General features: G+C 34.6%; 1 protein-coding gene across 4 annotated transcripts; it reads left to right on the top strand.

The window, feature by feature from the left end:
• Positions 1–33033: 33033 nt before the first annotated feature.
• Positions 33034–67337, top strand: fam204a (family with sequence similarity 204 member A). Of its 4 annotated transcripts, none has more exons than XM_073919500.1 (8): positions 33034–33451; positions 33600–33687; positions 34960–34993; positions 37496–37598; positions 42752–42841; positions 64409–64518; positions 65743–65838; positions 66612–67337. In XM_073919500.1, the coding sequence occupies exons 1-7, from the start codon at positions 33224–33226 to the stop codon at positions 65792–65794; spliced, it is 705 nt and encodes a 234-aa protein (XP_073775601.1). In that variant the 5' UTR covers positions 33034–33223; the 3' UTR covers positions 65795–65838; positions 66612–67337.
• The last annotated feature ends 4752 nt before the right edge of the window (positions 67338–72089 follow it).

Below are 72089 nucleotides of genomic sequence, written 5' to 3'. Positions count from 1 at the left end.
ATTAGTTATTTACAGTAATAATGAACGCTTGTTATTAAAGTCTTTTCAGCGAGTTCAGAGGCAATTTTACGCTTGCTTTGTGTTTACTGTTGACAAAACATAATGCAAATGTCCAGAAGCAATTTTATTATTTCTAAATTTGCATGCATTTGTTTGGTTATTATTGCATTATGTTGGCTTTATATTGGAACAAGAGCTTTACAAAAGAAACCAAACATTTCCTGAGGTCATTTTCATGTTTATATACCAACATATTTACTAAGTGTTGCAGCTTTTTAAAATGTAATAAAATATTTTGTGATGCAGTCCTCGTTGCAAATTGAGCAACCTTATTATATATTCATAAAACTTACCACAATCAAAATGGAGCAACATTTCAGTCCTGCTAAATTTTTGACAATGTAAACATATTAATGAACAGATAATTATGCATGGGTGAAAGATGTTACATCATGAAATATATATGCATTTCATACATACTGTAGGAAGTAGTAATGCGCAATATTGGAAAAAAACTGACATTGCGATATGTTATTTTTCTTTAATATATATAGCAATATTACATGTAATTTCACCAGATGAAATGAATAGGTCTATTTTGAAGGAATTTAGAATTTGAGATTTATTGGGACGATTTTAAAAGATAGAGCATCATAATAAATCAACAGTAAAGCAACAATTTTCTACAAATAAACTGCACAGTGCATTATGATTTTCTGGAAGTTTAGCAATATTTAGATAAACAAATGTAATAATCAAATTTAAAATAAGATTATAGCTTTCATTGCATATTTACTAAAACACAATTGATCTTTCTTAAAGTTAAAAGCGTAATTTCCTATTCCAGAATACAGGTCGTAAAACAACACATACAGTGCTCATTCTATGTAAGTACACCCTTCACAAATCTCATTTAAATGAATATTTTCTATAGGATGCTTTACAATATTATATTTGTGCATATTATACATTAGTTTAGTCAATACACTATCACAAATAAAGGTACGGGAGCTGTCACTGGGACAGTACATTTTTAAAATATACATATTTGTACCTAAATAGTCGACAGTGGTACCTTAAAGGTACTTTTTGCATACATTTGGGTACTAATATGCACCTTTTAGGTACCACTGTCGACTAATATGTATCTTTTGAAAAGGTACCGCCCCGGTGACAGCTCCTGTACCTTTATTTCAGATACTGAAGCCAAATTTGGAGCCAATCAATCAAATTAACTTATAATATCGGTTCAAAAATTAGCAGCCCAAATTGATGTGGCTTGTTAATGTTAAATAATACAAATAAATAAATAAAAATATTAAATAACATTTTCAAAAATAGCAAAAATCAAGAGAATCTAAAAATATTTAAAATTTTGTTAAAATTTTGTAGGTTGTAATTTTTTTTGCAATATTTTGCATGTATTTTAAATGTATTATCTTTCCATTTCTAAAGATGTACTGTGATTAAAATATATATTATATATAATAAATATGCAATACATTAGCCATATTTACTAAGAAATGGATACAAATATTTAGTTTCAAAATGGGGTGTACTCAATTATGCTAAGCACTGTAAATAATAAATGCTTTGATACCTTTATGGTTAAACATTGCAACAACAAATCATGAGTTACTTTCAAATGTAGGTAGGGGTCAATTAGAATACCAGTTTAACATTGCACATCCTGCAATGTGACTATTGCGGGTGCGCATATTGCAATATATTGTTCAGCCCTAATAGAAAACATAATTAATGCAAGCTATTTAAGCAAATAACTTGTCAAGATATTGATCAAATGATATTCATTCACCATAACAATTAATTAACAAAATTATGCTTTTTAAAAATATATATAAAAGAATAAAGTAACCTGTCAAAACTTATAGCTGACAAACATGTAAAACTGAATGCTTTCAATAATATCATCAATTAATAAGTCTTATATCAAGTAAACAGTTGATAAAATATTGTTACACTGAATGACATGTCTTAAAAATACAAAAATAGACAGGATACATTCTAATGTACAAAAAGTAATGAAAATAAACACAAATAAAATGAAATAATTTCACAGACTTTCTTTTTACATTGCATCCAGACTAAGAAAAACTACAGAGAACTGTTAACACCTACCAGAAACACAGCATTCTATCACTTACAAAGGCGCGCTTATAGAAGTTACGCAGTTCATACCTTTACACACAGAGAAAAAAAATCCACATTATTCCCAATGACTGAGCAGATTAGCTGAAAATAATAGACTCATGTGTGGTTCTAGATCTCTTTCCATGTTCTCAGGCCTCGCTTGCACTACAACTGCTCAACATCCCTAACAAACACAGCCTTTGTATGGAGACTAACATGACACCCAATGTGGAGGAGGTAAGCTTCCTAAAGTTAAACGCATCACTTAGCTCATTTTAAAAGGCTTTGAACAGACAGACATTAACCTGAAATATATGCGGGCCTCTTCCTCCAGCTTAATCCAGTATTTAATTAGAGTGGGTCAAGAGCCGGGGTCGCGTGCCTGGCTGATCGCTGCTTAAAACTTGTCCGCGGCACAAAGAAAGCACTGATAGAAATGACTGCAGATCTCCGGCTAACCCTATCGCTGCTTATTCTTACAGAAAGCCAACAGCGAGAGCAGGACACACAGAGAGATACGCTGCTCTAATGTTGTCAACAATGGTAGATGAGTGGACAGATTAAGGAAATTACACAGTCGAGGCACTGAGGATTTAAGAGTTAGTTAACAAATAGAAACGGTTTGAAGGAATGCTACATTTGATAATTGTTAATGTAATCAATGTTAGAACTTTCAGAAATATTTGCATTGAGTTGAAGGGTTAGGATTCAGGTGTGATGCAAGCATATGAAGATGAGACTGTTAATATTCTGTAGTTGATTGTAAATTGTGTGTGAATAATCATGTGTCAATGTTCATTTGCACAGTGTTACTTTTCAAAACAATAATCCAGGGATATTTCCAGCTTGTGCTTCTGCCTTACAGCCACTAGAGGACAGAAGTTGACTGCAAAATTACATATTTTCTGGCCATTCCTCGAATAATCTGCTCAAAACCAGGGGACAGCACTAGATTTACAGTAATATATGTTAGATTTAATTACAATCCTGTGAAATGGTTTAGTTTAACCAAATGTTAAATGTACATTTTTAAATAAATCACTGATTATCCAATTTGTGGATACATTACTATACAGTATATGTTATATGTGTCATTTCTGTCTTAATATACTTCCATAATTCAAGATTAAAGTGACACGTATGACTGTTACTTTGTGATAGTTTCTCTTTGTAGGAACTGTAAGTACTTTCGTTTGACAGAATGACAACATTACAATCTCTGTTTTTGTTCTGTAAAACAATTGACAACATAATGAAAAATTATTTGGTTATCATATTTGACCTTGTTGTATTAAAAAAAACACACTTTTGCTAGCCACATTTTATCCCTTTATTTCCTCTAATTTATTATCAAAGTATATACAGTAATCAGAGAGTGGAATTCAATGCCTTTTAAGACCTTTTTAAAGATTCCATACATTTTAAGACCTTATAACCACTTTTCAACTGAAAACACTGGTGAGATTTTAACTTAAATTGTATTTACTAAATATTAATGTATGAAATTAATCCAAAACTAAAACATTATTCATATACTAAATAAAAATCTATTAAATGTAGCTAATACAGCAGGTTGGCGCCTATAGAACTGCAGAAATAATGGTGTTGCCTTTGTTGCTGCAGTAAACAAAGCAGTACAATGTCAAAACTAGTAGAATTTAGTTGATTTCATAAACTACACAGCATCCTGATATTCGTAGATTTAATTTAGACAAACTTTAGCATACATTGCATCATCAAAAATGATATAAAGTTTAATCCCTTGTTAAATAGCATTTAAGACTTTTTAAAGATTTTTTTTTAAGGGCCTTAAATTTCTCTACATTGATTTATTAACTTTTAATACTTTTTAAGACCCTGCAGACACCCTGATTATAGACTGTATAAATAAAAGCCCAGAATCTCCCTGATATAATTTTAAAAAGCAACATCATTGCTTATTTCACTTATAAAACCATTGCATTTTTTTTTTTTTTTAAGTATGTGAACACCAGTTTTGACTCATCTCCAAAGTCCAACAAGGGTTTGAAAGACTCATCATTCCTGCACTGACAGGCAAATTTACCTGGACCGAATTATTCACTTCTGCTTGACACCATTCCCAAACTGGTGATCCCGAGCGGGAGCGGATCTCCAAAAGTTTGGTCTCGGAGCGTGTCTGAGAGGGAGAGAGACAGGGACAGGTCTGTTCCACTCGCAGCTCTTAACAAGCATAGTAATACATCAGTCAAAAGCAATAATTTTACAATTAATGAAATTCCAATTTGCCTTCAGAGCATTCCGCGTTGACATTTTCCACATTGCAACAGCGCTTTGATAAAGTTTTTAAAATGCAAAAATGCATGGCGGAGGCTAAAGACCAGCCTGGGTGTCAATGTGCCTGCCAGAGGACTATGGTACTTAATTTTTATCGCCGCTCGCCCAGGGCAAAGAAAGCCTGAATGTTAACACTGGCACCATTTTCATTATCACCATATGATTATGGATTTTACTGTGTTTAGCTGATAATACAACCAGGAGCTCACCTTAAAAGAATTTGCTGGGAGCCTCCATTTCCACCCAAATGAAATTTTCATTTGACAAACAAGTACAATTAGGCTGCTCCTCTTGTTCAGTGTCAGTCTGTTTTCTGATTGAACTTAGACCAATTTGCCGACGCTAAATGAGTTTGAATAATTTACATTCTGAATGTCTCGGGGACATTAGCTTTTGGAGTGCTAAGTGGCAGCATGCTTTTTGAAGTTGCTGATGATTAGATGTCATCCTCCGTCTACCTGCACATTTTGCAGCCTACTTCAAAGTTAAGCAGTGAAAAACCTATATACCTTGAAGTACAATAGCAAGTTAAAAGTGATTTTTTTTTTTTTTCTCCTTCGTCTTCTTTTTTGGGCCAATTCCGTTAGGCGGAGAGAAAATTACTTTAATATGTGTGTAATGCACTTCGTTAGCTTTAATGCACTTTGCCTCTCTCTGAGGGGACCTTTTCTTATTACAAACATTTCATATTTGGAGGATTTGTTTCCGTCAAATTCGTACACCTAATAAACCTCAATCGCTTAATTGAACTAAAACACGGACTAATTGGGATTTAAGAAATTAAACAGCAAGCAGGTGCGCCATTTTCATAAAAGGGATTGTTTTACAGATATAATCAATTTCACAAACCCGCTGGTTCTCCTCAAGTGCTAATTTCACACATACTGAAAGCTGGATAAACAAGCCAAGTCACATTTATACATACGTTGCGCAAAATAGCTCAGTGTTTATATACACACATTTATTGGTACAGCTTCCTAATTATGCACATTAACTTATCATTAGCTCTGGAATCCTTAATATTAGCCTCGGCGTATAGAAAACAAAACAGCTACGAGCCAAGATAGCATTCACGCGTTCCCTCGGTTCCCCCCAGAACGGGCAGAGGTCTCTTCGACTCAATGACATCCAGTTGTTGTGCAAGTCTGCCAAGTCAGTTTATGGTTTCCCGTCCACCAGATCTAGTTTCCCTGTACAAATGTGCCTATTGTGCAGGCCTCTTGGCAGAGCAGACATACTTACTTTAATATTTGCGGGGCAGGATAACCTGCTGATACCGAGGAGGTCAGCTTGCCTCTCTGTTTGCCTCCCTCTCTAGATTATAACTAGTTTCCATGACTGCGAGCAAACTGAGCCTGGCTTTATCGCCGAATCGGTGCGCGCTAACTGTCATTCCTGAACAATGAGCGTACAGAGTTTGGGTCGAATCCTGCATGTTTAAAGAAGTTGCGCAAGACCACAATTTCTATCACCAGCAGTGGGTTTGAAAATCAGTCGTAATTAGACAAAGTGTGCGGCGTTGTTGTTTGTGTCATTATACCCCCTCTTCTGTTTGACATCTGTTTAGGATGCAATCCTGTAGGCAAATTCTCCAGACGACCCGAGCTGAGCCGTGAGCCATGAAAGACTGTTTTTTAGGCCCACACAATAATGTAAATATATTAGAGGAGAAATTGTGCTGCAGATTACCTTCTATCAATGGGAACTAAGCCGCGGCTCAGAACGGGGAGATGAGGAACTGTTGAAAAGCAGGTCACTATGGGTAGAGGAATAATGCAACATTATTTGTTTTCTCCCTCTCTCTCGCTCTCCCCCTCTCTCTCTCTCTCTCTCTCTCTCTACTGGATTTGGAATTGACCTCAAATTTGAGTAACAGCTTTTTCGAAGTAATCCATTCATACTTGAGAATCTGAACACCAACGCAGAGCAAGTGAGTGAGTGCAAAGCGGGAAAAAAAGAAGGGATCGCAAATAAAGGAGGGGGTTGGATAGATGAAAGGAGCAAGGATTTTTACAATGTGATTAGGAAGTAATGGGCTTGAAATAATGCTCCCGCAGCTTATGGGAACAGTGCAGAAGAAATGGGGAATTTCCATTAAGGCAAGAGTCTTTATTGAAGGTCAATGGCTCGACTTTGTTTTCCGATATCAAAATCATTACGGAACGGGCCGTTCTTGCCTGCCGCTGAAATGGATGAGGGCCTGATTTGGTGCCCACCACCTCTGTCAACAATGAGTCCTCTGTCCTGGTCTGTGATAACTTACTCCGCATGCACACACACTGACTCCAGGAGTCCTCCGAAGGCCCAGGTGGAACCGCTTCACCCCGTAATGGCTCTGTGGAATGCGGAGTAGTGACCCCTATTGGTTTCCCTTCCCTGTGAGAGGCACGCGTATGTTAAAGCCTCCTTGCCTTGCCGCTGATGCAGGGAGAGCAATCAGTAGGGCATTACTCCCAGCTTGCCTTAATGAGTGCTGAGTACAGAGGGTTTAGGTTTACACAAGGTTATTAAAGAAACTTAACAAGGGCGCACTGAAACAAATCAAGCCCCATGTGCTAATACAGTCCTCTTCTGTCCCAAGCTGGAGACCCTTGTTATCATTGAGATGATGATTCTGATTTGGAAATAGCTTTACTGGTGGTAGAGAAATGCATAGAATGTAGGTAGACAGAAACTCTCAACAGAAGCTCATTTTGAAAACGTGGCCCTGTATACATTTCTGGAGATCGCAAATTAGCCAGAAGTACGTATGGCTGCATTTTGTTTTTAAAATGAACGCTATGGAGTGGTATAAAGCTGTTCCTTTTCAGACTTACCAGCTGACTGCTTACCTCCATGTGGACGGCTTTTTCGATCTTACCAGTTTGTCTAGTAGCTCGCCATGTACGTCGGCAAACTTGAGTCGCAGAGAGGAGTTGACCTCTACGAGGGGTTTGAGTGTGGCGAAGAACGTTTCTAAAAAGCAGGTGAGACAAATATAGAAGCCAAAAAATAAAATAAACAAGTAATTAACAGGGTGAGAATGTGGTAAAACCTGAAAACGTGGGAAAAATCAGATGAGGGCTTTTCTTTGTCTGGATTGCTTTTAAAACTGTCGGTTGGGTTTAGGGAAGTGTGTATTTGGGTCAATCAGTGCTTTTGAAAACACTATTGGTTGGGTTTAGGAAAGGAGGAAGGTGGGTCAGTCGATCGGTCAATCAGTCAGTCATTTAAGTCAGTCGACATCGGTCTCTGGTGGATTTACGTAAGAACACCAGGAACGAATGTCACTCGCGAAAGAAATTTGAGATCTGAAAAAAAGCATTCATGAAAACAAAAACTGCAAAAAAACGTAGCTCTGGGATGTATTTGACGCTCTTCAGAAATGTATATAGAAGTACATTTTCAGAAGGAGCCTGGTTTGGAAACTCTTTTAGAGTTGAAGAATTTATAAAAGTTTGTCTAGTTTGCAAAACTACAGGCTCTGCTGTGAGAATTAGCGAGTGTGGAACGATGGCTGCCTCCAGATCCTGCCTCCTTTCATATTCTCTTGACATAAAACTTTTGAGTAAGTAATTACTTGGCAATATCTGGTGTGCTGTATATGAAATAATGCTACTGTCAAGTGACATACCAGTGTCAGTTGTGTCGCTTCACTGCCATTCATAAATCTTCTCCAATGGCGTCATTACATAGTAAAGTGTCCGTCAAATGCACACAAAGAAATCTCGCTACAAGCAGTAGGTCATCATGTGCACTGTTCGCATAAGAAACACTTAATTTGTAACAGTGTCGACTATTTGGGAAGTATGTGATTTCAGACACAGCCATTTCCTTATTTCACAACTGGTAGTCCGTGATTGTTAAACATCCCAGCAAGCATTTTTTTTTTTGTTTTTGAAAGATGTCTAATAAATTTAAAGATGTCTAATAAGCGTCTAAACATAGTCTTTTTGTCTAAAACGAGTCTAAATTTGGACTGTCAGTGAAAATCAAATAGACGTCTAAGAATAGATCCAAACTTAATTAGTCATCAAATAAAAATAAATTAATGACTACATATACTGTATAAAGTCTGTCTAATCTGTCTATTAGATTTTCACTGACAGCCCAAGTTTAGCCTTGTTTTAGCCAAGACAACACAAAATTGTTTGCTGGGATGTTACTGAAAACTAAAATTAAAACTAAAACTAAACTTAATTTCTAAATCCTTCCTGTCCTAAACTTCACATAAAAGTTGTAATATAAGGACTTCTTATATTGATTTGCCTCTCATGCTCAAAAGCGTAAATTTAACCCTGTATGAAATACAAATTTACGCACAAGCAAGGTTTGTGTCTTTTGGGCTATGAATTACTGACTGCCAGGAGCATGAAACCAATAAAATTCTATTTTGTTTTGTATGTAATTTTAGTATTGTGTTGAATCACCACCTGATGTCCATTGTAAAATCTGGTTCCTGAAGGTAAACCATTTGAAAAACCAACGATTCATTGTTTATTCATTTTTGTTTGAAGATATCCAGCACTCCTTTCCAGAATCCTTGAACATCATCAGAAAAAAAAAAAATCATTATTGCAGTTTTCTTACAGGCTTACAGGTGTTGCTTTCATATACTCAGGAACTGCGAGGAATAAAGTTCAATTCATTTATAAAGCTGAGCGGTGTGCGTTTCATGTTCAAACCCCTTAAGTAGCTTGAGAGACCAATACAAAGAGCTGTAGGCCTCTCATTCAACGGTCCGGGTTCTTGGCTGTAATTGAAGAAAAGAACAAATCCTGAAAGAGAAAAAAAATGGTGCCATGAGAAAAATAAGGTGCTCGCGTGGAGTGACAGAAAACAAACAACAGCTCTAAGCAGGCTATTATTTATTCAGTCACCAGAGAAATCAAAGCCAGTAACTGCTGTTACAATTGTTTGCATTGCTTTTCTCTGCTTCTGTCAAAGCATTGTGCCTTGATGATGCTTTGCATATGTTCTATGTGATCTTCACCATTATGCAACGCAAAAAGACTCGTGGGGTAACGTGATACGAGTAATGAATGATGAGAAGCTGTTTACATGCAGATCGTGAATCAGCATCTTGGGAGTTTCAGAATCACAATGGTATTTCCTTTAATCTGGATATATGCCACATATGCTAATTAGGCTAGCATGTAAATTATCGTGAGAATTGTAGTATTTATGACACCGAATCAATTAAAAATGTGGTGTTAATTTACTCACCCTAATTTACTCAGGCTCTTATTCTTCAGAATAGTCAAAACTGTGGTTTCATACTTGGTAATTGTGTAAAACGCAAGTCAATGACTTCCAAAAAACATACAGCAAAACAAAATGAATAGCTTTGGCTCCGATAACACTGAGGTCTTACAAAGCAAAATGTTCAGTCTAAGAAACTGAACATTATTTGCCTTAAGTTCACAGTATTAGCAAATTGTCCATTTATTCATTTTCTTTTTGGCTTAGTTCCTTTATTAATCAGGGGTCGCAACAGTGGAATGAACCGCCAACTTATCCAGCACACGTTTTACGCAGTGGATGCCCTTCCAGCTGCAACCCATCACTGGGAAACATCCATACACTCTCATTCACACACATACACTACAGACAATTTAGCTTACCATTCACCTATACCGTATGTCTCTAGCGTATGACTCCACACAGAAATGCCAACTGGCCCAGCCGAGGCTCGAACCAGCAACCTTCTTGGTTTGAGGTGACAGCGCTACCCACTGTGCCACCAGGCCACCCCTTAACAAATTGACTAATACTACCAATTAATAATATTAGTAAAAGCAATAAAAGTGCTGCTGTCCCAAAACTTTAGGTCACATATATCATACATGTGTTGAATCTACAGTTAAAGGATAACCATGCGAGTATTGAGAGTAATAATTTAATAAACCAAAAGTTCATAATACTGTTAACTGTTGACTGTTTTGTTGTGCCTAAAATAGATCATACAAACAAGCCACAGCATAATTAACTGTTAAATACTTCTAAACAACACAGCAGAAAAATCTGGTAAAAAATGGTGGGAGGCTAGACTAGTGTATCCTAATACATTTACAAAGCCTAACACATCCAGCTAGATTCTTCCCTGAGCATCTTATGGACACTTTAAGCTTTCCACATACTGTACACACTCAATATGGTTCACAACACGTCGACTCTATATTAAATGCAGAAATCTGAGGTCCACACTCTTATCTGGATTTGTGTTAAGTTCTTCATGGAAACAGCAGTTATATCTAAGTATTACAATTATCATGGTTGAAAATAGGTTGGTCGAGTTTTAAGTGTACTTACAACTACAATGCACTCACACAATATGACACTGGATCTCCTTAAAGACCACTTAAGAAGTACAAAACTCTTCCTGATTCAGTGATGTTTGCCGTCAGAAGCACAAAGCCCTGCAGTTTTCAAAGTTTAAAAACTAATTAAAGCCGCTCAAATTCTACATGCATTGTGTTCCCCCTTGACAGAGATCTCTGGAAGATCAAGAGTGCCTAAATCTCTCCCAAACCACTCGACAAACAAAAGCTGAGTAATAAATCCTAAATCTGATTTTGGTATCTGCAGTACGCAGCCCATGTATCCCCAACACAGACAGAGACTCATTGTGCTGGGTGTGTGCATGTTTCTGCTCTTTCTCTTTCTGCAGAGTACTGGGATCTGTATGAATCTACGAAAGCATGAATCCATTTCGACTTCGGGACCGTCACATGAAGTTCAAAACTTGATTTTTATTATTGAGTCTTATGATTTCTGTGATGCAGAGAATGTGGAAAGAATTGTAGAACAGTTATTATTGAATTATTATTGAATTATTACTGAATTAGCTGTGAAATGCAAAATGAATGTGATATTTTGGAATAATAAATCAAACATAGTGCTCTACACCAAATAAAAATGTGATGCCTCTAAATATAAAACCCCTAAAAAGACTAGTTAAACAAGTCGGCTTGTTCTGCGTGAATGAATAGATGAATGCATGCTTGTTTAAATAAAGGCAAACATGAACCCATGCACTTCATCTCCAGAGCTGCCACGATAAGTATTCTGACATGCGACCTTAGTAATTGTATGAGGTGACTTCTTGCTCTATCTGATAATTACACAATTCCAACTTGTAAAAAAACATAGAAATTGTGTTTGTGCTTGTAAACTTTGTATTTTATTTTTATTTTTTTGCAGATTTTAGGTATTAAATGTATTTCCAAGGAAATACATAAATCTGAGTTTAAGCTAAAATATTGACTAGTTTTAAGAAATGAAGTGAGTTTTTTCCCAAAAACAAGCAAAATAATCTGCCAATAAGGTAAGGAAAATAATGTAGTTTTTACTTTTGGCATACAATTATTTAGCTTACTTCACTGGCAGATTATTTTGCTTGGTTTAGGGAAAAATATATAACAATATGTATACCTAGTCTAAAAAATGCTTCTTGATTTATGAATGTTTCAATATTAGGAATAGAAATAAGACAAACAATCAAAAGTATTTTTGCAGTATTTATACACAGGCCACTTTGTTGGGTACTGTCATCATTATTAGGTAACTATCGAACTGCTTGTTAATGCAAATTTCTTATCAGCCAATCACATGGGAAGAAAGGTGATTTAAGTGACATTGAACATGGAATGGATGTTGGTGCAAGACGGACTGGTATGAGTATTTTAGAAACTGCTGATCTACTAGTATTTTTACGCACAACCATCTCTAGGGTTTACAGAGAATGGTCAAAAAAAGAGAAAATATCCAGTGATTGACAGTTCAGTGGGCGCAAATGCCTTGTTGATGCCAAAGGTCAGAGGAGAATGGCATTCAACATTTGAAATTTGGCGTCAACAACATGAAAATATGGATCCATCCTGCCTTGTATCAATGGGTCAGGATGGTGGTGGTGGGATATTTTCTTGGCACACTTTGTACATAATTAACATTGTGTTATTGCCACAGCCTACCTGTTGTTGACCATATCCATCCCTTTATGACCATAGTGTACCCATCTTCTGGTGGCTACTTCCAGTAGGGTAACACATATGTCATAAAGTGTGAATTATCTCAGACTTGTTTCTTGAACATGACAATGAGTTCACTCAAATGGCCTTCAAAGTCACCAGACCTCAATCCAATAGAGCACCTTTGGGTGGAACGGTAGATTCGCATCATGGATGTGCAGCCGACAAATCTGCAGCATCTGCATGATGCTATCATGTCAATATGGACGAAAATCTCAGGAATATTTCCAGTACCTTGTTGAATCTATGCAAAGAAGGATCAAGGCAATTCTGAAGGCAAAAGGGGGTCCAACCTAATACTAGTAAGGTGTACTTAATAAAGTGGCCAGTGAGTGTATATATGCTTCTAGTGCGTTTGATACAATGTATAAACAAAGAAATTTGGTCCAGAAGTCTCAAGTTTTGTAGGTTCCTAATGCTACACCAATTATTCATTTTAGCTTTTTCACACTTGGACAATGCTCAATTTACATCTCAAAGATGTTCTATGAGGCGACGTAGTGGCATAATAGGTAGTGCTGTTGCCTCACAGCAAGAAGGTTGCTGGTTCGAGCCTCGGCTGGGTGAGTTGGCGTTTCTGTATGGAGTTTGCATGTTCCCTCTGCATTTGCGTGGGTTTCCTCCGGTTGCTCCGGTTTCCCCCTCAGTCCAAAGAAATGCGGCACAGGTGAATTGGGTAGGCTAAATTGTCCGTAGTGAATGAGTGTGTGTGGATGTTTCCCAGAGATGGGTTGCGGCTGGAAGGGCATCCGCTGCGTAAAAACATGCTAGATAAGTTTGTGGTTCATTCCGCTGTGGCGACCCCGGATATATAAAGGGATTAAGCCGAAAAGAAAATGAATAAATGAATGAAGATGTTCTATAAAACATGTGTACATAAAGTACACAATGTGCGCCAGTCTCTGGATTTTCAAAGATATTGCACATACTATATAAGTCATTCCAAGCAACAATTGTACAAAAGATGTCCTACACATTTTATATATAGCCCCCCAAAAAGCACATTGATAAGATAAGGCTTCTAGTCCTCTTAAAATTAGACTGAAAGCCAATATCCATGTTTATGTACCAAACTGTGACTGTAAACTTAGCCATAAAGGTCTTCTTTTCATTGAATCCACACCATAAAATAGCCTCTCCTGTATTGTGCAAAAGGAAAGAGAGCGAGAGAGCAAGAGGAGGGGGAGGAAGGGGAAGCGTTGGAGGCAGAAGGACTCAAACAAACGGTGGAGAGTGGCAAGTTTGCTTTGCCCATACCAACAAGGCCCTATCTCATTAACACACCGCTGAAATAAAAGGGGGCTTTTCTGGCTCACAGCTATAAAAAAAATTATCATAGTGATGATGTTCCTCAGCCGTCAACAGAGCTGCGATAACGTTGTTTGATGATGACTTTCCCATGAATGTTAAGCAGCTGCCGCAGTGGAGGAAAGCAGCTTATCAGAGCCTAATGCCCATCTCTAATTCCTGCCCTTCTTGAACTAGCCATTTTCTAACAGCGTTAACTGTCAAATTTACATCCCGTCTTAATGCCACTAAAGAGTACGAAGGATGAAGAGTAAATGACAGCAGTGTAATGAGCAAGGCATCCCTCTTTCCTTCCTTCCCTCTCTTTCTCCCAGTCTGTCTCTCTCTATCTTTAGGCAGGAGATTTTCTAGAATTTGCAGGTCCTTTTTTTCTCTCCACCTGAGCTAAGAGCTCAAAATGATGCCCTTATGCTGCAATAAAAGACATAATTGTGTTATGGGGGAAATGAATTCGAAATTACGGGTTAAATTAATAAGTAAGGGAGGGTAATGTATTAGAAATTAAAAATCACTGTAAGTGATTTCAGATTTTGATACCTAATTAACTTAACGTTTTAGTTCAGTACTTTTAAAATGTTACTGTATAATTATAGTAGAGAAGAATTACAGCTTTATGCTATATGATAATTTCAGAGGACTGCCAGATCTCTAAAGTGTATTTGCATATACACTCTTATTTAAAGCCTCACATTTTAACAGCTATTAGTTTTTTACAAGGTTAGATGCTCTGTCCCACTATTACTGAACTTTAAACAAATATATGAGTCAAAGCTGAAAAGCCTGTTAATCTACCAGAAATGTCAATGAGTACAACAATTGTTTATATACCAAGAAGACTTTACAGACATACTGTATTTTAAACAGTAAGAAGCTCATTTAGATTTGACTTATTTTAGTTTAAGCACTCTAGAGCAGGGATGGCCAACCCTGTTCCTGGGGAGCCACCTTCCTGTAGATTTCAGTTGCTACCCATATCAAACACACCTGAACCAATTAATTAGGACCAGAACACCACTTAATAATTACAGGCAGGTGTGTTTGTTATGGGTTGCAACTGAAATCTGCAGGAAGGTGGCTCTCCAGGAACAGGGCTGGCCACCCCTGATTTAGAGAAATCATTTGATGACTTTACAAGACTTTAAGGATTACAGTGCAGCCCCAAAAACTTGTTATTTTAATTCATTGAATATTTAATCGAAATATTTACTTTAAAATACTAGGTTTTTACCAGGAAAAGGAAAGTGAAGATCCTTTAATATGTAATAAATACATTGTCTACAATGTAAAACCCAACAGTCAACTTTATCAAATGAAATGAAAGTAGTTAACAAAAAGTTTTGAACTCAAAACAGAACTCATATAGATTCATTTTTTTTAACTCAAATGGTTTGTTGCAATCGGTTTCCTCAAACAGTTTGGGTTGCCTTAATTTATTGAGTTTAACAGTACTCGATTGGTTTGAGTTCTCTTCATTTATTGGGTTTCACTGCGCTCAGATTGCTTCATTTACTCAAATAGATTAAGTTCCCAGGACTCATTTGGATTTGTTTTTGAACTTAAATGGTTCGTTGCAATCGTTTTCCTCAAATAGTTTGAGTTGCCTTAACTTATTGGGTTTTACAGTGTACATTTTAATTAATACAGGCTGGAATATGTTGGCTACGCAATTGACTTTTTACATAAATATCTGTTATGCTGATGGTTGATTACATTAGAAGACAAAATAAGAAGATAATATTACAATTGATAATATTTATTTGAAATCTTTCCTAACTAAACGAACTTTCAAATCAAGTTTTCTCTTCCATTTTCTGCCAATTTGTATGAGTTTGTTGCAACGCAAGGTGTTTGGCTGAGGTCACAGTAGACATTTTTTGCATTAATCATGGGAGACCACACAGTGCTCATTAAAACATCATCACATTAGTTTTCAACTAATTTTTAACATTAAAATCCTTTAAACGCACACAGATGATAAGGTCAGATCGCACACATGCTGAATATAGTTTCACTTCGGCAATTCCACTGACAAGAGTATTGTATGGATGGGACAAAATTTCTATAGCTGATTGTGATGCTCATGATACTTTATTGATATTCTGGTGCCAAGTATCAATATTTATCTAAATGTACAAAAGATCTAAATTAATTAGTCAGGCTTTCACTGACTGTAGCATTTTACCGCTTTGTCTGCAGTACAGCCAGCTGCCACCATGTAGCGTTTAATGGCAGATAAACATTTCCTTAGAGATGCACCTAAAGAAGGAGATGAGCCGACAGGCAAAGCTCTAGATTTACCGGTCAATCTATGTTTCTTCTCTCACCTAAGGTCATAAAATTTGGGTTATGATCGAAAGGACAAGGTCTCGGATACAAGCGGCCAAAATGAGTTTCCTTCGCAGGGTGGCAGGGCACACCCTTATAGATTGGTTGAGGAGCTCTGTCACCCGGGAGGAGCAATGTAAACAGGTGTAAATCACAACAGAAAAAAAACGACCATTTTATAGTAATATCTCTTGAAAAACATCTTACAAACACTCATAGTCCATAAAATGGACTAATGTGTATATACCTTTATAAACACTCTTTGTCTATCTGAGAAGCCGATAACATACATTTTTATAGCATTCTATTTCATAGCACCAGCGGTGAAGTGTAACTGGAGAAGCAAAGATGCAGAGGGGGTGGATCTGTAGTGGATCAAATAAATGAATGAAAGTTTTTCCATAACTGACAGGGTATTAACAAGCTGCTGCAAGAAAACAGTTCCAGGTATGATTTTCTTCAGAATTCGTAGTGCGAGCACTTACAGAATATTGCTGATGAATGTATATATGATACAATCAAACAATAGAGATCAATAGGAATCAGACTCCTTGTCCTAAACACCTAGAATGCGTTGGCCTGTTACGACACATTCACTTTTTCTATGATCATCAAGGCTGCATGGTGTCAGTAAACACACTTATGTTTGTGTTTTTACTGCAAATGACATTTGTTTGTGACTCATCATTTCAGAAAGGCTTGAATAGACTGAGCTGGATTTTAGTTTCATCCGTGTTTTTCTCTAAAACTGACTGTTTTGTACACAGCACCTTATATTAATATACAATGCAATACTTTATCCATTCGCATTTGTACACAGCACCTTATAACCTGTATATTGACCTATATGACCTATATATATATATGACCTAACGCATGGAGAGAAGCAGACATGCACATAGGAATGGTGGACGGAGTGAATTAGCTCATTTGCATTTAAAGACACAGGCTGCAAAAACAGCTACACTGTCCTGAGACATCAAAAAGGGCACATTCTGCATTGTATAATAAATAATCTGATAGGTATTTTGAGTGAAAACTTTACAGGCACATTCTGGACACCCCAAAGGTTTATCTTACATTGTGTAAAAGGGGTAAAATAGGAGCTCTTTAAACCACAGACAGGTGAGCCATTGGAATGATGAAAATCTCAGGTGTACCTCCTTTCAAGGTATTTGTGTGTATCAGACATCTCAGCTTTACGGAATCTTCCGCTAGTTTCTCCCTCACAGACACTTTGCTAGCACGTGCTGCGGTAAGTGCTGCAAGACTTCATACAGGAATATTTGCTCAAACTATTTAATTCGGCCAAAATTTATTTTAGATAAAGATATCATTAGGTTCTGAACATATCGTTTGAAGGGCTTTGCATTTATTTACCATTGCGGAACTTGGGAAAGTCTTATAGATGATATTATTTAAAACTTTGGCTGAACATATTAGGGAAATAAAAAATATATATATATTTTTACTTTGATAACCAAATAACTAATGTTCTGCACTGTATTCCTATACTGTATTCCTCCTCAACAGTGTGTTTAAGAAATGATCATAAATGATACTTGAAAACATACATGGTATACATAAACGTACTTTAAAACTCTGTACATCTGTTTATAAGAGCAGCCATCATACATAACACTGCAAATAAGGTTATAACATCAAACTTAAAAAAAGTAAACGTCATCATTCTGAAAAGGAGACACTGGTGCTGCTTAACGTGGGTAAATACTTTACTAATTGCATAATTTACAGTGTATTGCTAAATTATTTCATCCGTTGGTGTTTTAGAGGTGTGTTCACGTTTCTCCTGTGAAGCCAACACTAAGCTAATGCAAATGAAACTCGTCGAAAGTTTTCCGAGGTCTGCATATAATTTAAGATGGCATTTAAGCTTCTTACCCTCGATCTTATCTCTTAAATTAATTCATCAGGTAATATTTCCCATTATTCAAAGGCATTATTTTATGTCAAAGAAAGTAATGGCATGATTACAGAGCCATGCACACAAATTAGCAGTGGAACGTGAAGCTTTTCTCTTAGAAAATGATAGTTAGAACAGCCGGAAATTAATGCAGAGAAAAAAGAAGGGGGAATAAATTCTTTAAAAGATATTGAAAGTGAAATTCGACACAGTATATCTGGTCCAGAAGGCCAATTCAATTTGTGATTCTTTTTCATCTTTAATGATATATATACTCTTCTGTTCAGATTCGTTTCTCTACTGATGAAGAAAAGGGCTACGATTAACTATTCAAGTTTGGAGGCAAAATTGCGCCGGTGAAAAAAAAGAGGCAGAGAATGAGAGTTACCTGCTATCTCCCGCTTCATAATCAGGCATGTAAGTGAAGTTATGAATATGAGGTGTGTTTCATCTGGGCAGCCCCTCACGGGTGGGATGGACGATTCACTCTGATTAAATCTGCGCTCATCTGATTGGAGCGTGTAAGAGATTCTAACTGGGGTACATTTCACACTAATCTATAAGCCAGTGAAGCTGTCCAAAAGGCAAGGAAGTGTGATTAAAATAAAGAAACAGACAACAGATAAATGTGTTGGAAGTCCTGGACTAAAAAAAGGAATAAATGATTCAATTTAAATGTACGATTTTATCTGGGAATGGTCTGGTTGTGCAACTTTGTGCTTAAACTAATTACAGATGAATGGTGGCAAACTCAGCCTGCCTGAAAACCATGTCTTTGACACAGCATGGATTTGAAATCCATCACATTCATAAAATACACCGCACTGATTACACTACTGTACGTTCTGTAGCGTTTTTTGTTTTAGCAATAGAGTAAGTTTGGGTTTCAGTTTCAATGTAATGGCAAAAATCTAAATTAAAAACAGTTACAAATATTATATAAATATCATATATATTATTATATAAATAAATAAATTACAAATAATTTGTATATGCACATAACATATTTCACAGTTATAGAGCTGCACGATTCTGGCTAAAATGAGAATCACGATTTTTTTGCTTAAAGTAAAGATCACGATTATCTCCCGATTCTGTAGATGTAAAATAAAGGTATGGTAAAAACAAAAATATATGGCACAACATCGATAATAACATGTGTAGGTCTACTGGTTTCTATAAGTAGTTCTATTCTATATTAATCTATTCTTATAATTCTGATGCTGAATTATTATGTTTGAGATATATGCTTGCAATCTGTCATATTAGACAATTTAATTCACTAGTAAAATCAGACATTTGCCATTATCAGATTATATTCAACAATATATAGGCTAGAGTTATACTGACATTGTAAACAATTATTTTCATGCAAAACTGTGTGTTCGCTATGAAAGAAAAAAATATCAAATGCTTGTTGCATAACTCTAAAATGCGATATGATCATTTAATTGAAGTGGACACTTTCGATTTCATTTTGACTGCTAAGTGCTTGTTCATACTTTGCGCGCGGCTCCCAAACGATCACTCTTTGCCACAAACTGAATATTTTTTGCAACTGTATTAGGCTACCTGTTACTCGCAACATACGCAGGTTCTGTTCACTAAAGTAGGCGGGCGCGCGCGCTCTACTTAGTGATAGACGCGCGCGCGCCCGCCCTCTCTGTGATAACAGCTCACGGTCAGCAGCTCACGTCACGTGTGATTTCCCGATCATCCAAACATCATTATATTAAGACAAAAATTACATTTTTAGGTGAATTATACCTTATAAATACAGTATGTGACTCATTCAACATCATTTGGAGGTGTCAATGTCACTGAGCAACGTGTGTGAAACAATGAAAAGACTCATGCAGCCGCCTTTTCTTCTCTCCTGAACTTGAAAATATGATTGGCAGAATCAAAGAAATGCTGGATTAAGGTCGTCTAGGGGGTCAAATCGAGATCACAATCTTTTAACGATTAGTTGTGCAGCTCTAGCCTGGTGATAAGTGGTGTCTTGTTTTCTCCAAATGTAACGCCTGACATTCACTCCAAAGAGTTTAATTTTAGTTTCATCAGACTAGAAACTAGTTTCTACAGACTAGTTTCTTATAGTCTGAGAGTCCTTTAAATGCCTTTTGGCAAATTTCAGGCGGGGAGTAGCTTCCATCTGACCACTCTACCATAGATTGCTGCACAGATGGTTGTCCTTCTGTAAGGTTCTCTGCTCTTCACAGAAGAATGCTGGAGCTCAGACAGAGTGACCATCAGGTTATTGATCACCTCCCTGACTAAGGACGTACTCACACTGTACAGTTGCCTTAAACTGAGCCAAAGCACGCTTGTCCCCCCCTACCGTCTCCCCCCAATGGCCCGCACTCACATTACATTTGGGCCTGGGCAAACTCATCGATGAGGCACTGGTCAGAAGCGCTCTCGCTCAGCACAGTGGAGATTTCTTTAGTTATGTCGTTTGATATGCAGTGACACGCAGTCAAATATTTCGCCAAACAGATCAGCTGGTTTTGACGCTCATAAACAATCATAAAGTCCTCATGCTGCAGGAATTAGGAGGTTTGCTGAAGGTGCGCAGCTTTCGTGCCAAGTGAGGGGTTTACGTCTTTAATAACCTACGACAGTTTGCATTCATTTTACAGTAAGAATGATTAATAAATCCATATGAAACAGTCCCTCATAAGTCACGTCTCACTTTCAGTTTCGGGCTTAGGCGCATTTTGCACTCACACACAAGCGTACCGCGGCAAAGCCCAAGTGAACCGCATTTAGGCACACCTCTTCCAACCTGACCAGGGCCGGCCAAGTGAACCATACCTGAGCCCGATTCAGCGCACTCACACTTCTCAAACGATCTGGGAAATGGGCCTAGGCATGGTTCGGATAGCATAGTGTGAGTAGGCCCTAAGGCCTTTCTCACCCGATCACTCAGCTTAGATGGCCAACCAGCTCTAGGAAGAGTCCTAGTGGCTCCAAACATCTTCCACTTACAGATAATGTAGGCCACTGTGCTCATTGGAACTTTCAGAGTAAGAGATTTTTTTCTATAACCTTCCCCAGCCTTGTGCCTCAAGGTCTACAGACAATTCTTTTGTCTTGATGCTTGGTTTGTGCTTTGACATGCACTGTCAACTCTGAGACCTTATATAGACTCATATAAATTAAAGGGTCATGAAACACCAAAACACGTTTTTTGAGCTGTTGACAGTCCTATATGTGTCCCACACTGCTAAAAACACTATTAGGACACCTATATTTCATTAAAAAGTGTAAATTGGTTGTTTTTGCGTTATTTCAAGCAAATTCGTACATCCAGTTTGAAACGAATCTTTGAATCTGCGTCACGGTCATGACATAATAGCGTTGTATTCCAGCGTGCAGACTGGACATCTGTGCCAGAGTGAGGCTTATTACGTCTCCGAGTGTGCTGCATTAATGCATGAGTAAGGCATGGTTCAAACCAATCAGTGCGCTCTATTGTGCAGCTTCATTAATATTCATTACTGTCACAGTGTTTAGACGACAGAGACACCACGTTGTATTGGCAAAACAAGCATGAAGTGTTGCTTTTATAGTTTGCTGCAGTTAAGTTGTTAATATCAAAATAGGCAGTTCCTTATATCATGTTTTCATTTTATTGTTAAGATAGTGAAACAATGTAGCCAGGGTGATGTGAATGACGTTATAAAGTACTCTGACCCCTTTGAAGATTTACCCAACATGCCCTCTGGAGTTTGTTTTCCATATAAATTTTGCGAAGTCTTTACTTAAAAGGAAAGGATGAAAGATTTTTGTGCACTTAATATTGAGGGAAAAGCCCCACGCCTCCATTTTCAGATATCTCCGTTTTCAATATGCTTTGTTTTCAGCACTTGAAAACTCCAGAGTAGTATGGACGGAAGGCGTAGCCATAGCAAAACTTATGATTTTAAAAACTAAAACGAGTGTGAGCGGGGCCTGAGTCTCAGCTTGCACGTGCCAAGCTACATACAGATACTATTGGAGATTTCAAATATTTCTTAATTCATTCATTCTGCTTCGGCTTAGTTCCTTAGCCATTCCAGCTGCAACCCAGTACTGGGAAACATCCATACACACTCATTCACACACATACAGTATATTATGGCCAGTTTAGTTTATTCCCCTAAAGCACATGTCTTTGAACTGTGAGGGAAACCAGAACACCCAGGGGAAACCAATGCCAACAGGGGGAGAACATGCAAACTCCACACAGAAATGCCAACTGGCCCAGCCAGGACTCGAACCAGCAACCTTCTTGCTGTGAGGCAACAGTACTAACCACCGAGCCACCGTGTCGCCTTCATATATTTAAAATGATGGATATTTTGTATTTTGGAGCTTAAATAGTCTTTCAATGAGTCTTTAAAGTGATTTTTTTTTTTAAACAAGTCAATGCCTGAATTTTTTTTTTTGATAATTTATGGATTTGCATAGAATGATAGTTCGGTGGGTAAATTTGGTAAATATAAGTGTATTTATAAGCACATAAACAAGCACATTTCCACTATGTGTAACACTTTGAGGGCAGATTAGATTTTTGTCATGTTACACTGGTTTTCAGAAATTGCCTTTGGGCAGTGAGGATTTGACACTGGAGAACTGATGAATCTCATCTGCCTAATGTGTTTATGCTAGCTTAGCCCCGTAAACCTTGTTTCTGTTCAATGGAGTGTTTAAAATTTACCTCTCTCTCTCTCTTACTTTGTCTTTGTCTCTCATCCCATCTCCCAGTCATCTTTTAACCATTGTTTGTCAACTCTCTAATGAATACTCCAATTGTTTCTTTATCTTTAGTATACAAATACTAAAGCTTACACACTTCATGAGTTAGCAAAACATGAATATTAATCGCATGAATCCTTTGATATAAACCTTCTTCCTCACAGTATAATTACAGCTACATCTGAACAAAGAAAGTTCCATATACAGTATGTTACTTATTTTGTCATTTACTAGGGTATTCTGTGGGATAAGACGCACGTAAAAAAAAAAAAAAAAAGTATGAATAATTTTTAGACAGCTTTCCCCCCCTGTATAGCCACACATAGTCGTGGATTAATGAAATATAATGTTGACAAATAAGAATTTTCTCCCTTTTGCCAACCTAGCGTCTACTTAAACCTCCTGTAGTGGCTAAAGTATTATCTTGCCAATCACATTAGTTTGTTTTAGCACTAACCGTCTAATCCCAGTAACACTGCCATCCTCTTCAAACTCTTTATATGAATTAAAATGTCACGCAAGCGAATCATTAAAGCTTAATGGTTCAAATACAGCTCACTATTACTGCCGTAATAAGTAGTTCGAGGTGGCAGGTGAAACTAGGAAATAAAATAAATGAGAATGGCATGATCGAATTATCCGGTGCGAATATGTAACATTAAAATGTATGACGCACCAGGAGATGTCTCCCGCTGCACAATAACACATTAGGAGAACTGTCATATTTAGTGCAAAATGTAAGTTATAACCGTTCTGCGGTATCACTAGGATTATTTGAGCTACAGAACGACTGGGGGTCTCGTGAATGATTCCACTACTACAGTAAGCCTGGTTCACTTGGTCATTTTTTAACAAACAGCTTTTAGTGATGCAGAAGCTATTGTAAGCAGATTTTATACAAAATAAAGCATTTCGAGATGATAGCTTACAACTTCACGTTGCATGTCAACAGTTACATTTCCACTCCCGTCGACTTCAACAAACAAATCTATTAATTTACCGCGTAACGAAAATCGTGTGGGGTTCCTCCCAGTGCCAACTTAAACAAAGCCATAGCACTAAAGATTCCCTAATATGGCTATCCTTGAATATTATATGAATAATAATGATTGAATATTATATTATATTATATTATATTATATTATATTATATTATATTATATTATATTATATTATATTATATTATATTATATTATATTATATTATATTGACAATTCTGATTCTGGAAACCAGTCAAATTTTAAAAATTGAGATTTATACTTGATCTGAAGAAAAGAAAATCCTCATTGATGTATGCATGTTAAGATAGGACAACATTTCACCAATATACAGCTATTTGAAAGTCTAGCATTTGTGGGTTTTAAAAATAGACTTAAAATTTTGATTTAAATGTAAAAATGAAGCTTGTTACAATTCAATTTATTAATAAAAATATTAAATATTGTATACTGTCAAATTAGAATTTGTTTATTATAAAATAATATGATTTTATATATTTACAGTAGGAAATTTACAAAAATACTTAATTACCTTTACTTAATAACATTACCTTTACTTAATATCCTATTAATTTTTGACATTAAAGAAAAATCAATAGTATTGTATTTTTGGCTATTGTTTTTTTTTTTTTTTTTTTTTTTTTTTTACACAAGACTGGTTTAGAAGTCCAAGGACATAATTGATAAGTTATAACATACACATACAACAATTGTTAATTGTTAGTATTTCAATAAAGATTTCAAAGTTTTGTCGAATTAACCCTTGTGTGAAATGGAATGATTCCAAAGGATATTTTACAGCTGAGGTCTTGTAATCAGACTGTGTTGATCGATAGTGCCTAGCAATCTCCAATAATGGTGAAATCATATTTTAGTGATGAGGTTGCAGGGCAGCACCGATTAGATGTGTCTGAGTAAACTGACGACCCATTGTATTTCTGATGCAGCTCAAGCACTCTTTCCAACAGTATCTGGATGCAGCCTTTATAGGCTGACTTTGCATGTTGTCACTGTGAAAGGTAGGATTAGGGGTGCACTGTAAACCCTGCTGTTGTCATTGCCAAAGATTTAAGGTTAATATGACTTAACATTACTTAAAATACCAAGTTTGGCAACAAAACTTAAACAGCTGTTTAGCTTACTTATTAGGCAGCAAAACATTTTTTAAATTAACATTTTAAGTTCCCTGAAACTTGAAGTTCTTTTTAAATGATTAACTATTTTTCTGTCGAAAATGATTGGTTGCACTTGAAATTCTGCCTTGACAACCGTGCTGATTGGTCGATATATGTTATATGACACAAGGTGGTCATTTTAATTGTGATGCTCAATTTTGCTGAAACGCAGCAGGACAGAGGCACTACCTGAACCCATCTCACAAAAACGAGAAGTTAAATTAGTAAGTACATATTTAAATGCTTATATACATTTTTCTTAATTGATATACATGCAGAGACGACACGGTGGCGGAGTGGCTGTCGCCTCACAGCTAGAAGGTCGCTGGTTCCAGCCCCGGCAGGTTCAGTTGGCATTTCTGTGTGGAGCTTTCTCCCCATGTTTGCATTGTTTTCCATTTGGTGCTCTGGCTTTCCCCATGGTCCAAAGACAAGTGCTATATGTGAATTGGGTATGTCTGTACTATATGTGTGTATGTCCTGGTCCTCCAAGTGTGGGGTTGAGCTTTGGGCTAACAACCCACCTCATAAAAATTATATGTCACAAAACACTAACATGGTGCAGCTAAATATCAACTTGGATATAAACGGCCCTGAGAGTAAGTTTAAATCACATAAAAGCTGAAAGATTTGGAAGTTTGGTCTATTAGCCATTTTAAGTTATCTGTACTTAAACATTTAAGTTAGTTCAATGAAGAGACCACATTTGATCAACTCAATTAATTGAGTTGTGGATTTCCCATTACTCAAACAAACTGAGGGAATTGCTTTTCTCAAATTATTTGAGTAGTCTTAACTTATTAGGGTTTACAGTGTGGGGTTAGGTGAGCCCATTAAAAAGCATTGCATGCAGCTCAGATTGCACAGCACCAAATCTGCAGCCAGACCCCTCTTGTTATTTCTGACGTGAAAGACAAATGGACTTATTTTGTTGCATCCAGTGTACCCTCTAACCACTGCAAGATGAGCAACAACAGTCACACATACGGTAGCACAAAAAAACTTCTGAATATGTAGAGCATTGTTATAAAATTCAGTACACTCTTCCATGCTATCATATAATCCTTCAAGCACAAATTATAACACACATATAAACATACAACTACAGTATAAACATGTATTCCAGCTATCACTTTCCCAATTTGTTTAAAAAACTGTCTCTCTAAAGTTTATTTTTCATTACATCACATCCCACCAACAGCAGCTGAGCCTTGATATAAGACAAAGCCACTCTCTGCTTTCTCATTCACAGCGGAATTTAAAACAGAAAATGTGTTAAAACCATCATTAAAGGCGTCATTCTGGACGATGGACACAATGTGACATTCTGTCTGCGTAAATATGGTTTAATAAATGAATTAACTCCATAAATAATGGCTGTAATGACATTTTAGGGGACAATAAGCCTGAGCATTGTCAGAAAATAGTTGATGTATGAGTTTCATGCCTCAGCAGTTCCTCAAAATGAATCGGCACAGGAAGATAGCCGGGGCCTTGCAACTCGCCCATTTCCCAGAATTATCTACTTGTTGTCAATTTGCACAGTGGAATTACACATGCAAATTGCACTGCCTGCACAAACACCACTTGGAGATGATAAAAACAAATTAACAAAGGCTATAGAAGAAGGATTTATTTCACTGGCTCACCCAGGTCAAGCAATACATGTATTTGACGATTGTGTGTACCCAATTTTGGTGTAATTATATCTGCAAATTATTCTTTGTAATCTTATTATTTTTTTTTCCCTTCAACCTTCTTCTTAAACTCATAATTAGCTTCCCTCGCTTCTCTCTCTCAAAAACAATTCAGCTGACTGCCCTGTCAGGCTAACAGTGAATAATCTCATCTGGTGTCACCCTTTCTTTTTCTCCTCCCTAGTGCGCCGCAACATTGGACGATTTTCATCGTTGGCTTGAAAACTGTAGACATGTAGGCGAAAAAGTCAAGGGTCATTAAATGTGAGAGCACAACATCATGCCAAATGCACAGGAAAACCAGAGGTCTAGAAGTCAAGCTATATGCATAATCGCCTCTTAACATGGTTTCTCATATTCAGAGCTAAATGAGGAATCCCTGGACCTCCGTGTTGGCTAGTATTAGATATCTCATTTACTTTGTACACACTCAGCTAATCTGCTCTAATGAATTCTGCCACCCCAAGCCAGATCCAGATGACTTTAAATTATTACTATTTCCTCAGACACACATTTGCTCGCTCATTTGAGGCTCAAATCGGCTGGCTTGAAAGAAAAAAAAAAGAAAAAAAGAGCAGCCTGTCACTGTAAGATACTAATAATTAAGGCTTTGAGATGATTAGTTTATCTCACCACACTTACCACCTCTTTTCTGTTGTAACCAAAACTAATAAGGGTTTCCAAGTTTTAAAAAACAAACTCTAAATAAGTAATAAATGACAGAAATAATGAACAACTGAACAAAATTGCTGGTGTAGGAAGATAAATGTGTCTTTTGATGAAATAACGATCATCACGATTTTGACATTAGTAACTCGGCGTGCTGCTTAGTGATATATTACACCACTAAATTATACCTTTAAAAGTTCCAGTTGTCTTTGACATGGAGTTGTCACATATATAATTAAATTGGTATTAACTGTGGGGTGGGTGATATTGCTTTGCAGCGAAGAGGATGTGGGTGACGTTTAATATATCTTGGTGACTTAAGCCCAGTCATATCATATTTACTGAAAGTTATTGATGTTGGACGAAATTGATGTTTTTAGGACATCAAGAATTACAACATACGTAACTCTATAAAACCTACAGTATCATATGATACACGCGTTTCCTAACTTATTATTATGAATAAAACTTGTTGCACAAAATCATCTGGATCGTACTTGTAATTGTAATTGTACTGTTGCTGGGAAATCATAAGACTAAACCTGTACAGTTTAGCAGCATTCAGGTAGTAACTGATCACATGTAAATAGTTTACGGAAGATTTCAAAAGTTTTGTTCTTGATTTAGTTAACAAAGTAAACTGTTCATTATTTTTCTGATTCTTTTTTTATACTTATATAAACATAACATTTCTCTTTTAAAATGTCATTCTTTTATTTTTTTAAATTGTGCTGTGTGCTATCATTTAGCTTTAAATATTTACAATATAGAAGGGCCTTGTAAATATCAGGGAACTTCTCAGTTAGTTGGTTGACATAAGTACTGTGCATGTTATCACTGGTTATGGCAATGTCATTGCTGTTGTCATGTTTATTCTGAATTAATTCATTAAATTGTCATAAACAAGTAAGGCCAAAAGAAACCTAAAGGCAATCCAACAGTAGTAATATAAAATCATCTATTAATAGATAACATTGTAATTTATAATGTTTTGTGTATGGTGTTATACTGACAGTTACATAATTTGTCTTGGTATTCTCCTGTCCAGGAGAGCAGATGAAATTTAGCTCAGTAGCTAATTCTATTGCAGTTTTCAGTTTTCCATAGTCAAAAAACTAATAATAACATTAATACTACTAATGCAACTACTACTACTGCTACTACAACAACAACTACTTCTACTACTACTACTACAACTACAACTACAACAACAACAACAACATCAACAACAACTACTACTACTACTACTACTACTACAACAACAACAACAACAACAACAACTACTACTACTACTACTACTACTATTAATACTACTACAACAACAACAACAACAACAAGAACTAACACTACTACTATTACTACTACTACAACAACAATTACTACAACAACTACTACTACTATTACTACTACTACTACTAATAATAATAATAATAATAAAAATATTAATATTGAGCAGCACGGTGGCGCAGTGGGTAGCACAATGTTCTCACAGCAAGAAGGTTGCTGGTTTGAGCTCCGGCTGGGTCAGTTGGCATTTCTGTGTGGAGTTGTAGTTCATGTTCTTGCCATGTTTGCGTGAGTTGCCTCTGGGTGCTCCAGTTTCCCCCACAGTCCAAAGACATGTGGTATAGGTGAATTGGGTGTGTGTATGGTATAGTGTGTATGGATGTTTCCCAGTGATAGGTTGCAGCTGGAATGGTATCCCCTGCATAAAACATGCTAGATAAGTTGGTGGTTCATTCCACTGTGTCGACCCCTGATTAATAAAGAGATTATGATGAGTTCAGACTGCATGATCAAAGTAGTCATTCACCGATGTTTTCACACTGCATGACTATCTGGGCTAGCGTTTTGTTGCTGCTGTTTACACTGCAAGATGGATTGGCGACAGGGGCTTTCACATTGCATTACTTTACAATTTGAAGAATCGCTGACAACTTCATCCAAACTACGTCTCACAGGCAAAAATACGTATATCTTTTGTTATTAACTACATAACGAGAAAGGAGCCTTTAATGGGGAGAAAATATACATATTTGCTCACCTGAAGGGAATTAGCCATTTCTCCTCAACTTTCCTTTTTAACTTTCTGTATGAAACATCAAACAGACACGGGTGCACCTGTCAAACCTCAACTCCACTTTCCTGGGTCTAAATAAACCGAAAATGAGCGATTTTAACTTCTCCCTCAACCTCCCGCCGGCCTATAGGTAAACACACACACACACACACGCACACACACACACACACACACACACACACAAGTGGATGCTGCTCTCTCATTGGCTGTAAGCGATCGCCTATGTTATTTTAAGTTAAAACTCATTTCACATGGCATGATTTAAATCGCAGACAGCTCCAGATATTTAGCATGCCAAATATCTCACAGGCACTGGCGACTCATCAGCAATTCTCTCAGACTTTGGTAGTTCACACTGTGTGATTGTCATCATGTGCACAAGCACTGATTTGCCTGTGATTTCAGACATTTGTCGGCGATTTCTCAAAACCTGTCGGCGAATCAAAATTGGGGCTAAAATCATGCAGTCTGAACTCTGAACTGTGTGGAGTTTGCAGGTTTTCCCCATGTTTGTGTGGGTTTCCTCCGTGTGCTCCAGTTTCCCCCACTAGTCCAAAGATATGCTATAGGTGAATTTAATATACTAAATTGGTTGTAGTGAATGTGTGTAAATGATTGTGTTTGGGGGTTTCCCAGTGATAGGTTGCAGCTGGTAGGGCATCAGCTGCGTTAAACATATGCTGGAAAAGTTGGTGGTTCGTTCCGCTCTGGAGACCCCTGATTAATAAAGAGACTAAGAAGAAAAAAAAAAAAAACATTACAGACAACAATTCCACATGCAAGTTGTAATCAGTGACAAGCTACATTTTGTAATCTACCCGGTTTGATTTGTAAAAAATATTAAAATGTACTGGATTAAAGCAATTTAGATTTTTCTTGATTATCCATGTACAGTATCAGTTTTAGATGAATGTGACAATGTAAACATCTCAGAATAATAATTGTTTTGTATTGCATCTTAAATGATCAACTTATTTAGCTATACTGTATTGGGCTTATTGATTTACTTAAACTATTAGAACTTCATTTTACATTTTGGCCATAGAAATAACGTCTGCACAAAATATAGTTGCTCAGTTTGGACCTTTGAATATATTGTAGGTGGGTTTTTTTCATTGAGTATGAGCACATCATTTCACAGCCCACTAAAGCTTGGTGTATCAAATATGTACAAAAATATTCTCATATAGCAGTTTTTAAAGGGTTATAAAGGCAAAGAAGGTCAATATACACTTAATAAAGGTCAATGCAAAAAAAATCTCAATTAAAAGGGCAGACATTAACATTATTCGCTCACTACAGCTAACAGAACTACAAATTGAGAGAGAGAGAGAGAGAGAGAGAGAGAGAGAGAGAGAGAGAGAGAGAGAGAGAGAGAGAGAGGGAGCAAATGAGAAAAAGCCAGAGAGATAAATTGCTGAGCACATTCAGTACTAGTGGCACCCCCGCTGGAGGCATAATAAGCAGAAATTATATTGATGAAATTTCCTGACATTATGACAATACAAATGAGCTTGTTGCCTCAGAATCTGTGCACACTAAATAAATCATTTAAGTAAATAGGTGGTTTTGCAATTAGGCACAAAGCCCACCCCTATTTAGCAACAAAACAGAAAACTGATGTTATTTGATATAAATAAGCAATTTAGGCATCAGTGTTTCTCGTCTGCCAGTGCCACAGGCTAAACAAGATTAGCATGCTAATCATTTGAATGATAATGTGGTGATGCCCTCAGCTGTTGGAATAAATTGGGAGACATTGCTCATATAAGAGCATTCTTATCACCCTGGAAAACATGAGCAATTGTGTTTTAGTTTGCCATTTGTAAAAGAAAAAAAAGAAAAAAGAATGGAACTGCCATGCAACAATGTTTGAATAAGTTTGCTCATTCTAACCTTGGTACTCTATGTAAAGTATCAAAGTATCAGAGTCTCAAAATCTTTTTGACCATAATATTTGTTAAGTTACCTTATTCAGACTTGACATATTTTAAAATAATGTTATAGAAGTACAGTCAATTTAATAGGTTGTGTTTATTTCAATTTTTTAAAAATAAATGTAAATATTAAAAAAAAGTTTTTAACAAAATAAGGTGTAACAAAGATAGGTACTTGATACAGTATTTATAGTGCTTAAAAAATAAGCAACGGTTCATTCTATTTTTTGAGCAACAATAGTTTATTTTCTAATTATTCATTCATTCATTTTCTTTTCAACTTAATCCCTTTATTTATTGACGTTGCCACAGCGGAATGAACCGCCAACTTATCCAGCATATGTATTACGCAGTGGATGCCTTCCAGCCACAACTCAACACTGGGAAACAAACATACACATTCTTTCACACACATACACTACAGCCAATTGAGCTTATTCAATTCACTTATGCCACGTCTTTGGACTGGAGCACCCAAAGGAAACACACGCGGACACGTGGTGAACATGCAAACTCCATACAGAAATTCCCCAGAATGCTAACCACTGTGCCACCGTTTTTACTTTAAACAATCTGTAAAATAATAATAATAATAATAATAATAATAATAATAATAATATTAATAATAATGTATTAATAAAATAAATTACATGAATATGCATCACAATATTATTAATATTATTATTGTTATTAAAATTTTTGTTGCTGTTATTATTATTATTAGTAGTATTAGTAGTAGTAGTAGTAGTTGTTGTTGTATTTTACTTTAAATATTCTGTATTATTTTAATGATAATAAGAATGATAACAAAAAAACAACAACAACAACAATAATAATAATAATAATAATAATAATAATAATATATTAATAAATATACATTAAATTAATATACATCATATTATTATATTATTATTATTATTATTATTATTATTATTATTATTATCACATTATTATTATTATTATTATTATTATTATTATTATTATCATTCTTCTTCTTCTTCTTATATTATTATTATTATTATTATTAGTAGTAGTAGTAGTAGTTGTTGTTGTAGTAATTGTTGTTGTTGTAGTAGTAGTAGTAATAGTAGTATTGTTAGTTCTTCTTGTTGTTGTTGATATTATTAGCAGTAGTAGTTGTTGTTGTATTTTACTTTAAACATTTTGTATAATATTAATATTAATAATTTATTAATAAAGATATATTACAGTAAAATACATTACATTATTATTATTATTATTATTATTATTATTATTATTATTATTATTATTATTATTGTTGTTGTTGTTGTTAGCAGCAGCAGTAGTAGCAGTAGTAGTAGTATTTGTTGTTGTAATTTATGTAAGCATTGTTTTAATTAAAATAATAATAATAATAATAATTTAGTAATAAAGATACATTACAGTAAAATACAAAATAATAATAATAATAATAATAATAATAACAATTATTATTATTATTATTATTATTATTATTATTATTATTATTATTATTATTATAAATACTACTACTACTGAACAAATTGGTTATTTAAATACAAATTCATGTAAATTATACAAATTTGTTATTCACTACACAGAGCAGCCTCCGCTATTTTGTAAAAGGGCAGAGTCCCATTTCTTTCTCTGATTAAATTGACCAATCGGTGTTTCTGTTACCTCCGAAGTGGCTTCGTCGACCCAATAATGAGGCTCTATGTTCAAAATGCGGAAATGCAGAAGACAACACAGTACCGTCATGCTTTCACTTGTTTTGTTCGCTAAAATAATAGCTTTTCCAATGTCGTCCGTCGCGTCTTACGATATGTTGCTTTAAGCTTTCATATTGTGGCAGAGAATTATGCGGTCCGCCAGAATCGCGATTTTGTTGACTGACTAGCGTTAGCTTTAATATGTACAGTGGACTTCTGCCGTCTGGTCTCACCGAGGCTGATCTGAGCTCTGATGATGCTGATGAAGGAGAAACAGCAGAAAAGACAGACGAACACCAGTCGCATCAGTCAGGCACCGAGCCTCATTCAGCTTCTGCACAGGTTGAATGTAATAACCGGAAATCTGACGTTCATGATGATGCATTAGAGGAAGATTGTCTTCCTGGAGTCTCCTTGGATATGTGGAAAGTACGTTACTGACTAACGTTAGTATACCTAGTATAATCACAAAAAAAGCAAGTCGCGTTCAGTTTAATCACCACTTATATTTTATTATCATTATTTATGCCAACAAAACTGCTGACAGCTGTGTGTGCGTTTGTGTTTATCACCACAGAAGTTCAAAGATCTCCAAAGAGCAAAACATGACCAGAGTTTGAGGCCACCACAAATCAAACGGCAAAGGAAAAGGCGCCATAAGAAAGGTGATTATAGCAGGGTTTCTTCTTACTACCCGCTAATGTCCTTCTTTTACACTATTTTTATTTCACTGTTGTTTCATTCAGTCCTTTCATATTCTTTTCGGCTTAGTCCTTTTATTAAACTGGGGTCGCCACATCGGAATGAACCGCCAACTTATCCAGAATATGTTTTACGCAGCGCATGCCCTTCCAGCTACAACCCATCACTGGTTAATACCCATATACTCATTCTCACAATCACTATGGACAATTTTAGCATACCCAATTTACCTATACCACATGTCTTTGGACATGTGGGGGAAACCAGAGCACCTGCACTCTCAGAAGGTACGCTGTACGCGAGCTGTCACTGGGATGGTACCTTTTCAAAAGGTACACATTTGTATCTAAAAGGTCTATATTAATACATCAAGGGCACATATCTGTACCTAAAAAGTACAAAAGTGTTCCTCTTAAAATTTTTAGGTACTAATATATAGTTTTAAGGTACCATTTTGGATACAAATATGTACCTTTTGAAAAGGTACCATCCCAGTGACAGCTCGCGTACCTTTATTTCTGAGAGTGGGGAGGAAACCCACGCGATCACGGGGAAAACATGCAATCTCCACACAGAAATGCAAACTGACCCAGCCGAGGCTCGAACCACCCACCTTCTAGCTGTGAGGCTATCGTGCTGCCCACTGCACCACCCCGTCACCTCACTGTTGTTCATAGTTTTCAGGTTTTGAAACATTTACATTTAAGAATAACGTCTTAATAGAAGTGTGTTAATTTGTATTGCACATACACTCAGTGATGCCAAATATGTACCATGATTGTCCAGATTAAGGGTAAAGTTGTTTTTTTATTCGCACATTCGTTCAATGACAACTAGTGACATGCTCTTTATATTGTTTATTGTGTACTTTGAATATTCAAACTGAAATCACGTGTAAATATGACTTCGAAACAACATGAGTGCTATTTAATTGACTTTAAACAATGTTGTTCTTTGATAGCTGTTGGTTGCTAATATGATTGCACTATTAGAAATTTGCAAACAATACTACTTTTCTGAAATGATATTATCAAGGAGAAAGTCTGAATGAAAATAAAACCCCTGTTACCTCAATGCTGTTTAGTAGGCTTTATAACAGTACTAACATCGTCAACATACAGTGCTATTACTTTTGAAGAACAACATGATTTTACTCTGTCATATATAAAGTAATGCCTATGCATGTGTTCTTAGAAACATTGTTTTGACATATTTTGTTTTCATGTCTCTAACAGGTGGGACAGAGAATTGCAGCTCTGAACAGAAAAGGTATGATGTTCAATGAGGATTTCCAAACCAGAGCAGTCATTTAGATAATCACCAATTATTCAGAAGTTCATATGAGAGAGAGAAAGAGAGAGAGAGAGAGAATGAAATGTATTACTCTAAACAGCCTTTAGAAAATGGTATCCATTATTTCAGCACTGATGTGAATTGACTGAAATCTTCATATTGATGTCAGGACATTCAATTCTCTGTACATTTTAGCCTATACAAAATGTATAGGCTAAAGATGATCTCAGGTGTTTTCAGTCTTTAGATCCTATAAACCCTCAAACAGAATCATACTTGTTTAAAGATCCTTTTTCTAAAATGTAAAGTATCTTACAAAAAGCTTCAGTTTACTATGAATATACATGTTTTTATTGATTTACACATTTATTGTTATTTTATTTTATCTTTTCATTTTATTTTATTTCATTTATTTCATTAAATCTAATTTGTTTGTTTATTGTAATTACATTTTACATTATTTATTTATTAGATTTGTTTTATAATTATACATTTATCACAATTATGACTTTATTTAAATAATTTTTTTTAATTCCTATTTATTATTCCTATTATTTAAGTTTTATTTGAAAATTTTTTTAAAGCATTTTTTTTCTCCAAACATTTCCATTGATAAACTTGCACTTAGCTCCGTGGGGTTTTCTTGGGGACCCTTGTTTTAAAAATAGCATTATATATTATATATATTTTATTCTAATGATTTGTTTAAAGTGACTGTTTTATTTAAAGGATCTTTGAATCATTATTTGATGATTTGATTTGTTCTGAAATGTAATTATATACTTTTTCTAGTTTGATCTGTTGCACAAACTGTTGTTTGTTTTGTTGAACTGTTGTATAAAATAAAGATCACATTAGAGATCACATGCACATGCAGACTTTTTAGTTGTTGTTTGTGTATGTGTGTGGTATAACATACGTTTGTTTTATAGTCTGAGTCTGATAGGCTATAATTTCCAACACAGTGAGTGACATTTACAATATCACCATAGAATATTATCATATTATCATCAGAACAGCTTGAAATATCTAGTAGTATGGGATCTGTATTTCCTTCCTTTTGCAAAAAAGTTCATTAAAGTTGCTTACACAAAGTACAAACTTTTTTGGTTTAGCTTGAACTGCTGTAACTTTTTATTTTTTTAAAATTGTTATATAAAATAAACATCACATTAGGGATCGCATTCACATGCGTTCAATGTAACTTAAATATTCATTCATTTATTCATTCATTTTCTTTTCAGCTTAGTCCTTTTATTAATCAGGGTTCCCCACAGCGGTATGAGCTGCTAACTTATCCAGCATATGTTTTACGCAGTGCATGCCCTTCCATCTGCAACCCATCACTGAGAAACACCCATAGACTCTTGCATTCACATCCACACATACACTACAGCCAATTTAGCTTATTCAGTTCACCTGTAGCGCAGGTTTTTGGACTGTGGGGAAAACCCATGCAAACATGGGGAAACATGCAAACTCCACACAGAAATGCCAACTGACTTAACCGCAACTCGAATCAGTGGCCTTCTTGCTGTGAGGCGACAGCGCTAACCACTGTGCCACTGTGTCGCTATACCTTAAATATGTCTATATATAAAATATGAGTGAGTGAGAGGCAATCTCAGCAATGTCAAATCACATATTATTTGAACAACACTTTCAATATTACCACAGACACTCAAATATTGCACACTCCTAGTTTGTAACTGCTTGAGATTTGGCATGGACCGGTATATGATTCTGACGGTATGAAAATATCACGATATGATGATGTTGTGATTACTGCTCTAAAATATATCATTTTAAAATGTCTGGGTAAAAAACAAAAACTTTTGTACCCCTTTGAACACAATATATTTTATTTTGAGAAACTTTTAAAATATTTTGGAGCAATAAACATGTCAGGCTCAATAATTCAAATGAATTATTGACTTTTGCTGTGTTCCAAACAGCATCTTTGGATAGCTTTTCTGCAGGAGATACTGTTATGCTATTAAGAACAACAAATCTTACACATACCTTAGGAATGGTATAGCAAATAATTTAGACAGTTCTAAAATTTTGATTTTCCAAACCGCTGTATTCCTTGAAAACGGTTATTGTCCCATGCCTAATTAAAATATTTGGTATTGTGATCTGTAGTTTTGTCTTACTGTATGATATTTTTCTTATATACAAAGTTCACAACTATATGTTGCTAAGTGTTTTAGTTTTTAATTTAAATGTTGGATTGAAAAAATCCTGTATTCCAGAACAAATAGAACATGTTGAGTACCAGAGTCTTCATATTCGACACCTCCTGCCTACCTATTTCACTAAGCACACATATACTGTATATACTGTTTCCATAATCCACCTGTTCTAGCAAAAAGGATGTGTACAGAAATAATTGAATCTCCCAAAGTATACATGGTATGCGTTCGAGTGAATGGTAATAATAAACAGAAGGACTTGTCATTCTGTGTCTTTGCCCAGGGAGCCTGAAGAGAAACGGAAGGAGCACTGGAAGGAGCTCACGCAGTATTTTGGCATCAGTGATAGATTCAAGCCGCCTTCATGTAGCAAACCTCCTCTCATGGTAACAATGATTTCCACCATCTTCCTCTGCCACTCTGTGGGTGTCCTAATTCCACTCAGATGCTGAACGTGTTTTTATCCCACTGCCTCTCTCTCTTTTTCTTTCTGTGTTCTCTGACTTCTGTATGTGTAACTCGTAATTGTTTCCTCTATCAAATGTGGAAGACAGAGTGAGGAGGCGTCTTTTCTTCTGCGTGACACTGAGCATAACAGAATAGATCATATTATATTTAATGATGAGATTACCTTAATCTTGACATGAGGATGTAGCTGCTCTGTCTGTTCTGGTTGGTGTTTAATATCTCTTATGTGAGGTGGATTTTTCTGCATTGAAAGCCACAGCACAATGGACTCCAGAGCTCTCTGTAATGCTGTAATTCAGTGATAGGGAGGGGAATGTTCGCAAATCAAATACACCGGACAGCTTGTGTAACAAATATGACATTAGGATTTTTTATCCCACTCAGAAGCTGAAAAGGCATGGTGTAAACAGTGTAATGAACAGCATATGCCTTTATTTGTCTTTTGTAAATGGACCTGCTTTTTTATGATTTAATGTTAACTTCTTTTTAGATTCACATTTTAATGGAGATGTTGCCGTACAATTATGGTTCTGTGGACTTGTTTGTTTAATAGTGCTGGCTTTGTTATAAATGAATACATCATTTAATGTTAGTTTTTGAATATTCAACTTTTTCAAACTGTGCTTAAGCATTTATCCTATTAGATGTAAAAATAGATGTAAAAATGTGATCATTTTTAACATGGTTAACTTATGTTTAATGACCACTTAAATTTATGAATTATAGTTAAGTAAAACATCAATTTTGTTTAATTTTTTGAAATGCCACTGACATTTCTTTCTATTCCTTCTATTAAGTGCCATGCTTTCAGTAGGGCTGGGCGATTTGGCCTAAAATCAAAATCTTGGATTAATTGAACATTTTAACTCGATTACGATTAATGAATGATTAGTTTATTTATTTTGCCTTCCCAGTTCACTGATAAGTTTTGTACAGAAAATATGCTCTCATAGTAAAAGTGAGTTTTTTGAATGAAAGTTGCATTACTTGATTTTAAAATAATTGAAGGAAACGCACACTATCATACACCCGGTGCAGTAAGGTGTAAGACCTGTGCAACCCTAATTTTCCCATTTTCCACAACGTTGTTTAAATAGCAAATCCATTTGCGCCACTCTGTGGATTTATGGGTGTTCAGGGGTCCGTTCTTCGTACGTGGATTACTCAGTTAGCTGGATTCGGATATTGACGATTTGACACGATCCAGGATTGTTTCGTTCTTCAAAGCTGATCCGAGAGTTGTTGTCATAGCAACAGTTCTGCTAGGTCAAACCTGATCGGCAGGTTCAATTCATATAAACAGGATTAGATCAGCTCAGTTCAAGCAAAGATAATACAGAAAGTATGTTCCGAATTCTGATATTTTCTTACAGTAGTAGTTATATACACTTGGGAAAATGGTACGTATTTTTTAACTATATATATAAAGTTATAGTCATTAATAAAATAAATAAAGTTATACATATTAATAAAACTTATGTAATCTGCACCCTCGAAATGAAATTACAAAGACTGCCACCTGGTGGTGCAAAGAGAAAACTTATTGATATGAACTTTTTAGATCGCTTTAGTACAAATTGTGTATAATAGAAATGCACAATATGTGACTTTTTAAAGCAATAATACATTTTAGCAGTCATAAACATGTTTTGATAGGTAATATGCCAGAGATTTGATGCTTCACAAAAGTTGCAGACGCCATTACCAATATGAAAATGCTTTTGTAAACAACCAGTTATTCTTTACACCGATTAAAAAACAGCTACTATAATAAAGAAAATCTTTTCTATATGTAGAACTAAATACATTGATTTGCATTGAAATACATGATGAATACTTTTGACACATGAAAGTGTAAAGCCTGCAGCTCACAACAAATGTGGAAGGTTATTGCGTGTCATATTTAACAAACCGTTAACTGCTAATTTGCTAATTTTGCTCACATGGATAATTGAATATTAATCAGATGATGTCATTACGCTGCTGTGCCGTCAGCCAATCGTTGCATTGCTGATCATGATTTTGAGGATCGATAGATCTGTCCTTCACAACACATGCAGCGATCTCAGATCAGTTCATCCAGACATTCTAATCTGATTCGCGAACTTGTTTAAAGAACCAAATTAGTGACAGATCAGTTATCAAGATTTAAAGATCCAGGATCTGCCAAATAATCTTAGATCATTTAAGAGAGGTACGAAAAACAGATCCCAGGTCTAGAAGGGAGGTGTGTTAAGGGGCATTGTTGGCATTGCTATTTTGAGGAACTAAAATAGATTGTGCAATAAACCAGCTGAAAGTAGGTTTAAAGTCCATCGCAGAGCGATTTAGTTGTGCGCCTCACTTACATATTGCTTAATGCATACAGTATGTACAGCAATACATAAATACATTTACAAATGAAAAAGAAATAAAGGATTCGAATAATACAAAAATGATTATTTTTTTCAAAAATCACTGTCTTCATGCCTTCTTCATCTCGGGGGGCTTTTTCAGTTTATTCACAACAACTTGCTTTTGTGTCATGTTGTTATTATTATTATTATTATTATTATTATTATTATTATTATTATTATTATTATTATTATTATTATTAGCAGTATTACTTATTATATGCATATTTATACTAATATTAAAAACAAGCTTAGATTTGTCCACCTGTCAGGTTTTGGACCAAATGGGGCATAGGACGTGTGTTTATAAGTTTTATAAGTTTTATAAGTTTATAAATTTATTCATTTGTTGGAAATAAGAACTGAATTTAGAAATAGTTTTGAAGTAATGTAATTAATGTAATTAAAAAAAAACATAGCTGAAAAAAAAATAGTTGATAGTTTTTAGACATGTTTATATGCATTTTTAAACAACACAATACATGTTTTAAAGATGTACTTTAATAAGATATTGTTAAGAAAAAAAACAATAATAAATAATTCCAGGAAATCTAGGGATTTTTCAGTTGAGGGTAATTTGTCCCACAGTTGTATATACTGTATTATAGACCTTATTTCTTTGCATTAAATGTTTACTGTGCATTTATAATGGCTTCATTTTGCTGGAACATTTGCAGTGTTGCATTTTTCCCATCTGCATGATAAGATATTTGTACACACAGGTTTGTGGTGATTTGGTGTATGTGGAGATTTGTATGAGGTGTGCACAGGTTGGCTTGCATATTTCATCATGTTTTATTTTATACAGTAATACGTCTTTTTACACTATTTGATATCTGAGTTGAGAGCAGAGTATATGGGAGAGTACAAAACGATTCGGAAAAGCTGACTTTGTACATTGCTTCATAATTTAATTTGGTCATGCAGGAAATTCCTGATTAAATTTCCTATAAATAAGTCTCTTTAAGTGCAAAGCTTTGTAAACAGAACTAATTCATTTGTAACTTGAAGCCATTTTTGCACTAATGCCTATTACTTATCATTCAGCAGCATAAACTCAAAACACTTTCTGCAGTTATTTTAATTTGTAAATTGTCATGTAAGCAGAATGTCGGCTATTGCAATTTGTTTAAAGTAGGAAAACTAATTCAATTGTCTGTATCGTTTAACGTTGAGCTCAAATAATTTTGCATTAGCAAGTTAAAATATTGGGTTATTGAGTTAAAATAGTGTTTTGATTATATATATCCGGTTGTCCTGCTAATTTAGACAGCTTCGCTGCTCCGTTCCCCCCCTCATTTTCAAAAGCTGTATCTCTTTTGGATTAAAAATTATTAAAGAGCTGAGCATATGCTGTGAAAATACATTTTAATAGAGTTGTGAGGGCGGCTGATTGGAACGGGTTCTCTGAAATGTTTACTTAAGCAGAATGAGTATTATATGACTGTTATGGAATATAAATGATGTCAGGTTGTTCTTCTTCAATGTAGTGTTAGATACTTCAATGTTTTGTTGGCCATAAGGATCACTCAAAAATGAAAATACTCACATTTTACTCTAAATGTAGTTCTGAGTTTTTTTTTTTTGTGATGAACGAAATGTAAATTTGAATATACACTACCGGTTTTTTTTATTTGTATTTTTTTTAATTAATTTTATTTAATAATTTAAATAAAATATTCTGTTCAAGGCAGAATTTATTAAATGTAAAAAAAGTTAAATTATTAAATACTTAATTATTAAATATTTATTTATTACTTATTGTTTATATTGTTTTGTTCAAATAAAATTATTACTCCAGTCATTATTGCTTTTATTACAATTTTGATTATTATTTTTAAATATAATAATAATAATAATAATAATAATAATAATAATAATAACAACAACAATATTTATATTTATATTAGAGGGATTTTTGAAGGATCTTGTGACTAAAGACTGGAGGAATGAAGCTGAAAATTCATCATTAAAATCGCTGGAATAAATTATTAAATTAAATGATAAACTACTTTTAAACTACTTTTATTTTATAGTGCAATAACATTTTAAAAATTGTTACAATTTGTACTGTATTTTTTTGATGAAAAATATGCAGCCTTGGTGAGCAGGATAAGCTTATTTAAAAATCCTATTGACCCCAAACCTTTGACTGGTAGTGTATATTGTAAAGAATGTTGGTAGCCATTGACTTACACATACACAGTAATGTTTTCCCACTATGGGTGTTAGTGGCTACTGGTTTATGTTCAACATAAAAAAGCAATTCAGTCAGGTTTGGAACAAGTGGAGTAAATGACAAAGAAAACCCCTATCCTTTTAAACAAAACCGGTATAAAGAATGCGTTGGTAAAATATTTGTTTTGGGATTTGCCTTCTGAAGATCCGCAGTACAGCAGACAGAGAGCTCTTCTCCACCAGCTCTGCTTCTTTGATGGAAATATCTAATTAAACACCAACATTTATGTTTGGTAACCTCCTGTGGCTAGACAGATTTTTTGCCTAATATTTAATCAACGGACGATTTTCATTTATGAGAAGAAATCTACATATTTGTTGTAATGGCAATCATATTAAAAAGAATGCCCGAGGGAGTTTTTAAGTTACTCTTTGATTTTTTTCCCTCCTTTTTCTATTTGAAAATCACTTCATTTTATTTCCCTCCTTCTCATCTTCAGTCAGGCCTGGAAAAGAGCATAGAGAGTGCCATCGCTGAAGGGGACTATGGGAAGGCGGAAGAACTGAGTGACAGCCTTGCTACTCGAGAGGTATGTTGCCCAGATAAGCCATCTCGCGGGGCGCTCCGACTGTGACAAATTGAGCTAATGGGTCTGCGGACATTTTGCCTGCAAAGACACAGAGGCTACAAACACACTCGCTCACACACATTTCGTCGGAATTGGGCGGAAAGTCTTGCAACCCTTTTACACTGAAGTTAATGGAAAGCCCTCCCCCAGTTTGAAGTACGGCAGTGTCTATAGAACTTTCGGTTCTGCCTTTTAATGAAGGCTACAATGCTTTCAACCCGAGTGCTAAAACATTTTCAAGGTGCCAGTTTTACACCTTTGAAGTGGGCTCATACCTAAATACAGTGCCTGCAGTTTTAAAAAGACACGTTTTAGGAGTGCACGTAGGATCAAGCGTTTCCAAGCTAATTTGGCAGAAAATATAACATTCGCACAGCTGTAATTGCAGTTAAAAAGACATTCAACTTTTCTGAAGTTGGGGCAATCATAGCGGGCAATATTTTTCAGGCTCGCAACTTTGATTCAATGGAATCTGAAATGCATTCCGCTAAACTCCGGCCTAGGCTTTGATTCCAGCATTACTGCATGGAATTGATGTTCACTGGCGACCTTAAATAGTTTAATACTAAAAAGGTTTGGGTTTTTGCTTCCACTACACTTGCTTGTATATTTGCCGATTTAAAGCATTAAAACAAAATATTTAGCAAACATTGCATGTGTAATTTTTAAAGTTATTTTAGTATCATGTAACTTTAGTGCTTTTGAGTCATTTTTATCTTTGTTTAATGCTTTTTTTATTGGAATTAAGCTTTTATTACATTGATAGTGTGTTTATGTCCCTTTTAATAGCTTTTCGCATTTTTATAGTACATTCTTGTCTAAAATTGATTATAGTGATCATCTATATGCATGTAGCTGCTACTTTATCAAGTAAACTTCTGTTTATCACGCAGCAATACGCTTTGTCACAGCTGCAGATTCACAGACCCATCACTGTATTTTGTACAATTCCTTACATTTTTATATCAAAGGTGAAAATTACATTTGTACTTATTTACTTTAAAGGCTCGATTTGGGTAAACTACCATCGCATCTTTCTAATTTGCTAACATTTCCCATAAATAACCAATGCACTAGATTTGGTTCCTGTATTTGGTTAACAGTCCCAAGGGTATTGGCAAATGTGCTTTTTCCTTTTATGCTCCCATGGAGCTTGGAATGACCTCCACAATTGGCTTAATCTTGACACATTTCTGACTCTGAGTATATTTAAACATTTTCTATATAATGTCTTAAAGAACACCTGTAATTGTTTTTATGGTCTGATCTTATTTTTACGAATGGTGATTTTGTTATTTTGTTTTCTGTTCTATTTTTTTTTTTTTATGTGTGTGAAACTTTGTGCTGTTATCTTGCAGGTCTCACTAGAAGAAGAGATGGTACTGTCTCAATGTGATCCCCTGGCTAATACATATGTATATGTATATAAGTATGTATATATTAGTGCTGTCAAAATTAGTGCATTAACGCATGCGATTAATTTGAAATAATTAACGTGTTTAAAAAATTAATGCAATTAAGGCAGTTGCAGTTTTTTTTTTCCTGTTGTAGCTGTGGTTTGTTCAAAATGCAAAGAAATATGGATAAGGCCAAGGAAGCACTCTTTTAAGGCAAGTTTAAGTATAAAATAATTAATGTCGCATTCAAGGCTCTCTAGCGTTTCCTCTAGAGTTTCATCTAATTTCGTATGTTTCATTTTTAACTTTCGACTTTTGTTTTAATGGAATTTGATACCCATGGCTAACGGAAAGAAAAATCTCCACATTTCGTGACTCATTGGTCCTTTAAGGTAATCAAAAATCTTTTTTTTTACATGGTAGACTCTTAATAAGAGTATTATCTTAATCATATTAAAAGCAGAGTATTGGTGTCCATGTAAATCAAGTGCCAGATGAAGTCGCAAGCTGTCAAAGTCAGCACATTCCTCTGCCTTTCAGCATGCGCCCTCCAAGGTTTCATTGAGTTTGATGTGTTTCCCGCTTTAACGCTAATTTTGTAAATTGTCTACTTCACATTGTTGTGTCAGAATTCTTGTGAAATACAGCCATACTTCAGGACGCTTAGTTTAAGCAAATTTGATAAACGCGATCATGCGGGTGGAATCTGAAGGGAGTCGCTCCGGCTGCGCTGTCCTGCGGTGTGTGTGTGTGTGTGCGCGCTTTGGTGTGACACAACGCGTACCTGTATGTGCCATTGATGTACCGCTTGATGCTTCTTACGTCCTTGTCGCAGCACCAGTGGCCACAAAATTAGCCACTGAAATGCATATACTGATTCCGTAATCCTGCTTGTGATCCTACCTGTTCTCACTCTCAGCTCACATCATTCAAAACAAAAGGTCCACATTGTCCCTCGATAATGTCAACAGACTGGACTATCTTAGCAACTGTCTGAATGTAAAGGAGGACTAAGAAAAATAGTTTCTAATTAATGTTCTCAACTCACAGCAATACAACTTTTCAATGAGTACAATTGTTTGTATTCAATACTTTATTATTATTATAATTTTCCATTTTCCATATTTGCAATGCCTGTATTTTGGCATTTTTTGCAGTCCACTTAGAATCTACCTTGGAAATCTTTTTTTTATTTTTTATATTGGCATTGATTGTTTTGAAATTCAAATAGCACTAACATGCCTGTGTTTTTATTACTGTGTTTATTTATTTAAATCTGTGTTACAAGTTAAACAAAAAATGTAATAATGAATTATATTTTGAATTAAAAAAGTTTTTGTCTTCTGTTTACATTAATTTTACATTTGAATAGCCAAAATGACAAGTTGCAGTCTTTTTAATGTGAGAAATTGCAATTATATAAAAAAAGTGTGATTAATTAGTAATTTTTTTAAATCGATTGACAGCACTAATATATATTTTATAATATAATATATGTATGTATGTATGTATGTGTGTGTGTGTGTGTGTGTGTGTGTGTGTGTATACTGTATATATATATATATATATATATATATATATATATATATATATATATATATATATATATATATATATACATGCATACATACATACATACATACATACACACATACATACATACATACATACATACATACATACATACATTTTGGCTGGAATAAAAGCAGGTTTTAATTTTTTAAAACCATGTTAAGGTCAAAATTATTAGCTTCTTTTTTCGATAGTCTACAGAACAAACCATCATTATAGAATAACTTGCCTAATTACCCTATCCTTCGTAGTTAACCTAAAAAAAAGCCTTTAAATATCACTTTAAGCTGTATAGAAGTGTCTTGAAAAATATCTAGTCAAATATTATTTACTTTCATCATGGCAAAGATAAAATAAATCAGTTATTAGAAATGAGTTATTAAATATTATGTTTAGAAATGTGTTAAAAAAATGTTCTCTACTTTAAATAGAAAATTGGGGAAAAATTGACAGGGGGGCTAATAATTTAGTGTTTATGATTGTGTGTATATATATAATTGATTCTGCAAATATTTTTCTTTCTTTCTGCATATGTTGTTGTTGTGTATATTTATAGCAATGAAGTAGCTTCATTATTTGATGATATATAGCATAAAGTGCTAATTAACCTTCTGTCATTAACTTTATATGTAGGCAACTAAATGGTTTGTATGACTCACTCTGTAAACCCCTTTATGTCGTTGTAATTGTCTTTTTACGGTTTATTGCTGTATACCTATTCCTGGCTTTGGTGTTTTGAAATGTGTTTTTCTCTTTCTGTGATAATTAATTTCTATTAAGATTAATTTTATAGTTTTATTGTGGATAAAACGGTCTCAGGTCATGGTTCGATAAAGCTCTCCCATCCATCTAATTGCGAGAAGCAGCATTAATCGTGTTAACCTCAAATATTTTAGTTTACGTAATCAATTACAGCTTCTGTTTCTCTTGGTGTAAATGCGTAAATAACACCATTTACTCCACACTAATGAAATCATATATCGATGCTGTTGATTGTTGATTTGAATCCGTTCAAAGCAGGTTGATAATCATGCTCATAACAAGCGTAGCACCAAGGGAACAAGCATTAAATAGCTCAGTAATGCCAACAACAGGCCCTCGGTTTAGCCAATTTTCTTTGGAGAGTCTTTACGCTGTAATCCATACAGATGCCACTCACGCTTATCTCCGGAGTATCTGTGTGGTTTATCTTATTTCGGTCCCAGGTAGACGAGACGTAATAACAATTTCTTTGGAACCCTTCTCGGAAACATTGTACCATTACATGGGCTTCATTGTGATGCCGATTTGTCTTTGTTGTTTTGTTTGGATGAGAATAGCAGATTTAAGCATTCCTTCACAGACAGTTTATCTAGACTTCAAAAGCAGGTAAAGCAATTCTGAGATGCCATCATGCTGTCTAAATGCTTGCAAATTAAATCTTTAAGGTAAGACTCTACAGGTAAAATCATTGATTTTGAAACAGTTTTTCACTTTTCATAAAGTTTTAGTGTTTCTATTAAAGGAAAAAAAAATACGCTTGTAAATGTTTGCCAATTATTTTTTTTCTCCGGCACTGTGTAAGTGCTCTTGTAGTGAAGGTTTTTGACTTCACAGGTTTATTCATATCTATGTTCTGAAAGAACACTGTAAAAATTACTGTAGTTTCAACGTTAAAAAAAAAAAAAAAAAAAAAAAAAAAAAAAACACGGTAAAAATACTACAGTGTCTCCTGGTTAACAATATTTAGTTTCTTTAATATAAACAGGTAATAACCGTAAATTGACTTTACCAGAATTTGCTGCATAAAACTTCACTTATATGCCTTTTTACTGACTTATCTGTGGTTCTTTTTATTATTTTTTTTCTTATCAGTGATGTACATTAAAGTTTTATGTTAGATCTAATGCTGATAAGTCATGTTTATTGGATTTATTTAATTGTATGTGTGTTAACATGATGTCTTTAGTAGTTGTTTCATTGGCACTGAGCACCTACTGTATACAGTGCTCAGCATAATTGAGAACACCCTATTTTGAAAATGAATATTCTTATCCATTTCTCAGTGCATATAGGCAATGTATTTTTGTGCATTTAAACAAAACAGATTTATTAAACAGATATATTTATTAAAATTACATTTTTGTCACTTAACATATTTGGAAATTGAATGATAATACAATTAAATTTAATTTAGTACAATTAAATACAATTTATTAAATTACAAACTACAAATTTCAACAATTTTTTATTTTTTATTTTATTTATTTATTTATTAATTTTATTTTTTGCTTTTCTTGATTTTTCCTCTCTTTTAAATTTGTATATAATATTTTTCTATATTTTGTGTGTACTAATTTTTGGACAGTTAGCGCAAGTTATTTTGTTAGATTAGCTCCAGATTTGACTTCAGTACTGACTATTCTAATGTATATGCACAAATAAAATATTGTATAGCTTCCTATTAAAAAATATGAATAAAAAAAAAAAGATTTGTGAGGGGTGTACTTATATATGCTGAGCACTGTACAGTTAATAACCGTATATTGACTTTACTAAGTTGCTGCATAAAACTTAACTTTTATGCCTTTTTAATGACTTTACTGTGGATCTTTTTAGTTTTTTCTTATGATTGATGTACATTAGAGTTTTATGTTAGATCTGATGTTGATAAGTAATGCTTATTGGATTAATTTAATTGTATGTGTGTTAACATGATGGTGTTTGGTAGTTGTGTAAATGGCACTGACCACCTATACTGTATATTGGTTTGTTTCTCTGCTTGCTGGAAAATTGCTGGACGCATTGCTTCATCATATGACTCCCACCTGCTTTTGGTTGTTGTTATCTGTGTAACAAAGGATATAATATGTATATGTGTAGATCGGTGTATATTATAATATAATAATATAAATTAGTGAAATACAGTAGTTTACCATAAAATTATGTTTTTTTTTTTTTTATTCCAGCCAAACTAAAATAAATAATGCTTGAGAAATATTTGAAAAATAATACAAATAAATAAAAGTTACCATAAAAATACTATTTTACAGGAAGGCTAATAAAATTGCTCTCAACTGCATATATATTAAGTTGGACTGCATATAAACAAACCTTCATTCAATGTTTTTTTAGTTTTTATGCTTGAAATTCATGCAAATCAGTGTATATTTAATTAAACTGTACCTAAATTGCATATTTGAACAAGACATTTTTGAAATTTTGTTATAAAAAAATCGTATGCAAATGCAAGCTATTAACTGGCGATATATAGTGATAATTATTACTTTGTTTTAGTCTCGCCTTAAGGGTTTGCGTCAAATAACACTGGTTTGTTAACTGTAACAGTAACTGTAGCAGTCTGCATTAAATGTTTGCAGGTAAAAACACAAACACAAACTGCATGGCTTTCCTCTTTGATTGACTCACCAGGACCGTGTTTGTCACTGAAAGCTTCTTAGAGCATCAGTGGATTTGAGCAGACTTAGCATCCTCGAATCTCTCGCTCAGCCAGACAGATGAGGTTTGCCTCTGACAGAACACTGGCACTCGCTGTGCAGTAATGCCACTGTTAGCTGCTTTATTTGTTCTCTGCTAAATGCTGTACATTACAGTTTTCACCAGGTAATGTGCATTTGTCATCTGCTGGACATCTCTCTAATGCTCTATAGATTGATTCAGTGTCCATCAGAGAGGTTTCTGTGACTGGACCAAGAAAAGACAATATTTGTGTGGGCTTTTTACGCTAACGTTTATTGGTAATTCAAATCGTAACATCGTTTCAGGCCGTGCAATGGTAGTAGAAGATTTTGTTAATTTTTTAACAATTAAACTATTTTAATTGTAGAGATAAGTTATTCTTGCATATTCATGGTTGCTAGTGTAACTACATGTCAAATATAAAAAGGATACATTAAAATGTGTTCTTATACATAATATTTTTTAACCATGATTTTTTTGAAAATACTGACTGAAATGTCATTCGGTAAATAGTTTATATACCAAATAATATTTTCAGGCATATTATAGAACAATAATCATTTGATGGCATTAAAATACTTTTATTTAGTTTAATAAATTCTAATTTGCTTTAATTTCAAACTACTATATGGTTCAGCTAAATGTTAGCAAGTAATATTTAATCAACTACAACTACTACATTTTAATATAGTGACTTATTCTTTTATATATTTATAAGTACAGGTCGGTATAATTACTTTTTTTACTTGTTATACATTGTAGCAAGTAAATATGTTACAATGATATATTTATAAGTACAGGTCGGTATAATTACTTTTTTTACTTGTTATACATTGTAGCAAGTAAATATGTTACAATGAATAAAGATGGAATATTTTTAGTTTAAAACATTAAATTAGACACTTTCATTTAATATGTGTATAAAATCACATACATTTATTGATGCAATAAGCAATTTTTGCCAAGGGATGTTATTTGGAAGCATGGAAACACCAATCAGACACTTTTTGATATCTCTGTTATCATTATCTTAATATAGTAAAACTGTCCTGGAAGATTGTAACATGCTGTTACAATTAAAGTAAGTGAATATATTTTTCAAAATGCAATTTATTCCTGTGACACAGCATAGTTATTTAACTCTTCAGTGGTTAAATGATACTTTGTGCATCATTTTTATATTTATTTTTTTTTTTTTGTTTATGTATTTCACAACAAGGGACAGTGTACATTAATCAATGTTCTCCAATAATGTAAATGTACCCAAATTAGCCCAAAGACTAGTTTTCATTGGTGGTCCCTTAGCCAGATGTTAAAGACCAAACCAATAAAACACAAATTCTATCTAAAAACAATACTCAAATGAACACAAAAATACAACAACAATATCATATAGCCTAGTGTTCACAATGTTAATAACTGATTGTACTGATTTTGTAATCAAGGATTTGTTTTACTCTTCTCAAAAAATCTTTAAATTAGTTGTGATTCTTAATATTTTGGTAGAAACTGGCATTTTTCCAACTTTCTTCAACTGACGTATAGTTATATAGCCTATAGTACAGTAAAGAACAGCATTTAGTTTAAACATTTTTGTAACATTTTTACATGTTTTACTGTCAATGTTGATCAAATTAAAGCATCCCTGAAATTTCCTTGAAAACATCCTACAGTTACTAAATTTAGTTCAAAGATTCACAAACTAGGGCCTGCGAGCCAAAGTTGGCTCGTTGTAACATTTGATTTGGCCCACCATCTGAGAAAGGAGTATGAATGATGGGCTGGGTTGGGGCAAATGATTTTAACATAGATTGTCATTTCTAGTTTAAAATAATCTTGCTTGTTTATTTGTTTTACTGCTGAGTTACAAAAAAGCCAACTGAAATGAAATGATAATTTAAATAATTTAATGTTAATTTAAGTACATAAACAAATAGTTTGTAAAAAGGTATTACGGTCACTCAACAGGACAATGCAGAAAACATCAGCGAACAAATCAAGGCATAATCAAGTGCAGCTTGAATAGCGTAACCCATTCTGTTATAAATGAGATTGATTTTACTCCAATACGTTCATTATGAAAACGTTAAAAATGGTTACTACATTAGTTAATACAAAGTTAAACTAAAACAAAATTAAATATTATTAAATAAATTAGGAAGTACCCATGGGAGCTATATTTACCTTCGGCCCACTAGCCTCGATCTAGTTTGGTTTTTGACCCTTCATAGGAAAAAAAGTTTGGGCACCCCTGCTTTAGTTCATTCTTTGTTTGGCGTTTTATTACTTTCTTTTAGAATATATTAAGAGATAACGAGAAAGGGAAGAACAAAATGTGAAAATGTTGCAATCTAAACTTGAACCTTCATGTCCAATGTGAACATCAGAGCTCAATGTGCTAATATAGGTCACAGCTTTAAACTTTCAGTATAATCTCCTATTTTATTTTAAAAACGTAATCACTATGTACTATCATGCATCACTTCCAAGTGACCTAAATGCAAACTCAAGATAAATGTCGTCCTATTACAATGGTCCTTGGGGGCAATTTGGGTATTAGTGAAGCATTTTATGGGCTAATTTGTAATCCGGCTAGTGTTGATTATCACAGCGCTCCGTGCGGCCGCAGAGAGCTCTGCCCAGGATAAATGTTCATGCGGACACAGCTGTTTGAAATAATGCAATGAACAACTAAACAGTCAATAATCCCAACTGTGGTAAGCCTCAATTTCAAGGCTCTAATAATATTTGTGTCTACCGATATATGAAATGCCATACTTTCTGTAATATGTTTACATGCTAATATGGCGTTAAATTAAAGTGTTTAGAAGTGAACGAGAGTTATATACTAAAGGTCTTGCGATTATTGTTTTGAGCCTCTTGTTTTTGTCCTCAAATTATTTCTGGGCCATAAGTATTTCATTGGTCATTTATTCTTTTTTTCTCCTGCTTCAAAAGTTTTTTGCTTTATATGTGTAAATCTCCTATTTGGGAACGTTTCAATGTAGAGGAATTATTGGTTGCTTTTTTTTTTAATCACATGATTTTCCCCGGTTTCCTTTAATCTGCAAATTAAAGCAATTTGTTAAAACCTTCTTTCAAGTTATCCTAAAAAAGTGTGTGATATGTGGCCTTTCATCTTCGTCTAAGTGTTTAAACACAAATGCGGATAGTAAAGGTTTCTTTGAGATTTTCCTTTCATGAAAGTGCATTCAAATGCTCTGTAGAAGGTTTAACTGTTCTTTTTTTGTTTTTGATTGACAGTGTTTTATTCATTTGTGTGAAAGGTAAAGGCTTTTTAATTGATCAGAATTAAATACAGTATTATCGAATTCTTCACAGCATATCCCAAAAAAAAGAAAAGATCCAGGTTACGGTTCAAAATGCCTTTTACAAAACTAATTGACTATTTTGGATTCAAGAAAGTATTACGCAATTTATTTTGCCATTGTAAACTTTCAAAAGGTCATTTAATTGAGTATTAATTGAGTGTACCAAAATGTAGCAAATTCCAGCGTTCTGGATGTGACATTTGCAGTAAAAACTCAAAACATGAACTCGCATAGGAAGTCTATGTTAACATTATATTGACACATCTGTTTATATTTTCCAAACCTACTAACCGCAGAGTCATGAGATCAGAAAACATATCAATCTGTCATCATTTTTTACATTTTAAATGAGGAAAATAAACATGCATTATGGATATGACTAAAACAGTCACCAAGTTTACAGTCTACATCATTCTTTGTAGAAATTCTGTAAATTAAACTGCACAAACCAAAAGAAACAATATAAACAAAAGAATAAGAGTTGGCTTACTATAGAACCAAAATTACTATTTTATTTGACATTTTAGCATTTGTGAGAAAAAAAGCTTATTATGGTTATTTATGTGACACCTCTCCGTTATGAATGTGACAGATGTGAAATTGGCACTTGTGTGACTTTAGTAAGTGAAATAGAATTGTTTGTAAACTTTGACAGACGCCTTTTTAAATATGTTTAATACAAGTAAAATGCAAGGAAAAATACAAAAAAAAAAAAAAAATTCTAAAAACTCAAACATTTTTTTTTTACATGGCATGGTTGACATTTGCATGGAATTGCTCTATTGCATGAAATTACATTTAATATTTTTACCCATAGATTTTATTTTGGGCCAAAATATATTTTAAATAATCATATGCTGAATATGGTGTCTATGCATTGATACTGCAATATTTTATCAAATAGTGTAATAACTGACAGTAAAAAGCACAATCATTATTAACAGCTACTAATATAAATATGTACATATATATAATGAATACAAATATACAGTTGAGGTCAGAATTATTAGCCTCCCTGAATTATTAGCCCCTCTTTTTTTTCCAATTTCTGTTTAACGGAGAGAAGATTTTGTTCAACACATTTTTAAGCGTAATATTTTTAATAACTAATTTTTTTAATAACCGATTTATTTTTGTCTTTGGCATGATGACAGTAAATAATATTTTACTAGATTTTTTTCAAGACACTTCTATACAGCTTAAAGTGACATTTAAAGGCTTTATTAGGTTAATTTGGTTAACTATGCAGGATAGGGTAACCTTGCAAGTTATTGTATAACAATAACGTTTGTTCTGTAGACTATCGAGAAAAAAATATAGCTTAAAGGGGCTAATAATTATGACTGTAATTTTTAATTTTTTTTAACTGCTGTTTTTCCAGCCGATATAAAACAAATAAGACTTTCTCCAGAGAAAAAAAAAACTAACAGAAATTAAGTTAAAATTTTCTTGCTCTGTTAAACATCATTTGGGAAATATTTATAAAATAAAAAAAATTCAAAAGGGGGCTAATGATTCTGACTTAACCTGTAAATATATGAAATGTAAATATTTCCCCTTTCTGAATACTCTGTGTTTCTAGCTTAAGTTGCCGCCATACCATGAAACGGTGAATTTAATTGACAATAAAAACCAATGGTCTTAAAGATATTAAAGACCATCTAATGACTATTTTTTTACCATGTAATGCTGGCTGAATTACTTCAAACAAGTTGTATAATTTGGAAAAAAAAAGTACCTTAAGAAGCAGCATTTAGATTTAGCCCTTTTCATGTAACCTTTGAACATTATATGAAGCAAATATATGGGTTTTTTATTTTTAAACTGTATTTTGTATATTTACCTATAATTTAATGGTAACATCAAAGAACAGTTACAATAAATGGCAATTTTGTTTTCAGAGGAACATTATTCACTCATATTTTGATATGTTCTTTTAACAAAAGTTATTTGAAACCTTACAAACTCTCGAATATAATGCAATTTAGTTTACATATAAAAATTGTTTATATAATTTCTTCTACTGTAGAGTATGAAATTACTTGCTTCAGCTAATTTTTAAGGGGTTTCGTTTAGCACACTTAAAATCAAGAGCCGAGTCTCAGTGGTAAAGACGAACTGAGCAAGACGAAACAAAGGACCGTCACACTTTATTATTTCCTACAGTTTCTCCTTTGCCCAGATCACAAATATTAGCTTCGCATTACCACTTCAAAAAATAGACTTCCTTGTCTAGAGCGGTGGGGGATCCTGCGTCCATTTCAACTTCTCCAGGAGTCAGACAATATGAAAATGATTAAAAGACAGAGACAGCTTAAAAAGAAGTTGTTAGAGGGTGTGCAAAAAACATAGTCTTTTCAGTTAAATGCTTACATTTCCTTTGCATCATAGGCAAGATTAAAGGGGTCCTATTATGCTCTTTTACAATGTCTTAATTATGTTTGGGGGTATTTTTAAAATGCTCTTGTCCTTGGTGGTTCGGAAAACACATTGTTTTAAAAATTATTTACATTTTTACAATACCTTTCTTCTAAGACAGGTATAAACAGCTCAAATTGTTCTGGGTTTGATGATAGCCCACATTCTGAAAAACTAAATATGATGTCATTGGTTGACCAGATGGTTTTTCAGTGCTGCCAAATCCCTTGCCTAAACAGCACGTTCCTTCTGTTTTATTGAGGCTAGCAAAGAGTCAGAAATACCAATGTGTCAAAGATCAAAACATACCAGTGTTTTCCAATACATTGTCTTTGTTTTGGGATTCAGACATTTGAATACATATATGTACTAGCAAAAACTTAATACTTGTGGTTTGATAATGACAAGATATACATGCATATGGCAGTGATAATAATTTTTACATATAATCTGATGATGTGTATAATACTGAACAGATGCACAAGGCACATTTATTTAATTTAATTTTAGGATAGGTTGATGAGTTTATGTGTTGTAAATCCAGCAGCTCTAATCTTTCCATAGACTAAAGTCACTTTTCCACTATCATGTCAAATAGTTCTGTCAGGTACTGTTTTAGTTGCGTTTCTGTTTGAGCATATTTTTGATTTGCAGTGATAAGTTATTCATTCCTATGTGCTAGTGTATCTACATACTGTATACATGTCAAATATAAAAAGGGTACATTTCAATGTGTTCTGTTTACACACAATGCTCTTTTAACTATGATTTACTGAAGATGACCACTGAATTGTCATTCAATGAAATAGTTTATTTACCAAGTAATATTGTCAGGCATATTTATTTCTGTCTGAGCCTGGTATGGTGTGGCACGATTACAAACTTGGCATGGAATTCTAGGCATGGTAAGACAACCATGCTGGGGTGCGTTTCTGGAAACCACGGTTAGCCAACTAAGGTTGCAAGTTCCGTCGGTACAATCATAGTTCATTGATTTGGCGTTTCCCAAATCCATCGTTCCAATGAACATTTGCAAACTGCGTCTTAAACTTGTATGCTTGGAACTACACCTCTGGAGCTGTAGTTATAAACTTAGTTCCTGTCTGTGTTCTATTCCCAGTTATCCCCCCTATGCCCTTTAGGTTGGAACATTTCTGTATTGGTTTGCATGTGACAAATTGTAAAAGTAGACTTTATAAAAAAACTTTATACAACAACAATATCCTACATAATAATAATAATAATAATCAGTATTATTATTATTATTATTATTATTATTATTATTATTATTATTAAAGTAGGATATGTTTTTTATTTCCTTATAAACATTACATTTCATTTCTTAATTAATAGCCTCAATATTTATTTATTTATATATGAGATTAGAATAGGTGTTAGCTTTTGTAAGCAATTTTGTTTTAGAATAGAATGTGGAATATTCTCAATAATATTTGTAAAGGAAACACAGTCCCTATATGTGCCTTTTAAAAATATTTCAATTAATATGGAAAACGAGTGCATGTTTTTATCAACACTAATATTGGATTTATTTATTTTTAATGCGTGTGCTGTGCCTGTAAAACAATATAATTTGCACAAAGAAATTATGGGGATCTTCTCTGAAGAAGGTATTACCACCCCGTTTAGAGCATTATTATGGGCGTTTTATGTTATAACTAATGTGGTTCAAACGATAAATCTGCGACAGAGAAACTACAGGTTTTGGGAAACACTCATCAATACATCGTTCTTTTCCCAAACGATGCATCGTACTATGATAGATCAAGCTGGAGTTACGTCGTTGTTTGGGAAACGCACCCCTGAACAATGGTACAACATGATCTTATGGCCATTCGTAACTTTTTGATTCAGTGGCTAATTTGTATGAAATTTGTACACTTTAGTACGATTCGCTCATTTCCCAATGATGGTTGGGTTTAGGAGTGGGTTTAAGTGTCACGTCTCCTTTTTAAAATCATACATTTTTGTGTACTGAACTCATATGAATTCATACAAATTAGCTACTTTGCTGTCTAAAGTAAAGAGTAAGGTGTTATGTAAAGTGTAATGTAAAGTACTTACGTTTTCTTGTGAGATGAGACTGGCTGGTCTGGTAGAGCATGTGTGCACATGACATGCTGTCTGACTGTTCTTTTCTTTGCTGGCCAAGAAGAAGCAGTTTATTTATTTATTTCCTTATGTATTGTTATTAATTTAAGTAAATATTAGAAAAAAGGGGACATATTTAAATATATGATCATGATCCATATCACTGCTTACATTATACTTGTGCTACCGAGGCAACAACTGCCGCATTTGTATTATATTCCAGAGAACTCTGTTATCAAGAATGGGATGGAAACAAATGAAATTGAGTCCCTGCGAACTGGCCCGGATGGGCAGAGAATGGAATGATTAAGCAAACAGAACCATTCAACCTTAAAGTGGAAAACGGCTTAAAATGGCTCAGCCCAAGAGCCATCATAGATCCACTAATATGGTCATTATTAAGACTATTAAAAATCGACATATATGTTCTTACACGTAGAATCTTGATATCAAATATTCCTCCATATAATCAATTTGAGCCAAGAAAATTGGTCAAGAATATTTTGCTGAACACTGGCATGTACAGATATTGCTAGACAAATCAGAGTGGCAACATCTGTTGTGATATTGCAGCTTCCCATATCAATGACTTGAACTTCCATAATTAAGATTAGGGCTGTTTTATGACATCATAAAAATGGGAAAACAACGCTTGTAGTCTAAATGAGCTGTTCATCGTAGGCCTTGAAAATACTTTTTTTGAAGTAGACTTTGAGTTTCGTAACTTTTGTAGACTTTTTTTTAGATCAAACTTACCCACTACACACTGACTAACATTCAAAAGGTGAAAAAGACTAATAGGACCCTTTTAAGCATTAGCATTGGCCTTGTTTTGATCCGTACACCTATTAAATGTGTTTCATTGCCATTTCCTTTATAAACCTTCATCTGTGACCAATCAGCTGGGGTTTTGTCCTGTAATGTGCATTTGAAAACCAGCATGTTTTAGTAGCTATGAACAGACTGATCTATAATGACAAAGTTTGCCTTGTGTGGTCTTTACAGGGGTCGCATAGTGTTTGAAGTGCCATTATTGCAGGTCAAACTCATTGGTAGACATCAGTCCAATTAAAATGTACTAGTTCCACCGCTTGAAAGAAGTTAGTTAGTTGGCTTTTGCTAAAAATATTGTGTTAAGCGTAATATACGTTCACTTATTAACTGTACTTGGTCTAATTATTAATCATCTTTATGTGTCTTTATGATTTAGAAAGAGTATGATTAGGTATTTTTAGCCCTTTCCTCCTTTTATAACAGGCAATCTCCTCAGAAACACAGGACTGTCTGTTCCTCCTGTGCGGCCGCCTCTGGCAACAAGAAAACCACTAAGAAAAACTCTCCTCTTTGTTCCATTTTCTTTCAGCATTAGCAATTTATCACAGAATGAACTTTTATTATATCTGCAGATGACTCGCATTAAATTTTTGCCCATTAATTTTGAAAATGGGTTTTGAAATGGGTCCTAAGCTTTTATCAAATGCTGTGGAATCTCATTTGGATTATTGTATTTCATTAATTACTTGATAGACAAAGCATACTTTTCAATGTAGATTTTTTTTGTGCTGTTTAATTAATTAGCATGTTTTCTCTTTTAATTAAAGCCATTTTTTCCGAATTAAAGCCCACAGCAAAACACATATATAATTTGTTTGTAATTAGCCCTTAATTGGTGGTAGTGGAAGCTTAGCACCCTCGTTTCCTTTTTTTTTCTCCTGATTGCCATTTTATTGCCAGTCAGTCATTAATTAAACTGTTTTTCTAATTAGCTTATAAAACTGTTGATGGCACATTATTGTAAGTGTGAGTTCAAAGCTTGCTAATAAGCCTTGCCTGCTCAGAAGAGGGAAGATAATGAAATGCGCACAAAGCCGGCGAACTTTCCGACTTTTTTTCCACTCCCTTGTTCCCTGAAGATGACAGTCTTATGTATCTGGAATCAGATTATTGGGGCTGAAACACAGAGAAGCGCATTATACCGACAGCTTTTCCGACTAGATCCCCCTCAGAGAGGCTGCTTCTCTGTATGTCTTGTAATGCTGTTTGTCAAGTTGGTGGCAAGATTACAGGAACTCCTTGTCTTATTTCCCCCACCACCCCCTTGAGACTGATAAGCTATGTTAACTGGATCTTTCACTGTATACAAGGAGATCGAGTGTAGGACTCTCAATATGTCACTTTTGTTGAGAGGATTTCGTCTCCTCCGCTTTAGTGTAGATGACACAGGGTATTGTCATGGGTGCGTGGCCTGTTTCCTTTCATTCAGGGAATGCAATGCTTTCTGTCACATTTCCCTTGGTGGTGTTTCAATGCGAGCCATAATTATACATCAGTTTAAAGAGAACGAACGTGTTTGGCATGACAAAATAGAATTACAGTAATGTTATTGTTGCTTTATTGGTTATTTTAGGATAGGCCCATACACAATAAGTCAGAATAGGCCTGGCTTTTTTCTATTTGTATGATTTATTTTTGAAAGTAGACTTCTGTAATAATTCTGAATGTAAATAAATTTGCAAAACTGTTCATTTACAAATTTAAAAAAAAGAAAGAAAATATTTTCTTCCTGCAAAAGTAACAATGGCCACCACTTCTAATTCAAAAATATTAGTTTATGTCATCATTACACAAACACAAAACACCATGACACTTAATACTGTAAACATTCATCAAACATGACGATTTATATGTATGCATATGACTGATATGTATAATTAATTCATTCAATTTTCTTCCGCTTAGTTCCTTTATTCATCAGGGGTCACCACAGCGGAATGAACCGCCAACTTATCCAACATATGTTTTACACAGTGGATGACCTTCCAGCTGCAACCCAGTACTGGAAAACATCCATACACACTCATTCACACTACGGCCAATTTATTTTATTCAATTCACCTTCAGCACATGTTTTTGGACTGTGGGGGAAACCAGAGCATCTGGAGAAAACCCACGCAAACATGGGGAGAACATGCAAACTCCACACAGAAATGCCAACTGACCCAGCTGGGACTCGAACCAGCAACTTTATTGTTGTAAGGCGACAGTGCTAACCACTGAGCCACTGTGTCGCTGTATGTAAAATTAATAAGAATAATATTTATTTAAAGGAAATTTACCATCAAGTGTAAAGTTAAGTATGCCAGTTTACAGTTTTTAAATGGTAACTATATTTTATTGTAAAATTGCAGGACTTTTTTAGTTCTCGTACATTTCTTTTGTATAATAGACTTACTGTTAACCAAATTCGGTGCATTTGCATAGATTTAAATTACAATACTTTTTCACAGTCTAATGAATTGTCATCATTTTATTTGTTTTTAAAAACTGGGAGGTCATGTTTTTTCATAGAAATATTGGCTAATGGTATATACACACTGATAGTATGCCAATGATTTAAATGAATTATATAAAAAAAAAACATAAAAAAACAATAGCAATAAAAAAGCACACCGCAAAGCTTTAAAGAATTATTACTGAACGTTTAAAATTTCATGACAGACTAAAAAGTGCTGTTATTTTCTTTAAAAAAAAAACAAAAAAAAACATTTACTCTCTGTCGTTTTGAGTTGACTCCTAAAATTAAATCTCTACATTATTATTTTCATTTGATATATTTTCTGAATATATGTTCAACTCGTTTTACTAACGAATTTGCTTTATATTCAAGCCACTAACCACATCACACGTGCTGCTCTTGGCATATAACTTTCTTTAATGGCTTAACAAGTTTTTAATAAAAGTACTATTATTTGAATCATGCTGTACTCCAAATTCAACTTTTTTTTTTCGTTTTGCCAGCACTATCGCCCAGCAGTATGTGAGAAAATGTAACTAGTTCTCAATAACTTTAAAAATAAGTGTTCTCTGTGCTTCCAAAAATGTACCCCTTTTATAAGGTTTTGTGTTATTTGAATGCAAGTGTAACCCATACATTAGCCAACCATTGGTCATACCCACATTAAATGAATGCTTTGAAGGAAATATATCTTAGTAAGTATTGTCTGACCATCACTAATCTAGAACACATAACTCTTACAACAGTCTTAAATCTGAAACCCATCACCGTCTCATATATAATTGAACTCATCCATGTTATGTGTAAAAACTAGTGTAAGCCAATAAACTATATTGTGATCAGTAATATCATATAGAAACATATTATGTATCATATCATATATCTTTATCAAATTTTGAACAATAATACATACAAAAATGCAGGTTATAGTCTAATGCTTCGAATTACTTTTTTGAAAATAAAATTGCTAAAAATTGTTGATGTAATTTTATATATTTAGTGTAAGTAATGTAAACAACTAATTTTGATCTGAGCTTATTAAAATATGTAAATAATTATACATTATTCAATTGTATGATATTTTAAGTGATTAAAAGCATCTTGCTGACAAATGGGTAAAACCTAGTGGTTAGAGGTAAAAATGTTAAATCACTATTAATATGTTGTGGTCTAATATGGATTCTTCAGATGTCATCAAATCAAAATGAGGCTGACAAGATTTTTGGGTATTTAAACTATTCTTAAACTGAATTATATTTTAGTGGGCGTCTGCTTTAAATCAGTTTATAAATGTTTGAAAATAATAATATTAATAATAATAATAATAATAATAATAATAAAACAACACAGTTTTAATTAGATTTTTCTTGTTTTAATTCCTGAAACCTCGTTTTAAATCTTTGACTTAAGGATTTATCTATATTTTAGACCTATTACTTTGCATTGTAATATATCTCTGTGGAAGCTCAAAAAATCTAAATAAAATAATTTAAAAGTGCTTTGCCATCAGGTGACAGAATACATCAACACTGTAAGTGTATATATATATATATACATATTCAACATAATGTTTTTTTTTCTAACTTACAATATCCACTCTGAGCTAAACATCAGCAAGTGGGGGACTGAACCACTGTGGTCTTAACCCACCTAGTGGCTCCTCGCTGCAGTTACAAGGCTGAGCTGAATCAATTCACCCCTCACAGACCTTTCAAAGGTCACGTCATTAATGGTGCTAAATAAACCCTGCACTGAATAAGGCTCTGCCGAGAACTGGCGTAAATGGCACACAAAGCCTCTAAAGAGGAGAGAAGAGAGGTAAACCACAATGGAAACGCACTGAATGTAATTCTTCCGGAAATATGGGAAGGTTTAGTGTGACTACCTAGAACAAAGAGCACAAGCGCTTTTTGTTGTGTATGTTATCCCCAACACCAACCCACCCCCCAGCCCACTCCCCCACCACCCCCCCCCCTTTTTTTTTTTGGATTGTGATTTTCATTCCTTTTTTTCCTGCCCTGCATTTTTCCTCTGTGCCCGCATTTGATGTGAAAGGATTTGGCACTAAGTCACAAGAGAGGGAAAAGGAGGGGGGATAAGGATGAAAAAGGAGGGAAAATCATGAAAAGTGGATCAAAAAAGTAAATGAAAAATAATGTCATATTACGGAAAATATGAGAGGCTAATTTGCGCCGACTTTTTGCTAATTTTGTTCTTGCCACAGAAAGAAGTGCTGTCACCTGCTCTGCGCTACACTGATGACAGTGCCAGTGATCCATGAAATAAGCTGCCGCCGGCTTTGTTCTGATAAGAATGAACAAATCTGCACAATGTACTGCGCTCCGAATCTCATTTTCATACTTGCATGCAGGCTAAAAGAAATAAGCTGTTTGCAAGGCTTGATTAATCAGACATTTGAGAGCTTTTTTTTTTTTTCCTTTTTGTCTCTTTGATCTGCTGTGTCTCCTAGGTAACTTGCTTGACATTAATGTTGAGACAATATTGGGTTGTAGACTGGACTGATTAAAATAAAAATAATAAGAAGAAAAAATTTAATGCTTTGAATAAAATAATGTGTGTAAAACAAACAAACATTTGGGGAGAGAGTGAACGGGGGCTTTATTTTAGTAGCACAGGCTAATGAATCCTAAGATTTGCCATCATCTTGTTTTGTTGTCTGGGTTGCAGCAGACATTATTATTTATTTATTTTTTGTCTAGCTTTAGCCCCTATACTTAAATGCCCATCTCCCAAAAAAAAAAAAAAAAAAAAAACACCCTGGTGTGAATTATCTGCAAACAGATCTGCGCTTAACACGAGCATGATCGCCCATTATAACTTCCCTCTCTGCGCTGTCTTGCTAGAAAACATGATTTATGGCTCTTAAAACCTCGAAAAAAATGGCAAGGATTTAAAAAAACTGTCATAGTGTGTTAGCTTCAGGTTATGCAGACGCCTTTACAAATCTTCCAAGTGCCTGTATAGATGAATGCCTCGAGGGCCCAGCCGGAACCCCGCTCTCTCAGCCTGCTAAAGGCCTTATCTTAAATCCAAGCAAAGTACCATTAATCTTTTTGAAAGACCTTTATGGCTTTTAATGTATCCCAAATTAGAACATTTTACACCCTTGGTTCCTGAAATATGGCGATAAAAAGCCTTTAGAGTTTAATTTCTCCTTCCTGCTCGCTCTGACCTGCCTAATCCCAGCATGCATTAGGAGATATTTTAGTTTCAGTCTTTCTAATAAAGTTTATCCCACTTAATTATAATTGAAACATTTTTTTTCCACTCTCTTGCTCTCTCCAGGTTTTTTCAAGCCTACAAATGGTGGCACATTTCCTCATTACCAATTGAGTTTTGTGTGTGTGTGTTCTTCCACTGTTCTAAAGAATTACCCTCATATCCCCTCCCCTAAAAATAGAAAAAATGCGACGAGAGAAAGGCGGAAAAGGGTTTGCGATTTGTTCCAAGTGTTTATCAAAGTTTCTTGCGGTCCAATAATAAACCCATCCCAGGAGTGATGAAAGAAGCCTGGACTCTTCCTTTGTTTTCAGAGTCCTCTGTGTCATTCTGGCTAGTGGAATTAATCTAGCCACACCACACACATTTTCATTGCCGACATGTGCCTCTCGCCCTCCTCCATTCATTTCGCCATCCTAAGTGCGTGCACTGCAATTTTCAGAATTAAAGGTCCTCTTTAGATGAACAGATTAAGTATATGAGATAATAACATTAATTATGCACATCCATGCTGAGTGGAGGAACCGAGGGCTGGGTGTCCTAATTCTATCTATGAACTGCATATTCATTTTCTGAAATTTGAGCATAAGTGCGGGACGCGGCGTAGATACAGTATGCGTTCTTGGAGCACTATCGTTGGTGAGGTTTGCCAGGCAGACTGATTTTCTCCAGCTAATGGAGCTTGTCTCTGTCTCCTTCTCAATAGCTGGCCGTGAAAATCGCACAAGCCGCCGATTGCCGTGACTTCTCCCGCACCAAACAGGAAGCGGAGGCTTCCCGGGCAGCCCAAAAAAGGAGGAAGCAAATCGCTTGGGGGTTTGTTGTCTGTTTTTTTTTCTTCTCTCCGTCCCCTGTGCTGATACCCTGCAGTTTCATTAAGTCACTCTGCATTTCACACTTTTAAACGTCCCCTGTTTCCTGGACATGCCACTGTGTGTTAACTCATGTGTATTCACTTGAGCTTTCTAATGAGTATGCGAATGCTGCTTATCTTTTTGGTCAGTCAGTCTTTTTAGAGGGTCTCTGAATGCTTTTTGTGAAATGTAAATATTCTAGTTTTATTCTAGTTTCAGCATTTTCCTGAGGATTTTTGTGTGTGTGTGTGTGTGTGTGTGTGTGTGTATATATATATATATATATATATATATATATATATATATATATATATATATATATATATATATATATATACATACACGCTAACGGTTAAAGGTTTGAGGTAAGTTTTTTTTTTTCAGGCTTTCTTATTGTATGCAGTTTCAAATGAATTTTTTACTCCAGTCATAATTGCTTTTATCACTATTACCATTAATAATAATAATAATAATAGTTTTCCCAGTGTGTGGTTGCGCTGGAAAGGCACCTGCTGTGTAAAACATTTGCTGTATGAGTTGGCGGTTCATTCCGCAGTGGTGACCCTTGATTAATAAAGGGACTTAGTCAAAAAGAAAATGAATTAATGAATGAATAATAATAATAATAATAATAATAATAATAATAATAATAAAAATTATATTTATTGTCCCAGTGTTGGGTTGTGGCTGGAAGGGCATCCGCTGCTTAAAACATATGCTGTATAAATTGGTGGTTCATTCTGCTGTTTCAATGCCTGATTAATAATGGGACTTAACCAAATAGAAAGTGAATGAATGAATGAATAATAATAATAATACAAATAAAAAAATATAATAATAACAATAATAATTTTCCCAGTGTTGGGTTTAATGTTAATAATTAATATTGAAGAAAAAAAATCTTTAAAATCAATTAAATAAATTGTTAAATGACATTATAAATAAACTACTTGAATTTTTGAGCAGTTATACTATAGTGCAATAACATTTCACATTTTTATCATTTGTTCTGTAATTTTTGATTAAATAAATGCAGCCTTGGTGATCAGGATAATCGTACTGACCCAAAACTTTTGACTGGTAGTGTGTATGAAAGTATGTGTGTGTGTGTATATATATATATATATTTTTTATTCAGCACTCATTTGCCACTTTTAATGCATTTTGTTTGTTTTGTTGATTTTAGGTTTGAAGCAAAGAAACGATGGGAAACCAAAAGCAATATGGGGTTCATGTGACTTTCACATTTCTGAAGAGTACAGATTGAAAATTGTCTATAGAGGTAATCTTTCCATAATGCAGTATTATTGCATTTAGATATCTTTGTTCGTCGTTCCATATTTGGTTCTCTTTGAATCAGTATTTTGATTGTTCAGATTTGTGGGTAATTTTATATAGTGAAATAAATTCCCTAAGCATACCATTATTGTTAGCTTGGTCGTTATTGTGTGTATTTTCGTTCTTTTACTCGTAATTAAATCTGACGCGTCCAACCGCGCTCGCTATTTATTTACTGCCGTAAGTGGGTTAATCAGGAGCCGCTTTTTTTCTTCCATGGAGGTATGGAGCGAGGGAAGAGAAAGGAGAGATTAGGGGCCTAATGCAATGTACAGGATAATATGCAATAGGATTTGCCTGGGCAAAATGAAATTTGTCGGCTGTAAGGAGGTTTGAGCAGTCATAAACCAGGAGTTTAGTCGGGTTCGAGTGTAAGATGACTGTGTGAGGGAGAAAGCGAATGAGATGGAGAACGGCATGTTTGACACTGGACTCAACCCCATAGAGAGGATTCATGTGGGCAGTGCACATTTTTAGAAGCCTGCCTATTAAATAAAATATAGTTGATTGCACTTTTTGAATTTGAAATTAGATTATTTCTGTATTGATGATGTAATATTACAGTACATGCGTTAATATCTATTCATTTCTTTAGGAATAATTCACCTACATTCTTTTAATTCTGCAATCCGTTCAAAAACAAAACACTTGGGTTGCTTGCTTCTGACAAAGATAAAAGAAGAATCTTTGAAAAATGTTCATGATGCTCTGTTCCAGAAATTGAAAGGCTACAGCAACTCTTCATTTTGCAAAGATACAAGGATCTGGTTCCAATCAACATGGTCATGGGCCAGTGTCGTCAGATTTACAGACTGTAAATTCACACTAACTCATTTTTTTTTTTTTTAAAGGAAAATGACTGTACCAAATACACTATTAAAATGATCAAACATGGTAACACTGCTCTGAAGAAACAAACACGGAAGAAATGTGAATTAACAATGTGCAACAAATTCAATCAAGAGAATGTAATTTATTTGTAATGTTAAGAGATTTTTAATTAGATGCTATGATAAATTGGTGGTTAAAATATATTAAACAAAATGACAGTAAATGATAATTGACAGATTGACAAACATTAAGCTCAGTCTGTCATTATGCATTGCAGGCTCTTTCTGGTTGTAATAAGAATAATAATTGTGCACATACACTGCTGGTAAAAACATCGAATCAAAACATTTTATGTTTATGAAAGAAGTCAGTTATGCTCACAAGGCTGCATTCGTTTGATCAAACAATTTATATATTTGATTAATACAAATCCTGTAACAGCAAATGCACATTTTCAGCATCAGTATGGATCCCCTATAGGGATACCTCTGTGCGCATATACTTTATGTAATGTATAATTGATCAATTTAATGCATCCATCTTGAAAAGAATTGCTGTTTGTATTAATCGTTTTTATTAGTAATGCTGAATAATAAAGTGAAGGTTTTCAAATTGACTCCATAATCATTATCGGCCAGTGCTGCTTCCTGCAATCAGCAAAATACTGATTAGAGCATCCTTGAAAAATACACATTTATTACATTTCACGGATGTTTTGAGATATTATAATCAAAGATTTCTGACTATATATATCAGAAATTTCAGATTTCTGATATATATATATATATATATATATATATATATATACATATAATATATATTAGAGGTGTGAACCTAAGCTCACGGTTCGGTTCGGTTACGATTATCATGCCATTCGGTTCAATTTGATATCTAACGAGACGATTGACGATGCTTTCCATACACAGTGTTTTGGGGGGTGGCTATAACAAGCTGTCTGTATCAACACACATGGACACACAGCACCACACTGTCTCTTATTCACACACATACACAAACAGACAGCACCAAACAAGCGCGCACACACACACACACACACACACACACACACACACACACGCACACACACACACACACACACGCACACACACACACGCGCGCGCGCGCGATATTGTGAGACCGCCCACTCCTGTTCAAATTACACCAGAGTTACTGACCGCTCCCGCGCTTTATTCAGAAATTTATTCCCGCACTGAATGAAATCTGGTCAGGTCCTGCAACAACGCACAGGTACAGCCATGGGAATGCAGACCTATATCCAGAAGTATCGTTGTAACAGCCAAGAAGAAAAGAGAGGGGAAGAAAAATCACGCCAGCAGCCGAGAGGAAAAGTCACACCAGCAGGTGAAATGGGCCACAGTGAGAGAGAGAGAAATGGAGTTCACTTTCAGTCCCTCAATCGCAGAGAAATAGAGGCTTCTGCTAGAAGTGTCAGTGAAAGACTGTCCAGAAAACACACACAGTGAAATTGTGCACAGTTTCTGAGTTTTTAAGTAGTTGGCACCTGGAGTGTTGCTCGCCTCCCTCGCGACAGAGCGCATATGAGGCAAACGACGTCAGTACATAATAACCAGTTATGATTATTACTGAACTGATACTGAATTGTCCGCGTCTGCATCACTGTGCACTGAAGAAACAATTAATTTTATATATTCATTGCATTTATATATTTATTTATATATTTACACACACACACACACACACACACACACATATATATATATATATATATATATATATATATATATATATATRTGTGTGTGTGTGTGTGTGTGTGTGTGTGTGTGTGTGTGTGTGTGTGTGTGTGTGTGTATATACACACACAAAGCTAGTTAATTAAGATAACTTTATCCATCTCTTGCTGTCTCGTGAGATCATTAGCGTGAATGTGGAGACGCGTTCTTTTGATTTATGCACTGTTGGCCTGAGGTAGAGACATCTGTAATTTAGGGGCTTTGACAAGCCCATTCTGACAACAGCCAACTGACAACTCCAACACGAATGTGTCAGTTCTGCCTTTAGGCGAGGGGTGTGGTTTCAGTTCTGCCAGTGAATAGAGACACCAAAAAAAATAAATCATCCATCATAAGTCAGACACTTACATCACTAGTGAATTAGTGAATGAAGTTTTAGAAGATCGCAGCTCACTGATTTTGATTATATATTTTATTTATTATAGAGAATCAGCTCCAGATGTAAATATATTGTAAGAAAGTGGTTCCTCATTCATTTTTTTAAACTCTCTGTGCTTGTTTTTCCGTAACATTTATGCCAACTGTTGTATAATTGCAATAACGCATTTGCACAACTGCAGGATGATCGTATATCAGCACTGGTGTGATTACCAATGGCATTGAACCATGCTCATATAAAGTGCTAGGAATGTGAAATGGCATTTATACAACAGATCAACATTATATATGGTGTATAAATAAAATACTAAAACAACCACAGAGAGTTTAAAAAAAAATTTGAAAATGTTTTCAATTTAACTCAGATTTCCTGTATTTACAAATATTTATGGGCTATGGTGATGCACAATCTAGAAAAAACTGGCTTGTTAAACTAACCTAAAAATGTAAAAAAAGAAAAAAGAAAAAAAAACTAACAAAGCAATATTGTGCTGAATCACTATTTTGTAGTATCTGTCATTTCAATGGCAGATAGCAGCAAAATTCATATGTAGTCAAATTATAAAATTGTTTTATTATTGTCTTTCCTGCATACACAACCACCTTTATGTGAATGTATATTCACATTCCTTTTGCTATATTTTTGTGTAGCACTAAACATTAGACTAACATCAACAGGTGTATACCTTCTGTCTGACAGAAAATATGATTATTGCAAATAGAATATGCACATTTAGAAAAGGAGAGGTTGCATATTCTGCAGTTATATAGTCGCAGTTTAAATTCCACTGAGTAAAGAGGTGATTTCAGAATTCCAAAGTTTGTTACAATTTGATCTCTGTCACCAGCTGATGGGGGGACAATGTAGATAATGTGAACACTCACTTACTTGCTTTCCTTTCGACTCATTTAGTGCTTTGTCAGCAGATTGCACTGCGAAAATATGAACAATGTACTACAAACAAGCATGCAATACCAAGTACAGAAATCATCGTAATAGGATAAAGAAACATAACTTATTACTATATTTCTTCATGTGTTTGTGGAAATCATGTTGTAGCATTAATAAAATAAGGAATAAATATATATATATATATATATATATATATATATATATATATATATATATATATATATATATATATATATATATATCAAGGACACATACATTTACTATTATAAATTGTTGGTTCCTCAAAAATTTATGAAAGAACAAATAATTTTAGACCATCAGATCATCATAATACTATTGCAATTAAGACTATAGTAAGATTTTTTTTTAAATTTTAGCTTTACCACAGGCATACAAAGGATTTGAACATTGAAAAAAAAGTCTTGTCCTGATATTTTTAAAAATGAAGGTAATGTGATGTGTAGAATGGTGACCCATACTCAAAACACATTTGAGTGCACACACGCATACACATTACTGAACACACTTACCCGAAGCAGTGAGCAACCATTGCTTCAGTGACTTGTGCATGGAACTCACCTCAGTCTTGAGCGTAGAAGAGAGTTGCTGGGACTCAAACCTGTGACATTTGGATCACAAATGCAACTCTGTGATTATTAGGCCACTTTGTAATTACTGATCATTTCATCTTCTGTATCTAAACATTCTTAATCCTTCAAGCTTAATCCCTTTATTAGTCTGGGGTCGCCACAGCGGAATGAACTGCCAACTTATCCAGCACGTTTTTACGCAGTGAATGCCCTTCCAGCCGCAACCCATCTCTGGGAAACATCCACACACACACCTATTTACACTCATACACTACGGACAATTTAGCCTACCCAATTCACCTGTACCACATGTCTTTGGACTGTGGGGGAAACCAAAGCACCCGGAGGAAACCCACGCGAACCGAGGGAGAACATGCAAACTCCACACAGAAACGCCAACCGACCCAGCCGAGGCTCGAACCAGTGACCTTCTTGTTGTGAGGCAACAGCACTACCTACTGCGCCACTGCGTCGCCCCTGTATCTAAACTGTCATAAATTATGTATTTAAAATTCTGTAATCAGATGCTCTGTAAAACACTACAAGATCTCTAATGAAACTTTAATTTATGCATGTTTCCGTATGTGTTCAGAACAGCACATCTCATCAGATCACCATTAGTCATCATGGGCTTTGTGTCTTTAGGATAGCACATGTCATCACCTATGAGCTGCTAATTACACTCATTCCGTGGAAAGCTTCACACTGAACATCTCATCTGCTGAAAGACAACATCTTTCCACTCTACTGTACGTCACTGGGCTGAAAATCACACACATGTTACAGTAGGAAAGATTGGATGTATATGCGCAGGCTTGTGCAAAATATTTTTATTGTTGCATGACACAACAGCCTGAAGAATGTTTCCAGCTGCGTTCAGAGACGTAATTATTAGATATAAAACACATCACCAGTCAGGTTTTGTCTGGAAGTGGTAAGTGATGTTTAAACCAAATAAAATTTATATTATACAGTAGGCAACCGTATGTCCTACATTATTTGTTACAAATAAAACACTGCAGTTAAAATTTGCCGTATTTAGTAAACACTGAAAGCATAAATCAAGAGGAGAATGATTATCATAGCATTTATTGGACATAAGAGCAAATATTATCACAACATATTCCAATTTACACTATGTATCAGGAAATCAAGTGGCATATACACTCACTGGCCATTTATTAGGTACACCTGGCCAACTGCTTGTTTATGCAAATTTCTAATCAGCCATTCACCTAGCAGCAATTCAATGTATTTATGCACGTAGACATGGTCAAGACGATCTGCTGCAGTTTAAACCGAGCATCAGAATGGGGAAGAAAAGTGATTTAAAAGACTTTGAACATGCTTAGTTGTTGGTGACAGATGGGCTGGTCTGAGTATTTCAGAATCTGCTGATCTTCTGGGATTTTCATGCATGAATAACCACTCGTTACAACCGAGGTATGCAGAAGAGCATCTCTAAATGCACAACATGTCCATCTTTATGACGTATGGGTAACAGCAGCAGAAGACCGCACCAGGTACCTCTCCTGTCAGCTAAGAACAGGAAACAGTTTCTCAATTTCTGCTGCAACATTCGGATGGTAGAGTCAGAATTTGTCATCAACAACATGAAAGCATAGATCCATCCTGCCTTGAAGAAACAGTTCAGGTTGCTGCTGGTGGTATTATTTTTTGGCACACTTTGGGCCCATTAATACCAATTGAG

This window comes from Danio rerio, chromosome 13 (assembly GCF_049306965.1).
Source record: "Danio rerio strain Tuebingen ecotype United States chromosome 13, GRCz12tu, whole genome shotgun sequence".
NCBI lineage: Eukaryota > Metazoa > Chordata > Actinopteri > Cypriniformes > Danionidae > Danio > Danio rerio.
The sequence above is the reverse complement of the archived record's forward strand: the minus strand, read 5'-3'. Positions and strand labels throughout refer to the sequence as shown.

What these genes read in the sequence shown, in the direction of transcription:
- fam204a (XM_073919500.1), top strand. Translation starts at nt 33,224, where the DNA reads ATGTACAGTGGACTTCTGCCGTCTGGTCTCACCGAGGCTGATCTGAGC. An exon ending in TCTCCTTGGATATGTGGAAA is followed by an intron (nt 33,452 to 33,599) that starts GTACGTTACTGA and finishes TTATCACCACAG; the next exon opens with AAGTTCAAAGATCTCCAAAG. An exon ending in ACAGCCTTGCTACTCGAGAG is followed by an intron (nt 42,842 to 64,408) that starts GTATGTTGCCCA and finishes CCTTCTCAATAG; the next exon opens with CTGGCCGTGAAAATCGCACA.